Source organism: Budorcas taxicolor, chromosome 16 (genome assembly GCF_023091745.1).
Source record: "Budorcas taxicolor isolate Tak-1 chromosome 16, Takin1.1, whole genome shotgun sequence".
NCBI lineage: Eukaryota > Metazoa > Chordata > Mammalia > Artiodactyla > Bovidae > Budorcas > Budorcas taxicolor.
In genome coordinates this window covers 42811692-42880104 of record NC_068925.1, presented here as the reverse complement: position 1 = coordinate 42880104, position 68413 = coordinate 42811692, and the positions used below count along the sequence as shown (strand labels likewise).

The 68413-nt window shown below is 52.1% G+C and overlaps 4 protein-coding genes across 10 annotated transcripts; 2 read left to right on the top strand and 2 right to left on the bottom strand.

The window, feature by feature from the left end:
* Positions 1-9199: 9199 nt before the first annotated feature.
* Positions 9200-14771, bottom strand: FBXO2 (F-box protein 2). The gene is made up of 6 exons (XM_052654212.1): positions 14750-14771; positions 10913-11284; positions 10334-10463; positions 10166-10261; positions 9573-9711; positions 9200-9334 (listed from the first exon to the last, which is right to left on the bottom strand). Exons 1-6 carry the CDS (start codon positions 14769-14771, stop codon positions 9200-9202), a joined length of 894 nt encoding a protein of 297 aa, XP_052510172.1.
* A 1580-nt stretch (positions 14772-16351) lies between these two features.
* Positions 16352-20382, top strand: LOC128061502 (F-box only protein 44). Of its 2 annotated transcripts, none has more exons than XM_052653850.1 (5): positions 16352-16616; positions 17717-17814; positions 17986-18081; positions 18187-18322; positions 19238-20382. In XM_052653850.1, exons 1-5 carry the CDS (start codon positions 16352-16354, stop codon positions 19351-19353), a joined length of 711 nt encoding a protein of 236 aa, XP_052509810.1. In that variant the 3' UTR covers positions 19354-20382. The 2 variants fall into 2 exon arrangements, with proteins under 2 accessions (XP_052509810.1, XP_052509809.1); XM_052653849.1 differs by having other exon boundaries at positions 17717-17843.
* A 3139-nt stretch (positions 20383-23521) lies between these two features.
* On the top strand, positions 23522-43959 carry FBXO6 (F-box protein 6). 6 transcript variants are annotated; one of them, XM_052653782.1, is made up of 9 exons: positions 23523-23608; positions 25510-25734; positions 26257-26403; positions 32138-32323; positions 39176-39470; positions 41549-41675; positions 42196-42291; positions 43205-43340; positions 43568-43959. In XM_052653782.1, the coding sequence occupies exons 5-9, from the start codon at positions 39206-39208 to the stop codon at positions 43739-43741; spliced, it is 798 nt and encodes a 265-aa protein (XP_052509742.1). In that variant the 5' UTR covers positions 23523-23608; positions 25510-25734; positions 26257-26403; positions 32138-32323; positions 39176-39205; the 3' UTR covers positions 43742-43959. The 6 variants fall into 6 exon arrangements, with proteins under 6 accessions (XP_052509744.1, XP_052509742.1, XP_052509746.1 ...); XM_052653786.1 differs by having other exon boundaries at positions 32090-32323; XM_052653783.1 differs by having other exon boundaries at positions 23574-23631.
* A 112-nt stretch (positions 43960-44071) lies between these two features.
* Positions 44072-49304, bottom strand: MAD2L2 (mitotic arrest deficient 2 like 2). Its single transcript, XM_052653921.1, has 9 exons — positions 49219-49304; positions 48716-48767; positions 48495-48613; positions 47130-47201; positions 46465-46565; positions 45575-45669; positions 45183-45256; positions 44634-44726; positions 44072-44411 (listed from the first exon to the last, which is right to left on the bottom strand). Exons 2-9 carry the CDS (start codon positions 48753-48755, stop codon positions 44370-44372), a joined length of 636 nt encoding a protein of 211 aa, XP_052509881.1. The 5' UTR covers positions 48756-48767; positions 49219-49304; the 3' UTR covers positions 44072-44369.
* Between the last annotated feature and the right edge of the window lie 19109 nt (positions 49305-68413).

Here is a 68413-nt window from a genome sequence, read left to right as displayed (position 1 = left end):
AGACAAAGTGAAAAACCCAAGCTCTGAATATACTGTTGGAGTTCCTGGATCCAGCTTTACCTGAAGGAAAGCTATACTGGACTTCTCTGTTATGTGAGCCCCCAAATCTACTTTTTACTTAAACCACTTTGAATTGCATTTCTGTCATTCATAGCTGACAGACTCGCAACCAACACAAGCATTTTAGCACACCTCATTTTTTCCATCAGGAAACCAAGGCCCAGAGAGGTTACACTACTTGCCCCAGGTCACACAGCTATCAATCTGTGTGTATCGAGCCAGTGATCCAGAGCTGGGGCGGAGGAGGGGGGTATCTCGCAACTGGAACTTGTTCCCCCTGAGGTTCTGAGAGCAAGGGGGCTGGGGGAGGCTCTGAAGCCATTTTCAGCAGGACAAGGGACAAAAAGGTAACAGGTTGCCATGGTTACTGGCTCACTGTGTGGTCCCAGACAAGAAACCTCACCTCTCTGAGCCTCAAGCTGGCAACAAAATGTCTCACCCTGCAGAGTGCAGGTGGCCCTCAGGCAGGCGGGATGACTGCTCTTGTCCCCCACCCCAGAGGTCTGTGAGCAGGTGGCTTCCCCAGCCAGGCAACGGAGGTTCCCCCCACCCTGAGGTCAGGCACTCCCAACCATACACACACTCCACCTGGTTTTAAATGTCTCTCAAATACCAAATTCAATTTTGTATAACTCCACCAGCTCTGCAGTGCAGAATTCATCGGATGAGGAGCCTGCTTTTCGGGGAATAATTCATTTTTCCGGTGTTGGAGAGGAGAGTAATTGATCCAGGGGGCTGACGCCTCCCTCCCTTTCTCCCTCCTCGGGACCATCTGATTCCAAATGCAGCTCTGAGACTGCTAGGTCAGAGTCAGGGGGCTTCTGCTTTAATATATTGGATTATTCCACTCGGCAGTGACGAAAAACAAGATTTAATTCCCCGAGAAACGCCAGCAGAGAAAATCATTTCCCTGCCTGCTTCTCCCCTCCTTTTTTTTTTTCCAGAGACATCTTTGTCTTTGTGCAGGCTTTACAGCCTTGCTACAACCCTACACCAGAGACTTCCTGAACCTGCCTACCCCGTCTAGAGTCCTCTTTTCCTGTCTTGAAGAAGATTCAAAACCCTCTCTGCCCACCCCTCCTCAATCAAGCGTCCCTGAGGACAGATGTTTCTATTCAAATTTGGGCGACATTATGGTGCTTGTTCAGTCTCTAAGCCATGTCCGACTCTTCGCGACTCCATGGACTGCAGCACGCCAGGCTCCCCTGTCCTTCGCTATGTCCCAGAGTTTGCTCAGATTTCTGTCCGTTGACATGATGCTTAGCACGTTGATAAATTACAACAAGCCCGGGGAAAAGACCACTTAGTACCACAGCTCTGACTGATGGGACAGGAAGCTAAGAGCTGGCCAAGGAAGTAATTTACTTTCCTACCACCTCTCAGATCAAGAGTCCACTCATTGCCTCCTCTAGGAAGCCTCCTCTGATTAAGGTCCAAGTTAGCTATCCACCTTGGGGCTCCCAAAATGCAATGGGCTCCCCTCTCACAGCCCTTTTACTATCTGATGGTAGTTGCCAGACTTTTATGTATGTAACAAACTAGTCATAGCACTTGCTATGTGCAGGCCCTGATCCACGTGCTTTCCAAATATTAATTCATTTGAATCCTCCTAACAACCAGGAACTATGATCAGCCCCATTTTACACACAAGGGAACTAAAGCATGAACTAGTTATGTGACTTGGCCAAGGTCACATAGGTAGGGATGGCGAGAACTGGGAATCCAGGTGTCTCCTCCTTTAGTCTGTGAGCTCCCAAGGGACAGGGACCCTGTCAGTTTGCGAAACACAGAGGCCGCCATCCTCCAACAATCCCACCACTTCCAGGACAGAAAACCCCGTAAAAGTCACATGGGAAAGCCCCTTGATATGGAGCAAATTCCAGCTCTGGAATGGGACAGTCATCAGCTAGATTCCAACTGTGCATCCTTGGGTGGGACTGTGCTGCTCTGAGCCTTAATTCTGTCACAGTCTGTCAGACAGGAATGAAAACAGAACACAGCGCACTAGGAGGATGAGACAAAGCCATGCACCGATGGGGCTTCGAACACACCTAGCATGTAGTGAGCACTCAGTAGGTGTGAAAGATCCTGGACTCGAAAATGGAGGCTTTGGGGATACACTTGCCACAGTCAGAAAAATAACAAAACCTTATCAATCCAAGTCAATGAAGCCAGCTCTGAAGTCTGAGTGGAAGGGTGGATTTTTCTTAATAGTGGCAGTAAGATGGGTGAGTTGCCAAGAACTACCAAGAAGAATTTTGCAAAGCACACGCAATCCATTTACTTCTGGGAGTTACTGAGATGTGGGAGAGTCTGAAACAGGGGCTCACTGGACCAGAAGCAGCACTTGATGGGTGTTTCAGGCATTCAGCAAGTGTGTATCCAGTGCCTTGGAGTCATGTGGAGGTGAGAGGGGCACGAGCGTTGGGGGTCCTTTGGACCCAGCTAGCTCAGCTGCTGATTGCTTTGTGACCTTGACCATGAGACCCACCCTCAGAACCGCAGCTTCCTTGTCCATAAATTGGGATGACAAAATGAAGCTTCCCCAGGGACTGCTGTGGGGAGCCAATCACGTAACCAGGGTAGCAGACAGAAAGGGAGTCATTCCTTCCCATTTCTCAATAACAGCAGCAGCAGTCAGCCCAATCCCATCAACAGCCCATCTTGTGCAGAAAACCTCAGAGGCACAGGGAGCTGGACCTGGAACCTGACTCCTTGGAGCAGCAAAGCAGGTGGGCAGGTGGGGTCGCAGGTCCCATTTTATAGATAAGGGGCAAAGGGCTTCCCACGTGGCACTAGTGGTAAAGAACCCGCCTACCATTGCAGGAGGCATAAGAGATGCGGGCTTGATTCCTGGGTCAGGAAGATACCTTGGAGGAGGGCATGGCAACCCACTCCAGTATTCTTGCCTGGAGAATCCCCATGGACATAGGAGTTTAGCAGGTTACAGTCCTTGGGGTTGCAAAAAGTCGGACATGACTGAAGCAATTGAGTATGCAAGCATGTATAAGGGGCAAAGCCAAGTGTTTCTGTTCCATGCACTTGACCCTGGATGAGCAGCCTCCCTGATTCCTGGGAGAAGAAGGGAAGAGGGAGATCAGGGCTGGGAGGAGGCTGGGGACCCCTGTGTGCAGGTTCATTTATCAAAGGTGACCCCAGAATGGAGTCCATGAGGCTGAGACAGGTCACAGAGAGATCCCCTATGGGAGGAAAAGTAGGGGAGGGTGCCAGGAAGCCTGAGATGGAGACGGGTGAGTGATCGGAGAGCACTGGAGCCTCACAGAGCAAATGCCTGGTGTGTGCAGGGGTCCCTGGATTCCCATGGAGCCTCCCTCTGTGTCTTACAAACATCACCTGGATGGCTGAGTCCATACTCTTCATCTCCCTTCTTTGGCTCCAGCCCCTCCCCTAATCCAGGCAGTTCTTCCTTACAGCTAACTGAAACCTTTCATGCTACATCACCAACAGACCCTAGCTGAAGCACCAGAAGATATCCCCAGCCCTGCCTATGCCATCTGCGAGCTGGTGGCGCTCCTGGCTCAGGGCGGTTATCTTGCTGACAATTAATAGGCTTTTGTTAGAGGAGAATGAATACCATCTCATCTTAATCTTCCTCATTATTCTCCTTGTTCAGCAGAGTCAACACAAGATTAGGTTTAATTTATGGGGGAAAAAATAGCAAAGTCATTACTCACCAGGAGATCAGGATTGGATCTGCCTGGGTGTTCTGTGTTCACTGTAAGCGAGGGGCCACGAGGAAGGCCTGGAGTTCTGCTGAGGTAGGGACAGGCTAGGGAGACCTTGGCCCCCAGATCCATTTGGGGCTGGAACCCTGGAGACCACCAGCCCTTTCCAGTCTTACAGGACTCAGGCCTCAGAGGACCCAGTCTCCTACATATTTCTCAGGAGCCTTTGCCATAAGACCAGTCCCAACGGAGGGCAGGGAGCTCAGCCTCTGAGGACCCAGACTCAACCCAAGTCCACGGAAAGAAATCAGGATTTGGATTCAGATTCTGACTTCTGAGACCACTTCCTCTGCGGAGAACTGGCCAGAACCCACCCCGCCTGGCCAGAACCCTCCCCTCAAGGGAGCCTGGGGACTCCCTTGACAATGCTGACACCTAGCGGTGCTTAGAGGAACTGGTCCTTCCTTCCATCCTCCCTCTATATCCCCAAGCAAACCATCAGTTCAGTTCAGTCGCTCAGTCGTGTGCGACTCTTAGTGACCCCATGAATCGCAGCACGCCAGGCCTCCCTGTCCATCACCAACTCCCGGAGTTCACTCAGACTCATGTCCATTGAGTCGGTGATGCCATCCAGCCATCTCATCCTCTGTCGTCCCCTTCTCCTTCTGCCCCCAATCCCTCCCAGCATCAGAGTCTTTTCCAATGAGTCAACTCTTCGCATGAGGTGGCCAAAGTATTGGAGTTTCAGCTTTAGCATCATTCCTTCCAAAGAAATCCCAGGGCTGATCTCCTTCAGAATGGACTGGTTGGATCTCCTTGCAGTCCAAGGGACTCTCAGGAGTCTTTTCCAACACCACAGTTCAAAAGCATCAATTCTTCGGCACTCAGCCTTCTTCACAATCCAACTCTCACATGCATACATGACCACAGGTAAAACCGTAGCCTTGACTAGACGGACCTTAGATGGCAAAGTAATGTCTCTGCTTTTGAATATACTATCTAGGTTGGTCATAACTTTCCTTCCAAGGAGTAAGTGTCTTTTAATTTCATGGCTGCAATCACCATCTGCAGTGATTTTGGAGCCCCCCAAAATAAAGTCTGACCCTGTTTCCACTGTTTCCCCGTCTATTTCCCATGAAGTGATGGGACCAGATGCCATGATCTTCGTTTTCTGAATGTTGAGCTTTAGGCCAACTTTTTCACTCTCCACTTTCACTTTCATCAAGAGGCTTTTTAGTTCCTCTTCACTTTCTGCTGTAAGGGTGGTGTCATCTGCATATGTGAGGTTATTGATATTTCTCCCGGCATACCATGTACAAAAAAAAAAAAACAGATTTACAAAGTAAATCAGAAAGAGGAAGAGGGACTTTTAGCCATTTCAAAATGGTTAAATAAATTTCCACCAAGAAGTCTAAAAGAAAATTCATCTTATCTTCCCTGACCCCTTCACCAAAATGGCCCAGGCCCCTTAGAATCCCCTCTTTCTGCCTGGGGTGATAATAAGCGAGAAGCCCAGAAGCCTCACAGTCTTTGTCATTTCCAACTCTTTCTACTTCTCTTGCCCCAACTCTGTCCTCTGGCACATACTCATCTTGGACCCTGTACCACAGTGGAGTAGCTAGGACCAGGTCAACGACCTACTCGTCATATGACCCTAGGCTAGTTACCCAACATCTGAGTCTTATCTCTTTCATTCATAAAATGGGAGTGCCTGTATCTACCAGAGAGGGCCACTGAGCAGATTAAACAAGCCTGTGTGCTTAGCACAGGAACTGGCAGCAGAAAGTCCTTAGCAAATGCCTATCACCCTCACCACCATCATCACTATCATCCTCTCGCTTCTCTGAAAATTTGGCTTCATCCACTAAACTGTAAGCTTCTAAAGGTGGCTCAGTGGTAAAGAATTCCCCTGCCAGTGCAGGAGACACAGGTTCAATCCCTAGGTTGGGAAGATCCCCTGGAGGAGGACATGACAATCCACTCCAGTATTCTTGCCTGGGAAATCCCATGGACAGAGGAGCCTGGCAGGCTACAGTCCATGAGGTCACCAAAGAGTCGGACACAACTGAGTACACATGCTCACACCTCTAGCTCCTCATCCCCAGTTCCTGCTAGACAGAAGAGATTTTTTTCCTTAAGGGACACTGATATTATCTCTGCTGCTTGCAGCATTTATAGCCTATTAGACAGAGCACACGGTAGATGCTCGGGAAACTCTCAGGATCACCTGCCAACATCTCCAACTTCATGTCAAACCACTTCCCCACTTGGGAAGTGAGCTCCAGTCATGCTGGTTGCCTTTTAATCTGTGAGTAAGTTCATTCCCAACCCTGGGGCTTTGCATGTACCACTCCTGCAATGTTCTTCCCCCAGATATCTGGTTTCTCATCACCATTCGAATGTCACTTTCTCAGAGAGATCCTCCCTGATCACCTTGACTGTGCACAGCAGCACTGCCATGCTCACTCTCGACTTTGTTTACTATGCTATAGAGGTCAAGTGCCTAAGTGGCTGGGTAGAACTCCAGTTCTACCACTTACTAGCTGTGCGGCTTCAGACAACTTGCTTTACCTCTCTTCAGTTCTCATATGTAAAAATGGAAATATTAAGAATAATGGTTCCTACTTCATAAAGGTATTATGATGAATCAATATATGGAAATCTCTTGGAGTAGTGCCTGTTGTCTCTAAGTGTTACATCATGTTGGCAATTATCCTATTTATTTAACTGCATGTGTTTATGTTTCTCCATCTAGACTGGCAAAGAGCAAGTGCTTAAAAATACCGGTTGATTAGAAAGAAATCTTAGGGCCAGGCAGGCCTCTCCTTAATCACGTCCAGGTTGAGCTAAGTGGCCAACCAGTCCGCTGTCTCTGGCTTTCACACTCTCAGGGCCCTCGGGCTCCCCCTGCTGGACAGCGAATAGGTTTTGTTTTTGTGATCGCAACCTGCGGTAGCCGTCAAATATCCACGCCCGCGTAGGGGACAGTAAACCTGGCTCTTTGGAGTCAGAACCACCTGGATCAGAACTTGTGCTTCTCCAGTTATTCTGCACGTCATACGGCAGGAAAGTCTCTCATTCAAGCCTCCTTATGGGCAGAAGGCGGGTAACGATGCCCTTGGCCCCTCCCCCGCATCTAGCTGGGTTATAGGCAGTGTAGTGTGAGGATACCCTGCACACAGGGAGACCTGCAGGCCCCCATACCCCCAGCGTCAGCCCTTGGATGATGCACGAGAAGCCGTCTTGTCTTCCAAAGTGAAACACCACCAGGTATCTGCTGTTCCTCCAGGGACAGACACGCAGGGACAGTCTGGAGCACCCCACTATCTGAGCCCCTTGGGTCTCCTCTGTGGGCCCTGTGCCCTGGGAAAGAATCTGGCCTCTGTCTCTCTGGCTGCTTCCTCTGAGAGCTGGCAGTTGGCTGGAGAGTGCCTTCCTGGGCTTGCATCCTCCTATTCACTTGACCCCCACCTCCCTGGCTGCTGTCTCCCCCATCGTGGCCTCAGAGGCCAAGGGTTCCCTGCCTCATTCCACACTTGTTTCCAGATCTCACAGTGCCCTTGGCTTTGGCTGAAGACCACAGACACTGCAACTCCTATATCTCCAGCCCAGACTCCTTATGACCCTCTTTCCCGAACACCCCCTGGGGGAGTTCTCCCTACCTACAGCATCTTTCATGCCCCCATACCCCTGCCCTGATACCTAGTCCTTTTGGACCCCTGGACTCAGATTCCTGGCCTCTCATACCCACTGCAACTCTCTGTCCAATCTCTTCCCAAACCCCCAGGGTGGTCTCTGGTCCCGACTCATCCCCATCTCGTTCCCCATGTGCCCATCCTATTCCCTCACCCCCAAAGTATCACCTTGCCCTTTACTCCTTTACTTAAAGCTGGGAGCTCAAGGGGTTACCCTTTTCCTTCATGGCTCCTCAGCAAACTGGGTCGCCAAGGTAAGGTATTGCTTACCCTGTCTGATTGACAACTCAGGTATGTGTGAACAACACCTTTCCCATTGGACTGTGAAATCCTCTAGAAAGGGCCAAGGGTGCTCATGGGACAGAGGGCTGTGGCTGCACCTTCAGACTAGGAGTTTTAAGGGATGTGTCTTCCCTATCTAACTGAGGATGCTCCCAGAGCAGGGAGCATATCTCCACCATTAGATTGGATATAGCCCTTCCCCAGATGCTCCATCCTCGATGTGGCCAGGCAGTTGACTTTTCCAGGGACAAAGAGTGTCTTTCTCAACCTTGTAACCTTAGGACCCTGCACTAGGCTTGGCCCCAGGTTGAGATTTCAGGAGTCATGGGTGAATAAATGAACCAAAGAACAAAGGCAGGCAGGCTGCTGCTTAAACACTGCAAGCCCACTGACCAGCAGGTGGCATCAGGGAAAGCTGGAGGGGCAGGGAGATTTTATTGGTCATCTTTTTGGAGAGAACAGATTTCTCAAGACCCTCAACCACCATCAAGACCAGCAGCTGAGAGTCCTGGGGAGACGCCTGGGTTTGAGAGCTGTTGGGGAGGCCAGAAAAGGAGTTCCTGGCCCAGAGCCTGGTACACATCCTTCCCTCCACCTCTCCCTTTGAATCAGTGCCAGGGGCTAGCCTCTGGCCAGGGCTTGGAAAATGACCCATGAGACCAGATGCTAATGACTCCTGTCCAGTCCAATACTAGGCCAAGGAAGACAGCATGAAGTGGGTATGAACTGAAGAGGGACACCAAGCTGACCCTTCTTGTGCCTCCCACCTGGCCACCTCCCCACCCGAATCTCCCACCTTGAGCCACTAGCACTAATCATGGGCCCAAGAGAACTGGTACCGTAGACTGGGTGCTGCCTCACTCACCATCCTGCCTTCGGAAAGGAACAGGGCAGGGGGTCAAGAGAGGCCAGGAAGGGAGCCCCCACACACGCCCTGTTCTGGCTTCTGGGCAGTTTGGGTGCCAGTCAGGCGCCAGGCTCAGCTCCCCATCCTCGGCCTCACAATCCCAGCCTTTGTCCCGTGGGTCCAGGCCCGGCTGGCTCTGCACCCGCCCAAGGGCCCCTGGAAACCAGAGCAGCTGGAACCCCACCAAGTGTTTTTCCAGACTGGGACAGAGGCCCTCAAGAGATAGAGACTGAGCGAAGGGAGGGCGGTTCATTCATCCGTTTGTTCATTCATTCCTTCCTCTGACAAATAATATTTATTGAACGCCCACAGTGGCAGGCACTGTGCTAGAGGACAAGTGCTAAGGGATTTAGTGGTCAGCCCAATGCAGACCCACACTCTCATCCATCTTATTTTCTGGATGCAAATATATACCAACAAAACCTCTCTCTTCCTGTGTGGGGGCTGGGCTTAGAGTATGGGACCGAGGAGTGCGTGGGGGTGGGGAGGGTGAGGATGCTACTAAGGCCTATCTAATCCCGGGCCTCTGCCCCTCCAAGGCAGCTGGGAGAGGCTGGAAGACAGGTCACTCAGGGCTCCACCCACACGCTGCTGTTGGTCACCCGGGCCCCGAACCAGCCCTTCCAGTAGACGCAGTCCTGTCCCCCGTGCTCGAAGCGGACGAAGCGGACGCCGGGGCCATAGTCGGTGAAGGTGTGGGAGATCTGGAGGTGGGGCGTTAGGGGAGGGTCAGACTCAGAGCCCTGGGGCCTCCCCCAGCCACCCCCACCCCGGCGCCCTGACTCTCCTCTAGTCCCCTGGACTTTTCAGCGCAGCATCCCTCCTTCGGGTCTCTCCTACAGCCCAGGCTAGCCCCGCCCACAAGCCCCGTGGACGGGGTTTCTACAAGCCCCGCCCCTCGCGTCCAGGCCCCGCCGGCCGCCCTCCGGCCTCCGAGCTCACCTCAATCCAGCCACCGTCGTCGCTGTCCGCCGGCACTGCCACCTGCCCGCTGTTGAACTCGGCCAGCACGTCCTCGTGCTCCGACAGCAGCTTCACCGTGAGCTCGTACAGGCAGCCGGCGTCTCTGCGGCCCGAGTACCTACCCAGAGGGAGAGAGCGAGCGCCCCGGGCAGGCTTCAGCCCTGCTGAGCCGATACTCTGGGCCCAGCTCTTAACGGAAATTAACCCTGCCGGCCGGTACTACCAATGACCCCATTTTACAGATAAGGAAACCGAGGCCAGAGAGAGAAAATGACTTGCTCAAGGTCCGAACCCAAGAACTAAATCCCAGATGGGCCAGACCGAACCTTGGGACCAAAACCAAACCTGCCGAGAAACTTCTTGTTTGGATCGCAGATGGATATTGAAAAACAAAACCAAAAAAGCTTGTCAACATTTAAAACTCAAGAGGGGAGGCAGATTTCCACCTTCTCCTGAAAACCCGTGGCCCATGTTGTCGCAGCCTCTAGAGTTGGGAGGCAGGGGTCCCTGAAGCGGGGTAGCCGGTTCCAGTCGGCCCTCGCCCCCACTCCCCTAGCCCGCCGGCCGCTCACCAGTCCTTCACCACGATGGCCGGCTGAGTGGTGTCCAGTAGCTCCTCCCAGTAGCCCTCAGCCTGCAGATCAATGATCTGCGCTTTGCGACACCACCTGGGAGACTGGGGGTTAGGATGGAGTGGAGGCTTCTCCCCTCCCCTTCCCATCCGTCCCCCTTCTCCTTACTCGAAGGAGGAGGCGAAGTACTTCTTGACGCTCTCATCATGGATGAATTCCACCCCACAGTCTCCGGGCAGCTCCTCCACCCTCCAGCCGTCCCCACCGTGCTCCACGTCGCACCAGCCCTCCAGGTCCTCTGTAGGAACACAACAGCCCCACGCTGGCCACCCCGTCCCTGCGAGGGTGTGGGGGGACTGGCTCTTGCCCCCATCGTGGAGGGAGGGCGAACGTGGTCCTTGAACGTTGGGCAGAGGGTGGTGGAGGTAAACGGTGAACACTTCTTGGTTTTCTCCCGGATTTCCTCACGCTCTCGGGAGGGTCTTCCTCGGGATCTGTCTTGCCCCAGATTCCCGGGGATGAAAGGACCCCCAGGGAGAGCGACCCCCCCCCCCCCCCACAAACCTAACCCAGGAAGCAAGACAGAAAGATAATACTACAGTCTGTATTGGGGATACTCTTTGCTGGGCACAGCGCCAAGCACTTTATCTCATCTACCGCTCAAAGCAGGCTGGCCTTGTTACGGCCCATTGTATAGAAGGGGAAGCTGAGCTCCCAAGGCCAGGGTGACAGGGCGCGACCCCTCACCTTCCCCACACGGGTTGCGCAGCAGGTTGCGCCGCCTCTTGCTCAGGAAGTAGAACTGTTGCCAGTGGTCGCGCTCGTCCTCGGGGCCCTCCTGGGGCACCAGCCCCTCCTGCTGGCACTTGAGCAGCCACAGGGGGGCGCCGTCCACCAGCTCCTTCCAGCGCAGGCACACCAGGCGGCAGGCCTGCACCAGCTGGGCGGCCGGCAGCTCGGCCAGCACACGCAGCAGCAGCGGTTCGGGCAGCTCGTCCAGGTATGCTGCCTCCTCCTCCCCCTCGTCCTCGGGCCGCTCCTCCCCGCCGCTCGTCTCCTCCGCGCACGCCTCCTCCTGCTGCTCCTCCGGGCTGGCCTCCTCCGGCTGGCCCACGCTCTCTGAGGGTGGGCGGGGTGGGGATGCGGCTGAGATTCCCCACGACTGTCCCCCGCCGCGCCCCACAACCTGTATGTGAAGGGCATCGCCTCCACCCACGCTCCGACAGTCCGCAACTGGGGCCGGATTCCGTGACCCGAGAGTAGGGCCTTGTGGAGGAAGCCCAGGGGACCGGGGCCACCGACCAGGCCCAGGTCTGAAGAGTGGCCTCAGAGGACTGTTTCCCTTGCACAGCCAGTACACCACATACATACCTGAGCCGAGAGCAATAACTGATGATATTTCTGACACATGGAAGTCCCTTATCCCTCTGAACAGCCAGCCCTCTGAGATCTCTGCTCCAGTCACCTCCTCAAAGAAGCCCTCCTGGACCTCCCCTATTACAAAGTCTTCTCACCTCACCACTGGGAGTTCCGTCCTTTCTAGCTTTTATCCAAGAATGTGATGGTTTATAAACACCTTTCTTTGGACTAGACTGAGGGAATGAGGGGAAGAACAGGATCTGGGCAACTCACTGCTTCACCCCCAGTGCCTGGCATCTGACACACTCCCCTGCCCACTGTCAGCAGCTATTGTCAATTGCGCTGGGTTTTCCTGATCGTTTAAACCGTAAAGAATCTGCCTGCAATGCAGGAGACCTGGATTCAATTCCTGGGTTGGGAAGATCCCCTGGAGAAAGGAATGGCTACCTATTCCAGTTATCTTGCTTGGAGAATCCCGTGGACTGAGAAGCCTTGAGGGCTACCGTCTGTGGGGTTGCAGAGTTGGACGTGACTGAGCGACTAACACTACCAAGAGTTGGGCCCTATTTCATCCTAAGCATTTTAATTGTATTTACTCTTTAAATCATCACAGCATCTCTTCAAGGTTGTCAGTATTATCATCCCATTCCGTTGATGAGGAAGCTGAGGCACTGAAAGGTGAAACCACCCAGAATCACACAGCAAATGAGTGACTGGAACCTGGATTTGAACTCGGGCAATGGAGCTTCCGAGATGATTCTCGGAAAAGAACCCACCTGCCAATGCAGGAGATACAAGAGATGTAGTTCGATCTGTGGGTGTGGGTCAGGCATGACAACCACGGCATGGCATGGCAACCCACTCCAGTATTCTTGCCTGAAGAATCCCATGGACAGAGGAGCCTGGTCACATGGGGTCAAAAAGAATCAGACATGACTGAGGCAACTGAGGACACCGTCAGGCTCCAGAGCTGCCTTTAACCACCACAGCCTTGAGAAAATGATTCGTGGAGTTGGGAGTTATAATTTTGATTTCACAGGTGAAAATGCTCAGGCTCAGAGGTGTGGAATGACTTGCCAAAGGTCACAATGCTGGTATTCAGGCAGGGGACACAGGGACCTGAGGCCTGAAGGGAAGAAGAAACAGGGGCTTGCAGATGGGGGAGGGAGGCTCCTTAAAAGACAATGTGTGTGTCAAACAGGGAGGTGTAATACGTACTTGGGAAGGAGGGTTTCTTCACTCCTTTTCCTATCGCTGGCCCTCAGCTTCCCTGTTTATAAAATAGGAATAATCCCTGCACCAAGGCATTCAGATGGTACTGATGATCACCTCTGCTGAGGAGTGGGCAAGGGCATTCTAAATTATGAGAGGGACCCATGTCAGGAGCTGTGGGCTGAACTGTCTTTTGGATCCTGGCTGGCCTCAGCTGGGCCATCCAAGCCTTGAATAAGCAGATACTGTGTGCCCAGTGTCCCTGGAGACAGTGAGGAGGAGATGGAGCCACTCTGAGTGATGGGGGAGGCCATTGCTCTCAGACCTAAGAAGGGGTGGGGAGGGTTCCCTAAGGGCTGGGCCCTAGAAAGCCAAGGCAGTGGCGGAAACAGGCCAGGCACCAGGGGAGGAACAGGTAGGGCCCAGACCCAAGGCTGGGGGTTGCCAGGACCTGGCCAGCCAGTCCTTCACCTCCTCACATGCAGCATTCCCCACCCCTAAACCCCAGTCAGACCCCTGAGAGCCGAATCAGGGTTTACCTCTTCAGACCCCGGAGTACACAGGGAGTCCTCAGTATATCTTATTCAGTGGATCTTATTAGTTAGCACAGTCCCCTTCATTACTAGCTCTTTTTATTATTATTTTTTGCCACATCTTTATGATATGGTGCTTTACCCACCCCTCTGGCCAGGAGGCAACTGAGGCCCAGAGAGGCTTACTGGCCTCTCCCAAGTCACACCGTAGAACGGTGGAGATGGCGTAGAGGAAAATGCCTGCCCTGAAGCCATGTCACCTGCCTGCCCTGCTGCCCACAGCTCTCCAGGGAGCTGGGCCCAGTGTCCTCACCTCTCTACCCCTCCCCCTGCCCTGCCCTGCCCTGGCCCTGGTGGACACCTGATGCTCCCCAGAAAGGTGCACCTCGCCCAGTCCCCTCTCCTGGCCCCAGGCCTGGCACTCAAGGCCCCAGATCTGATTACAGGCCCCCCACCCTCTCTGGAGCAAATACAACTCCCCACATTGTTGCCTTTGGAAAGTTATCTGGGTCCTGGAAACTGCCTCCGAGGCTTATTCACTCACTTGGATTGGGCCCTTGAGTCGGGGGAATAGCTGGGCCCTGGGAAAAAGCAGGAACCCATTCTGGGTCCTATGAAAGGTGTGGCAAGGGGGCCATGGATTGGGAGCAAGAGCTGAAGGAGGTAGGATTTTCAGGGCTAGAGGTGGGGGCAGGGCATCTCAGCCACCCTAGTGAGCATCACTGTTACCCATTGTCTCCCCCAAGCAATGGCCTCTCAGATGGGCCTGATGACAAAGGGGTGAGGGAATCTGGGAGTGGGCAGGTCTTGTTCCCACCCTGACTCAGCAAGCAACCCCTCCAGGCCCAGCAGGAATTCCTAGAGATGAGGAGGGGGTCTTTGGTGCCAGACAAGATGACTGGGCAGTCTCAAAGGGCTCTAAGCATCAGCTAGAGCTGATGCCTGAACTCTCTCACCACTGGCCTGGTGCCCACTGGGCATCCAGCCAACCAAATGAGGATAGCCCCTCCAGACAAGGGATCCCAGGAGGAAGGCTTGGATAAGGTGGGGAGAGGGCAGTAACCCCAAGATATTCGTGGGGATTCAGACAACTCACGGCCCAGAGTTGGCAAATGCAAGAAGCTGATGGAATAAAAAGGCTTGCGGCCTCTTCCATCGCAGATGGGACCCAGATCCCGGTCATCAGACCCTCAGGAAGCCAAGAGGAGGAAGGAACGTGCTCCTATGCTATCTGCGGATTAAATGGGACCCAGGAGTCCTCCCTTTGCCTGTCATCTCTCAAGGCCTCCCGCACATCAAGATACCAGACAGAAGGCTGTGCTCCTTAGAGACTGTCTCAAGGGCTCTGCTTGGGTGAAAGTTTGCCGCTCTGGGTCTGGGGGGCCCCCTCGCTCTCTGATGTGCCCTCTCCGTAGCATTCGCCCGCCTGCCCCGGTCACCCCTCCTAGACTGAGCGAGTGGCTCCGGTGGCGGAGGCTACCTGGGTCACCGTCTCCGTCCATCGTTGCTGAGGGCGTTCGCGAGAGGAGGAGGAGGAGGACCCGGAGCGCTGCGGGGCTGTCCGAGTCCCGACGCGGCGGCGGCGAGTCCAGGCGCTGCCCGCGTCTGGGTCGGGTCCCGGCCGACTGAGCCTTTTAAAGGCCCCCGCCTCCGCCCTCGCCCAGCGTTTGGCCCCGCGCCGGGACGCCCTGCAGTCCGGAGCGATCGGCCAGAGGCCGGAGGCTCCCGGTTCCTTGGCAGACCCAGGAGGCCCGGAAAGGTCGGGTTTTGTTTTTGTTTTTTAATGTAGGAGGAGGGGGAGCCCAATTCCGGGCGTCTCCCTGCGCCCTCCTGGGGTGACTGCTTGGAGGAGGCGGTGAGGGGGCGGGTAGAGTCTGGTTCACGCGGAGGGTGCGGGGTGCGCGGGCCAGTTGGAGGAAGAGGGCAGAAGCTCCTCCCGGCACCGCCCGCCCCACCCCCGCCACCCCAGGTAATTTTCCTGCATCAGTGAGGGGCGAGTCCGAAGCCTAGTGCTCCCCAGGAGGCGGGGACCGGCGGGGGCCGCGGGGGCGGGGCCGGGGCGGGGCTTGGTCGGCCGCGTAGGCGAGGCCGCACCCACCGCGACTGCGGGTCCCGGCGGGCTCAGCCCCGGCTGCCAAACGGGATCGCGTAGCGGCGGCCGAGCGCAGGTGAGCGGTGGGAGTTGGCGTGGGGAGCGCCGGCGCGAGGATGAGGGTTGCGGGGGTCGGGGGCCTCGGTGCTTCCGGGCCCGCCGCAGTGTGCCGAGAGAGGCCCAGCGCGAACGAGGCCCAGGCAGCTGGGTTGCGCGGAGCGGCCTCGGGCGGCGGCGCGGGCAAGAGACCCAACTGGGTCGCCATCGATGGGCAGGGGTCCAAGCCTAGACCTTGAAAGCCACAAGGAGGGATGGGAAGTCGAAGACGCGCGAGGGCACCTGGGCCTGGAGCCCAGCCACGGGGATGGGGATGGGGGTATAGGAAAGGCGGCTCGCCCTCGCCTACCGCTTCTCCAGTCTCACCCAGGCAGGTCATTTCCTCCGTGGTCTCGGAAACGTGGCTTGAGCCCTTTGGACGTCGGTCGAAGACAATGACAATTATGCTTTCCCCTCCTCTGTTTTGAGGATGGGAGAGAGAATGAGAAGAAGGTGCCAGACAGGCTGCGGGGCTTTGCGTTCATATTTCCAGGCGAAAGACTGGCCTATTGAAAAAGGCTGGCTCTAGACTCAGAAAGGGCTCAGGCTCCTCTCCGCTGCTTCTGTCCGTGTGGCCTCGGGCAGATCCCACCTCTTCTGCCTCCTTGCCTCCCTTAGGGGCTATTGTGAGGTGCCAGTAAAAAAAAAACCAGAGCTCACCTTTTACTGAGCTTCTCCTGAGAGAGGTCCTTGAACCCTTTCCAGGAGGTAAGTACTGTTCCTAGCCCCACTTAACAGAGCAGGAAACTGAGGCTCAGAGAAGCCCAGTGACTTTCCTGAGACAATCAGTGGCAGAGCTGGGAGGAGAACCTCCACCACAGGGTGCTGTGAGTACCTGGTCCTCGGGAGGGGGCCAGGTCTGCAGTGTAGCTTGCCAATGCCCACAGGAGAGCTATGGCGGTGGGGAACATCAATGAGCTGCCTGAGAACATCCTGCTCGAGTTGTTCACACACGTGCCTGCCCGCCAGCTGCTGCTGCGCTGCCGCCTGGTCTGCAGCCTCTGGCGTGACCTCATCGATCTCGTGACCCTCTGGAAGCGCAAGTGCCTGCGTGAGGGCTTTATCACCGAGGACTGGGACCAGCCTGTGGCCGACTGGAAGGTCTTCTACTTCCTCCGCAGCCTCCACAGGAACCTCCTGCATAACCCATGTGCCGAAGGTGGGATGCTGACTGGATCTGACATGTCCCCAAACACACATACTGTTGTGATGTCAGCTAACATTCATTAAGCACTAACAATGAGCCAGCCAGGCATTTTAGGGGGCTTAATGCCTTTCATCCTCTCACAGTAATCCTAAGAGGTAAGTGCTGTTAGGCACCCATCTTTCAGATGGGAAAACTGAGGCCAACAGTGGCATTTCCTATTCCACTCTTAAGGTTATTTCCCCAGTGACCTTTCTGAGAAGGAATGTTGGCCAGTTGGGACTAATTGTGCCCAGGACACAAGACCCGTAAGTCAGAACCATATTTTCTTGGCCTGGTTCCCAGACTCCAGGATTAAGCCTACTAGGAGTGTCCCAGAGGACAAAGGTGACTTTGCTCATGAAAGAGGGAGAGATCTAATCTTTCCAACACATTCCAGCAGCAGGTGAAACATGACTTCTGTGGTTATCCAGAGGCCCCCCTTTCTGTTGCTGTGTTGTAACTGATTAATTAGACACTGGGATGGGATGAGAACCTCATTCTCCATTATGTGGTCAAATTCTGGAGTGAAATAATAAAACCACTCAAAGCTGTCCAGAGCTTTCAGATGCCTCCTCACTTGACTCCCCAACAGCTATGTTCTGGACCAGCAGTTGACATACCATAGTCCATAGGCCAAATCTGGCCCAGGAGCTAAGAAGAATTTCTAAGGTTTTATGTGATAGTCAATATGTAGCCCACAAAACTTGACACTTCGTGGAAAAAGTTTTCCAGCCTCTGTTCCTGACCCGTTTACAGAGGATGAAACCAAGGCTCAGAGAGAGAAAGCAGCTTGCATAAGGTCACAGAGTCCAGTATTGGTAGAGCTGGGACTAGATCCAGATCTGCCTGGCATCAGAGCATTCCCTAACAGAAGTCATCTGGTCATTCCCACCGTCGGGATTCTCAGTAGAAGTCAGTCATGGTGGTGCCTGGCACACCGGATGTGCAGGGTTCCCCAGCTCGGGGCTTGAGGGAAGCTGCTGAAATCCAGGGAGAGATGCTGGGAGCAAGGGGTGCTTAGGCGCTGACCACTAGGGGGCCTCCCTTTGATGTGAACTCTGCTTTCCCACCAGAGGGGTTTGAATTCTGGAGCCTGGACGTGAATGGAGGCGATGAGTGGAAGGTGGAAGATCTCTCCAAAGACCAGAGGAAGGAATTCCCCAATGACCAGGTCAAGAAATACTTCGTGACTTCTTATTAGTAAGATCCATGGGGTCTCCGGGAGGGGGGAAGCCCAAGTCACTGCACCTTGAGGCCTCTCCTGCTCTGGGAAGGGCAGGCCTAGCCCTAGAGGGCCCTGGTGGCGAGCCCCAGCCCCTCCCACCCCTCCACCTACCCCCAGCACCTGCCTCAAGTCCCAGGTGGTGGATCTCAAGGCCGAAGGGTACTGGGAGGAGCTGATGGACACCACAAGGCCAGATATCGAGGTCAAAGACTGGTAAGTGCCTGGGGCAAGGGCGTGGGGGGGCCTGCCACTCAGGTGCCCCACTCCTACCCTGCCCCCCATCTCCAAGGCCCTAATGGGCCCTCCCACTGCCTGCAGGTTTGCAGCCAGGCCAGACTGCGGGTCCAAGTACCAGCTGTGTGTTCAGCTCCTGTCGTCAGCACACGCACCTCTGGGGACCTTCCAGCCAGACCCAGCAATGATCCAGCAGAAGAGCGATGCCAAGTGGAGGGAGGTGTGTGAGTCGTGAAGGGGATGGGGGCATACTGTCCAAGGCTGAGACCGCAGTCACACAGACCTGGGTTCAGATTCCAGTTCCACTGCTTCTGACCTAGGCTTTGGCTGCTCTGACCTCTAAAAGACTTCAATGAAATGATGCTTGGAAAGATATGTTCAAAAAGGTTGACTACTACTAATTACTACCAGTTACAACTATTGTCTAGCTCAGGGTTCAGTGATCTTTTTCTTAAAAGGCCAGATACAAATAGTTTAAGCTTTGCAGGCTGTACTGTCTCTGTCTCAACTACTCAGCTCATCAGCTCTGCCATTGTCATGAAAGCAGTTTTAGCAAACGGGCATGGCTGTGTTCCAATAAAACTTTATTTATAAAACCAGGTAGTGGGCCCCTAGACCAGTTTCCTAACTCCTGATCTAGACCAGTGATCTCCAGAAGAACTTTCTGCAGTGACAGAAATGGTCTGTCTGCCGTGTCCAGTTTGATAGCCCAGAGCCACACGCAACAACTGAAAACTTAGTAAGAGCCAGTTTGTAGTGTAGCTGAGGAACTGAATTTTTAATTTTATCTAACGTTAATTAATTTTAACTTAAATAGCCACATGTGCTCAGTGATGACTGGACATCTTTTGGCAGCTTGTAAAGTTCCCTTCAGTTCCTTTGAGCTGCACTTAGATAATCCCATGGAGTGGATCTGGCAAGATTTTGCTCCATTTTACAGATGAGGAAATTGAGGCATAGACAAGGGAGGTAGTCTGCCCAAAATCAGAGTAAGGACTGAAATTCCATTCTCCTGACTCTGGGTCAAGCACTAAGGTCTCAGCCCATCCTGGCCCCATCACCCCCTCAGGCAGTGCCACCCTCGGGGTCAACTCCCCTGACCACTCTCCTTTCCTCCTCTGCCCCACCCCACCAGGTCTCCCACACTTTCTCCAACTATCCGCCCGGCGTCCGCTATATCTGGTTTCAGCACGGCGGTGTGGACACTCACTACTGGGCTGGCTGGTATGGCCCGAGGGTCACCAACAGTAGCATCACCATCGGGCCCCCACTGCCATGACACCCCCAAGCCCCCAGCCACCTAATCCCAACTGAAAAACTGCTGTCAGAGAAGGGCTGGGCTTGGGAAAGGGAGGTAGAGGCCAGGCACCCCCAGACCTCCTAGTTAATCTTTGCCCCCAGCTCCCCAATTGCCACTTTGTGGAGCCTCTTTGTTTGTGCAGCCTTCATATGTTATGGGTAGCTAGTTCTCTGCCAGGGGTCTCAGTCTGAATGATGGGGCCCCTGAGGTTAGGGAGGCACAGGTCATTCCCCCAGGCTCCTCCCCCTATCACCTCTGAGGGAGGGTCTCCAAGCTCTGCTGGTGACCCAGATCTGAGTGTCTACCTTCTCTCCCTGGGCCACTTTCTCACTGTCTTCTTTGAGGGCCCTCAGAGCAGGGACAGTCAGGACTTCCGGCAAGCCTGTGACTGCCCTATGTAGTCAGATGCTGGGAGGTAACCGTGTAGCTCAGACAGGTCTAGGAGTGGAAAGAGGGTTCTGCTGGCCCATCCTCTGCCCCCTTCTCTACCACCCTCAAACTCTCTGACTCTGTGCCCCTACTCAGGGAGGTGGCTTTGGCCCAGAGGCTCAGGCCTGGTCTGAGATAGGCCCAGTGGGTGGGGTCCTGGCCAGGTCTAGACAGTCTTCACTGTCAGGGAAGCCCCAGAAGCCACATAGGTATTAAGTGGGGGCAGGGCTCTCCAAAAGACCCCCCTGGAACTCTGTGCAGGGTAAGCCAGGGCAGGTGGGAGTGGGGGTAGTGCCAGGACTGGTCCCTGAGCACCGGGATATGTGACCCCTGAATGAGTAGGATGGGGGTTTTCAAGAACCACCTGTCTGCCTCCATGCCTAGACCACACTCTCTGGAGCTTGGAGAGCATTCCAGGGCCCCACCCTGCCCTCAGAACTACCATTCCCAGGACCTTCCCACCCTGCCTGCCCACGTTCCCACCTCTCCCTCCTGCTGGAAAGAGAGCTGTGCTCTGGTCCTACCCCTGCTGCATGTGGCCAAATAAAAGGTATTCCCAGCCCAACATGTGCCCTATGTTTTCTGGGGGAAAATGGCAAACTTCATGGGAAGTCCTGCCTCTGGCCTGCAGAAGGTACAACTTGTATGGCTCTGTCCAAGGTACATAGAGGGGATGACATTTCAGGAGCCAGACTTCGAATAATGAGGGTCCTGGGACAGACCACTGGAAGAGCTGCTGACCCCCACAGCCCAGCAGCTTCCTCTGGAGGCCTGGCCACCAGCTGGGGAGTGAGGCATGCAGGTTTCTTGGGCAGCTCTTGCCTACACCTCTTCCTGGGTCAGCAGTGCCACCACAGGCACTACTTACTGCTGTTTTTTTCACTGCCCAGAGCTTTACTGACACTGGATGAAGCCTAAGAATTTATAGTGGCTCAGCTGGTCAAGAATCCATCTGCAATGCAAAAGACCTAGGTTCGAACCCTGGGTTGGGAAGATTCCCTTGGAGATGCAAAAGGCTACCCACTCCAGTATTCTGGCCTGGAGAATTCCATGGACTGTATAGTCCATGGGGTCGCAAAGAGTCAGACACGACTGAGTGACTTTCACTTTCAAGAATTTATAAAGGTGCCTGGCACACAGCAGGTGTTCAATAAGTACTGTTAAGTTGCATTATCTTCACTCAATAGTTAGCTAAATTAGGGCCTCAACCAGGGCAGGGACTGTTACTGACCAGGGTTTTTGCCCTCCTTAGCAACAGAAATTGATAAGATGCCAGATAAGAAGTTCAAGTAAGCCTTTATTGGGACCTCCACTAGAGTAGGAAGGAAAGAAATCCAAATAACAGGTTTCCTTGCTCCCTGGCTAGCTCCAGGAGTGGGAGCAGGGGTCGGGGTGGGGGGACTCAGCTTGGTGAGCTGGTTCCTTACATAGGGTGACGGTAGGGTTGTTAGGGGTGTGTTCCAGGGCTTGCGCTGGAGGGGTGGCCTAGGTAGTTTGCCCACCCCTTTGGTGATGTGTGCAAGGGGGCATCTGCAGTATTTGCTTTGGCTCCCAGCTCTTCAGAAGTGACAACTGGGTTTTCGGTCTTTTGTATCTAGTCCATAATGTTCCCCAACTTAGCATGCAGGCACTTATTTTCAGTCTCTTATAGTTTCTTTGTATTTTGTTGCTCAAGGGGACTTCTGAGCAGGTACAAGCCCTGCAGCAAAGAGTCCCTGGTCCCACCCAGCCTGTCTCAGAACCACCACCCAGTTAACTGTATGGCAAGTTAGCAAAGGACACTCTGTCTTGGAGGAGACACAGCCCTGAGTTAACAGCCTAGCCTGGGTCAGGCACCCCTGGGCAGTGCGCGGCCTTTATGACCCTTTGTGATTACCTGAAGTGTTGTTCTTCAGTTGCTCAGTCATGTCCGACTCTTGAGACCCTAAGGACTGCAGCCCCTGGGCTCCTCTGTCCATGGGATTTCCCAGGCAAGAATACTGGAGTGGGTTGCCATGCCCTCCTTCAGGGGATCTTCCCAACCCAGGGATCTAACCCGGGTCTCCTGCTTGGCAGGGGGATTCTTTACCACTGAGCCACCTGGGAAGCCGAAGCAACAATTAGAACTGGACATGGAACAACAGACTGGTTCCAAATAGGAAAAGGAGTACGTCAAGGCTGTATATTGTCACCCGGCTTATTTAACTTCTATGCAGAGTACATCATGAGAAACGATGGACTGGAAGAAACACAAGCTGGAATCAAGATTGCCGGGAGAAATATCAATAATCTCAAATATGCAGATGATACCACCTTTATGGCAGAAAGTGAAGAGGAACTAAAAAGCCTCTTGATGAAAGTAAAAGAGGAGAGTGAAAAAGTTGGCCTAAATCTCAACATTCAGAAAACGAAGATCATGGCATCCGGTCCCATCACTCCATAGGAAATAGATGGAGAAACAGTGGAAACAGTGTCAGACTTTATTTTTTCGGGCTCCAAAATCACTGCAGATGGTGACTGCAGCCATGAAATTAAAAGACGCTTACTCCTTGGAAGAAAAGTTATGAGCAACCTAGATAGCATATTCAAAACAGAGACATTACTTTGCCGACTAAGATCCGTCTAGTCAAGGCTATAGTTTTTCCAGTAGTCATGTATGGATGTGAGAGTTGGACTGTGAAGAAGGCTGAGTGCCGAAGAATTGATGCTTTTGAACTGTGGTGTTGGAGAAGACTCTTGAGAGTCCCTTGGACTGCAAGGAGATCCAACCAGTCCATTCTGAAGGAGATCAACCCTGGGATTTCTTTGGAAGGGATGATGCTAAAGCTGAAACTCCAGTACTTTGGCCACCTCATGCAAAGAGTTGACTCATTGGAAAGGACTTTGATGCTGGGAGGGATTGGGGGCAGGAGAGGAAGGAGACGACCGAGAATGAGATGGCTGGATGGCATCACTGACTCGATGGACGCGAGTCTGGGTGAACTCCAGGAGTTGGTGGACAGGGAGGCCTGGCGTGCTGCGATTCATGGGGTCGCAAAGAGTCGCACACGACTGAGCAACTGAACTGAACTGAACTGAGCCACCTGGGAAGCCCCTTTAGTAGGTGCTTGCTAATTATTTATTGAATAGAGAAAGTGAAAGTCTCTAGACCAGAATTCTGGAGTGCCTAGCCTTTCCCTTCTCCAGGGTATCTTCCCAACCCAGGGATCAAACCCAGGTCTCCCACATTGCAGGCGGGTTCTTTACCAGCTAAGCCATAAGGGAAGCCCTGAAGAGAGAAAGGAATTAACTTAATCCTAACAAAAAAACACAGAGCGGATTACCTTTGAGTTAATTTAGGGCTACCCGAGAGATGGTAGGAGCCAAGCTCAAGGCCAGAGTTTCAGCAGTTTCCCTCCAGAGCAACTTCGCTCCCGGGGTCCCGGGATCCCGGGTTAGATGTGAGTGGCCCCAGAGGAGAGGAGCTGAGTCCGGAGGCGGCTCCGGCTTCCCCGGAAAGAGGAGAGAAGGTCGGTCCTCGCCGCTAAGCCGCCCGCCGCCTAGAAGGGAAAGCCCGAGGTCTGGAGCTCCCCTGACGCGGCCCCAGCCCTGAGGACCCCAGACTCCCTGGCACACCGTGGGTGAAGGGGTTCCGGCGCTGCGTTGGCGAGGTCTAGGAGCGGCCCAGAGGGAGGCGGCCGGAGCGCGGCGCCGTGACGCAGGCGCGGGGCGGGGCGAGAGCGCACGGCAGCTAGGAGGCCGCAGGCTCCATGCCGATCCCGAGCTCCGGTCCCGCGGAGCGCGCCGCCCCGTGCTCAGGTCTCAGCCCAGCTGGGGGACCGGTAGGGGGGCGACAGGCGCGGGAGGGGGCTTGGATGTCAGGCGCTGCGGGTCTCTGGGTCTCTCAACGTTGACCGAACCCGAGGACGCCGTCACTGGCGGGCCGACACCCGCGGCAGGCGGAAAGGGACAGAGGGAGCCGCTTGGGGGCGTGGCGGGGGCGGAGCCAATCGCCGGGGTCTGGTCGCCGCGGCGCTTAATCTTTCGCCTCCCGGCCTGGCTGTCCCGAAGCTTCCTCGGCTTCCGGGGCCATTGCCGCCTCACCTCCGGAGCAGCGCCCTGGCCAGGAGACAGTCTAGGGACTCTGGGCACCGTCACGCCCGCGGGGCCTGGGACGAGGCCAAACTTACCCAAGCCTCAGCTTCCGCTTTCGGAAATGGACTTAGTAACAGGGTCTCAAGGGGTTCTGGGGAGAGTCTATGGAGTAAAGGCTAGTGCGTGGCTTCTGGACTGGTACGCAGGAAGCCCAGTAGGTGCGAGAGGCTGCTTCGTAGCGCTGATGTAGTCGTTTCCGCTTAAGAGTGCCCCAGGATGACCTTCACCCACCCAACATCCCCAGCTACCCCCTCTGCAGTCAGGCTTTGGGGATGAGGTCCAGTAATAACGTGGGTTGCCATGCCCTCCCTCAGGGGATCTTCTCGACCCAGGGATCGAACCCGCGTCTTTTATGTCTCCTGCTTAGGCAGGCAGGTTCTTTACTGCTAGTGCCACCTGATGTTGTTAGTCACTCAGTCATGTCCACCTCTTTGCAACCCCACGGACTGTAGCCCACCAGTCTCCTCTGTCCATGGGATTCTCCATGCAAGAATACCGGAGTGGGTTGCCATTTCCTTCTTCAGGGATCTTCCCGACCCAGGAATGGAACCTGGTTCTCCTGCATTGCAGGCAGATTCTTTACTGTCTGAGCCACCTGGGATGCCCAATATGGGACCAGACTTTGGACCACAGGTTAAGACACCTCTAACTTGGAGATCCAACCAGTCCATCCTAAAGGAGATCAGTCCTGGGTGTTCATTGGAAGGACTGATGTTGAAGCTGAAACTCCAATATTTTGGCCACCTGATGTGAAAAGCTGACTCATTTGAAAAGACCCTGATGCTGGGAAAGATTGAGGGCAGGAGGAGAAGGGGACGACAGAGGATAAGATGGTTGGATGACATCACCGACTCAATGGACATGAGTTTGGGTAAACTCCAGGAATTGGTGATGGACTGGGAGGCCTGGCGTGCTGCAGTTCATGGGGTGGCAAAGAGTCGGACACGACTGAGCGACTGAACTGAACTTTGAGCCCTTCGAGGGACTTTTACTTCGTCTAGACAATGCTTTTAGAAGTTACCAACTTTTAAAAATCGACAGATTTCATGTTTTTAAAAAAAATGTTTAAAATTTCTTGTGAAAAATGGGAAGACCTGGCCACAAGGAGTCTTTTTCCATCACTGCCCCAGGGACCAGGGGACCGTAGAAACCAGGCTCAAGGTCAGAGTTTCAACAGTCTCTGTTCAGGCTGTCCAGGCAGGGGCCCACCTCCCTCCCTGCATCCAGGAAACCAGGGTAGAGGTCTAGGGCGTGGCCCCGCAGGGCAGGGGCTAGGTCAGGAGGACTCTGGCTTCCCAGAGGGAGGAGGAAGCAGAGAGAAGGTGAGTCCTTGCAGGAGCTACGTGTACCTTGTGGTGGGGATGGTGGTTGTGGTTTAGTCACTAAGTTATGTCCACCTCTTTGCAACCCCATGGACTGTACCCCACCAGGCTCCTGTCCATGGGATTTACCAAGCAAGAATACTGGAGTGGGTTGCCATTTCCTACTCCGGGGGATCTTCTCAACCTGGGGACAAACACCTTATTTATCTGTTTATTTTTTTCTCTGCTGCTGCTGCTGCTAAGTTGCTTCAGTCGTGTCCGACTCTGTGCGACCCCATAGACGGCAGGCCACAGACTCCCCTGTCCCTGGGATTCTCCAGCCAAGAACACTTGAGTGGGTTGCCGTTTCCTTCTCCAATGCATGAAAGTGAAAAGTGAAAGTGAAGTCACTCAGTCGTGTCCGACTCTTAGCAACCCCGTGGACTGCAGCCCATCAGGCTCCTCCGTCCATGGGATTTTCCAGGCAAGGTACTGGAGTGGGGTGCCATCGCCTTCTCCGATTTTTTTTGTCTCTAGTAATGGTAAAATCCTTCTCCCTGGGCAGGTGCCAGTGTGCCCACTCTTTTTTTTAAGGGATGAATGTGTTTAGAAGACTGTGAACTGTGTGAAAATTAATAAAGGGAAACTGATAGTACAATCCCAGCATTAAGAGGCATACTGGGCATTTCTGGCAGAAAGTGACAATACTACTGCAAACAGAAAACAAAAATGATCTTCTCCTTGCTTGGCAACAGCTCAGCCAATGAGAGACTAACAACTCAACCAATGAAAAGCCATTATGCTTCCAACTCCTAGTATCTTCCAGTGAATTTTTTTTTTATAACAGCCCCACCCAACTTTCCCTTCTCCTCTATAAAAAGAGTCCCTTCTCCTTTACTGAGTAGGACTTTTAAGTGGTTTGCTGAAGTTGCACAGCCTGAATTGCAGTTCTTTGCTGCTCCAAAATAAACCGGTTTTGCTAGTAAAAAAGTGACCATTTTACTGTTTTAGGTTAACTTTACACAGAGGTTTCCACGGAGGTTTCACAGAGATCCAGAGAAGACCTTCCAACAACTCCAAGGCTGGTGAGCAAACAAGTGCCGCAATTCAAGGAACACACTGGGCTCACTACTTTCTTCCCAACCTGGCAGTTTGAGGGTAAGTTTTTCTCCTGGATCTGAGCTCCGCTCTTTCTGTGTCTTGAAGCTTTCCAGGCTTTATTTGAGGGCTTCCCTAGTAGTTTCAGATGGTAAAGCATCTCCCTGTAATGCAGGAGCCTCGGGTTCGATCCCCGGGTCAGGAAGACCCCCTGGAGAAGAAAATGGCAACCCACTCCAGTATTCTTGCCTGGAAAATCCAACGGACAGAGAAGTGTGGCGGGCTACAGTCCGTGGGGTAGCAGAGTTGGACATGACTGAGTGACTAACACACAGGCTTTATTTGGAATCAGTTTGAAGGCGCCATCCTTTTTTATTAAGGCGTTGTTTGTCTGTGAGTACTTGGTTAGCTCTTAGGCCTCACTCCATGTTGAAATCAGACTGTTCCTAGTGTAACTGTGCTAGCTTCCGGTCCAGCTACTTTTGGAACCAGGCTTTTCCTATTGAAACTGCTGATATTTGGCCTGGGGGCTGTTTAAGAATGATTCTTTTGCTCCAGAGAAAAAGCCCTGAAAAATGGGATCCTAGTTATATAAAAATGTTTTGAGGGTGCTCCCCTTTTCAGGGACCCGAGGCAATTTTATGTTAAAAGAAAAAAAAACCCTGCTGGCTCTCCTTATAAGCATTTTTAACTAAATGGACCAACTGAAACAGATGTAATTTAGAACATCAGTGACCAATGTAGGAAACTTTTGAACTCCCCAAATTGCCTCTCTTAAAATTGTTCAAAGTAACTGAAGCAAACCTTAAAGACAAAAAAGTTTCTGAGGTCTTTTTTTCCCTACCCCCTCTTCTTCGTCTGTGGATGCTGGCTCCCTGATGCTCCCTTGCTCAGAACCTATCGGAACATGCTCCTTAAAGTTAATCTTCTGAGGATTGAAATAAATCACAGATTACCTATGTTCCCTGGACCAATTGTGAGCCATAGTTAAAGTGTTTCCTAAAGTAACTGAGGATCCCTCATAGGTTTGCTGGAGATTTTAATAGTTTTTCAAACCTGCCAGTCTGCTTTCTCAGATTTATATCAGTCCACATGCTTGTTGGTGAGTGTCAAGTAAACATTGGATGAAAGTAGCCCCATGGAAATATTCTGGAAGGGTTTTAGTAGAGCAAACCCCTACCTTTTGGCAAGAGGCTAGAACACTCATTGAAAACCTCCATTGAGCAATGACAGTAGCTTTTCCTAAGCCTGTTGATTGGAACAAAATGCAGCCTTACACACAAAAATCTAATGATTATTCTGTTCATGATTAGTCTAATCGACCTAAGGTTAATTTTTTAAAATATATGTGTTTTATTGACATATAGTTGACTTACAATGTTTCAGGTGCACAACAAGGTTGTTCAGTTATACAAATACACATATTATTTTTGAAATTATTTTCCATCATGTGTTATTACAAGATATTGACTATAGTTTACTATGCTATGCATAAACCTTTGTTGCTTGTTGCATATCTATTTTTTAATTAAAAATCTAGCATTCTATTCATACTTAGTCAAACAAGTGGAATCAAAATGTCATAAATTTTTTAGTTAGGCAAAAATTCATAAGTTTTCTAAAATATATATAATACATATTTGTATATGTATACAAAAGCTTTTCTACTACACTTGATAAAGGCTTGAGAAAGAACGTCAAAAAAAAGAGATGGAGATATTGGAGAACATAAACTAGATGAAATGGGAACACTGAATATGAAATAGAAAAAGTGAAACAAACTTAAAGTAAAAGATCATCATATAGCCCAGTTGTTTTTAAACAATGACTGCTCATTAGAAGCATTTCTGGCGCTCTGGAGGGAAAAACCAATCCCTGAGCATTTGTATGATTTCAGGTTATTTTTAAAGAAATATTCAGCTTCCTTCAGATGTTGAGTCCCCTTGGGTAACTGTTATTTCCATGTTTATTAGTGGACTGAACTGGGGTCTTTTTCTTTTAGTTAAAAGCATGAGAATGGAATGGGAAACTGTGTCCTCTCTTAGATTCATTTGGTAAATCAGATTACTTGCTCCCTAAATGAGCCACCAGAAACAAAGACTTCTAAAATTCTTAATCTTCAGCTCCAGCAAGTGAAGGTCCCTAAACAGATCCAAAACCTTCTAGTTTCTGGTATTGCAGAGAATCAGGGTATCAGAAAAAAGATTTTTACTAATTTAAGCATTTCAGGAGCTTCGAGTCTTCTCATCAAGTCTCTTATCAGCCTTTCCAGTGTCCTTCTAATGCCCAGTGAGAGGGCTCTGAGAACTACAGGGGCTCTTCCCAATCTTCCCTGTTGATCAGCTCAAAGAAACATCTCTCCAGATAAGGAAGGAATTTCTGTCCTTACTGAGAGCAGAGCCACACTCTTCGTGCTCAACCCCACTGCAGAGAACTAATACAGTTCAGATAGGGGAATCTCTAATAACCCTCAATAGGCTTCTCTCTCCAAGCCTTCTCCCTTTTGTTTGGGCCTTTTGAGAGATACACACCCGTTCTCTTAGCTCCTCCAACTCCATTCATTATTAGGTTAAGGCTTCTTGAAAGAATATTATACCAGAATTTCTTCCTCCCAAAAGGAGGAAATAATTCTAGAATTTGACAGTAGCCATCAAAATAGCCAGCCAGGTAAATGAAAAGACCTTTTGACATCTTTTATTTGTTCTGTGTCTAACACTACAGGAGCTGATTCTGGAAATACCAATTGTTTGTCCCTGATGAATCAACTACCACCCTCCTTAAGGGCCAAATCTCAAACTGATACTGGAAAAATTCACGGTGTACCTCCCATTAAGATTCAAATAGATCCCTCTAAACTCTCCAGAATTAATCAATAGTCTATAAGTAAAAAAGCCCTTCAAGGTGTAAAGCCCATAATAGAAGATTTCAAGGCTCATGGTCTCATTATCCATTGCAATAGTCCCTGTAACACCCCTATTTTACCCGAGGGGTAAAACCCAGGTGCTGAAGATGGTTTGTCCAGGACCTCCAAGCATCAAACACTATCTCTCAACACCCAGTTGTTCCTAACCCCCACATGCTACTGACATCTGTTCCCTGTGGAAGCAAGTTTTTCACTGCAACTGATCTATGCAGTGTATTTTTCAGTACTCCAGTTGATAAAACTAACCAGTAATCTTTTTGCCTTCACCTGGAATGGACAGCAAAACACCTGTACAGTGATGCCCCAGGGTTTCACAGAAAGTCCTTACTTTTCACATATCTTGAAAGCTGATTTAGATGATATAAAGTTTTCTACAGATTCTGCTTTGTTAAAATACACAGATGACTTGCTCTTGTGCTCTGCTTCTCAAACCGCCTCACAGGAAGACAGCATCCACTTGCTAAAACTTTGAAACATAAAGTCTCCGAAGAAAAACTGCACTTTGCTCAAATTCAGCTTTGATATGTAGATCACGTGATCTCAGAACAGGGACTATGTTTGGATCCAGATAGGCTCCATAATGGGCTTCCCAGGTGGCACTGGTGATAAAGAACCCACCTGCAAATGCAGGAGATGGAAGAGATGTGAAGTTCGATCCCTGGGTCGGGAAGATCCCCTGGAAGAGGGCATGGCCACCCACTCCAGTATTCTTCCCGTAGACAGAGGAGCTTGGCAGGCTACAGCCCATAGGGTTGCAAAGAGTCGGACAAGACTGAAGTGACTTAACACACTTGCACAACAGGCTCCATGACATCCTAAACTTCCCCAGATCAAAAACTAAGCACCAGTTATGAGGCTTTCTCAGCTCTCTAGTTACTGTTGAAATCAGATCCCAAATTTCTCTCTATGGCTCAGCCCTTACGTGATTTATGAAAAACTGGTAAAGCTGCCTCCGTTAATTGGAGAGGTCAAGATGGTACAGCTTTGGAAGACTTAAAGAAAATCTTAATGAGACCACCTGCCCTTGAACATCCTAATCACCAGCTTCCCATTTTCCTCTTTGTGTATGAGAAGGCAGGGACTGTCCTCAGAGCACTCACCCAAAAACATGGGGACCATCATCGACCTGCAGGGTTTTGTAGCCAACAGCTGGACCCTGCGGTGCAGGAATACCTCCCCCCGACCTCCACCCATGCCTCAGCCATTCCTGCCACTGCCCTCTGCTTAAGGCCACTGAAGAGATAACCATGGGATCCCATTCAACCACGGTTGTACCCCCAGGTAGTGGAAGCCCTCCTGAATTCTTATCCACTCAACACTTTTCAGTCAGTTGCCTCACCTCGTATGAAATCCTTTTGCTGACTGCTCCCCACATAACCCTTTCACATTTACTAACTTCAGCCCAGCTGCTCTTCTCCCCTCCTTCACCACGAAACCCCTGCACTGCCTGACCCTCACAGGTCACTCTTTGACTCCACATAAACATTTAGAGGAGATGTATCTAATCACTGCAGATTTTTCATGGTTTACTGATGGTCCTTATTTAAAGGGAGAAAGTGGTAAATACTGTGCTGTGTATGCTATTACAACTCCTTTTGATATTGTTGAAGCAACACCTTTGTTCATTGTTCAGTGGCTAAGTCCTGTCCAACTCTTTGTCACCCCATGGACTACAGTTTGCCAGGCTTCCCTGTCTTTCAGTGTCTCCCGGAGTTTGCTCAAAAACATGTCCACTGAGTCAATGATGTGATCCAGCCATCTCATCCTCTCTTGCCCTCTTCTCCTCCTGCCCCCAATCTTTCCCAGAAACAGGGTCTTTGCATTAGGTGGCTAAAGTATTGGAGCTTCAGCATCAGTCCTTCCAGGGAATATTCACGGTTGATTTCCTTTAGGATTGACTGGTTTGATCCCCTTGCAACATCTTTACCTGTGGCTTAATTACCCTATAGGCTGAACTGTATATTTTCACGGAGGCTTCAAAGTTTAGCCAAGGCAAAACTGCTACATTTATACTGACAGTCAGTATGCCTTTGGAGCAGCCTATGAATTTGGGATAACATGTGATCCCCTGGGCTGTAGCCTGCCAGGTTCTCCTTTCCTTAGGATTTTCCAGGCAAGAATCTTGGAGTGGGTTGCCATTCCCTCCCCCAGGGGATCTTCCCAATCCAGGGATCAATCCTCCGTCTCCCATATCTCCTGCATTGCAGGTGAATTCTTTACCACTGAGTCACTGCGCAAGTCCCCACAGCTGATAAAAGGAGATCTATTTTAATATTGTGTGTGTTAGTCACTCAGTTGTGTCCAACTCTTTGCGACCCCATGAACTATAGCTCGCTAGGCTCCTCTGTCCGTGGGATTCTCCAGGCAAGAATACTGGAGTGGGTTGCCATTTCCTTCTCCAGGGGATCTTCCCAACCCAAGGATCGAATGCAGGTCTCCTGCATTGCAGGCAGATTCTTTACCATTTGAGCTACCTGAGGAGCTCAGAAAAACAAAAATCTAAGTACATCAGCTACTGGAATACTGGAGTGGGTTGTCATGCCCTCCTTGAGGGGATCTTCCCAACTCAGGGATCAAACCCAGGTCACCCACACTGCAGGCAGATTCTTTACCATCTGAGCCACCAGGGAAGCCCAAGAATACTGGAGTGGGTAGCCTATCCCTTCTTCAGGGGATCTTCTCAACCCAGGAATCAAACCAGGGTCTCCTGCATTGCCTGCAGATTCTTTACCAGCTGAGCTACTATGAAGAACATTGCTCTGCCACAGCATTGTTATTTTTAATGGAAGCAATTAAGCCTTTATTATAAAATCTTCTTCATAGTGTGCTCTTGGGAGATGAAGACCTTAAGTATCACACCTTTCAACCTAGAGATTTCATCTGTTGGAAAAGACACCTCAAGAAGGACTCTCTTCAGCCTCCCTGGAAAGGCCCCAGCAGCTGCTAACCTCCTGCTGTGCTGCCAGACCCCAGAGAACAGACTCTTGGATTCATGTGACGCATCTAAAGAAAGCGCCAGAACCTGACTGGACCTGCACACCATCTGGTGACCTGAAGGTAAAGATTTCCTGGAATTGAAGCAGATGACATCCAATGAGGCGGCTTGACCCAGATGTCTAGACAACCTGTTAGAAGGTTCAGTATTCACAGATGTGGGTGTCTTTCATCTAGACTATAAAACTGACCCTGAATTCTTAGCCAAATTGAGTCTCTGCATTTGCAACCTACAATCTGTATCACTGATGAAACATCTGATTCTGAAGAGTTTCTTTGGAGATAACAATACTGTCTAATTACTCCATGTTTATTCCTACACTGTGTCATTCCAAAGTTCTTGTTAAATTCCTTCAGTTTTGAGCATAACTTTGCTTCCCAGTTGGCACTAGTGGTAAAGAACCCGCCTGCCAATGCAAGAGACGAGAGATTTGGGTTCAATCCCTGGGTGGGGAGGATCCCCTGGAGGAGGGCAGGGCAACCCACTCTAGTATTCTTGCCAGGAGAATCCCATGGACAGAGGAGCCTTGTGGACTACAGTCCATAGGGTCACAAGAGTTGGACACAACTGAAGCGACTTAGCAACAAATTGCTGTATTCACTCTTATAAGATACAGACTCTTAGATGGGAAATTCCTGAGAGATCTCCTTCTGCCCACCCCCCCTTCATACTTAAATGTGACCACAGTGGGTGTCCAATATGTGCACTTTCCCTCTGACATAGGACAAGACATTCAGGAAAGGTCCTTCCTGGCATCCAGAGACAAAAAGTGATTGAACGCTAGTTAAAAAAAAACAAAAAACCCTGAGTCTTGATCAGGGATGCTCTTGGAGAAAGATCTTGATCAAAAGGGAGAAATGTGAAAATTAATCAAGGGAAACCTTACTAAAATGGACTGCAGAGGACAGAAAGGGGAGTACTTGACAGTCAATACACATCCCAACAGGAAGAATCAGTACAGATCTCCAGCAGGAAGTAACACTACTAGTGCCAGCAGAAGGAAGAAAGATTTTCTCCTTTCCTGGCAACAGCTTAGCCAATGGGAGACTGTCACAACTCAGCCATTGAAAAGTCAACCATATTTGGAACTCCCAGTTTCCTCCAGCTTTATAACTGTCCCTCCTGACTTCCATGTCTCTTCTATAAAAGAATTCCCTCTCCTTTGCTTGGGCTTCCCTTGTGGCTCAGCTGGTAAAGAATCCGCCTGCAATGCAGGAGATCTGGGTTCTGGGTTGGGACGATGCCCTGGAGAAGGGAACGGCTATCCACTCCAGTATTCTGGCCTGGAGAATTCCATGGACTGTATAGTCCATGAGGTCACAGTCCAACTCGACTGAGGGACTTTCATTTTCACTTTCTCCTTTGCTTAAGAAAATTTACAAGCATTTCACCAGTTGTAGGTCCCAAATTGCAATTCTTTGCCAGTGTTAGTGTTAGTCTCTCAGTTGTGTCTGACTCTTTGTGACTCCATGGACTGTAGCCCACCAGGCTCCTCTGTCCATGGACTGTTCCAGGCAAGAATACTGGAGTGGGTTGCCATGCCCTCCTCCAGAGGATCTTCCCGACCAAGGGATCGAACTTGGGTCTCCCACATTGCAGGCAAATTGTTTACCGTCCAAGCCACCAGGGAAGCAGTTCCTTGCCACTCCCAAATAAATCTCTTTTGCTGGTAAAATATCTGGCTGTTTTATTGTTTTAGGTTAACAACTGCTTTTTTGGCCAAAGTCACAATGGAAAATGAGAAGTCTCCCAGTGTCCCTACATGTAGGAGGAGACTATTCCCTCCCACATGTAAGCAGATAAGGCCCTGAGTGATAGTGGCTACAGGCCCACCCCACCTCCACACCGAGGGAATCCCCTTAGACAGCTGGATAACGACGATCCCCCCAGGCAAGATTCAGGCCAAGGTGGTTCAGTTCAGTCCCTCAGTCATGTCCAACTCTGCGACCCCATGAATCACAGCAAGCCAGGCCTCCCTGTCCATCACCAACTCCCGGAGACTCAGTAACTCAGACTAACGTCCATCGAGTCAGTGATGCCATCCAGCCATCTCATCCTCTGTTGCCCCCAATCCCTCCCAGCATCAGAGTCTTTTCCAATGAGTCAACTATTTGCATGAGGTGGCCAAAGTATTGGAGTTTCAGCTTTAGCATCATTCCTTCCAAAGAAATCCCAGGGCTGATCTCCTTCAGAATGGACTGGTTGGATCTCCTTGCAGTCCAAGGGACCCACAAGAGTCTTCTCCAACACCACAGTTCAAAAGCATCAATTCTTCAGCACTCAGCCTTCTTCACAGTCCCAACTCTCACATCCATACATGACCACAGGAAAAACCATAGCCTTGACTAGACGGACCTTAGTCGGCAAAGTAATGTCTCTGTTTTGAATATACTATCTAGGTTGGTCATAACTTTCCTTCCAAGGAGTAAGTGTCTTTTAATTTCATGGCTGCAGTCACCATCTGCAGTGATCTTGGAGCCCCCCAAAAATAAAGTCTGACACTGTTTCCACTGTTTCCCCATCTATTTCCCATGACGTGATGGGACCAGATGCCATGATCTTCGTTTTCTGAATGTTGAGCTTTAAGCCAACTTTTTCACTCTCCACTTTCACTTTCATCAAGAGGCTTTTTAGTTCCTCTTCACTTTCTGCCATAAGGGTGGTGTCATCTGCGTATCTGAGGTTATTGATATTTCTCCCGACAATCCTGATTCCAGCTTGTGTTTCTTCCAGTCCAGCGTTTCTCACGATGTACTCTGCGTAGAAGTTAAATAAGCAGGGTGACAATATACAGCCTTGACGTACTCCTTTTCCTGTTTGGAACCAGTCTGTTGTTCCATGTCCAGTTCTAACTGTTGCTTCCTGACCTGCATACAGATTTCTCAAGAGGCAGGTCAGCTGGTCTGGGATTCCCATCTCTTTCAGAGTTTTCCACAGTTTATTGTGAGCCACACAGTCAAAGGCTTTAGCATAGTCAATAAAGCAGAAATAGATGTTTTTCTGGAACTCTTTTGCTTTTTCCATGATCCAGCAGATGTTGGCAATTTGATCTCTGGTTCCTCTGCCTTTTCTAAAACCAGCTTGAACATCAGGAAGTTCACGGTTCATGTACTGCTGAAGCCTGGCTTGGAGAATTTTGAGCATTACTTTACTAGCATGTGAGATGAGTGCAATTGTGCGGTAGTTTGAGCATTCTTTGGCATTGCCTTTCTTTGGGATTGGAATGAAAACTGACCTTTTCCAGTCCTGTGGCCACTCTGAGTTTTCCAAATTTGCTGGCATATTGAGTGCAGCACTTTCACAGCATCATCTTTCAGGATTTGAAATAGCTCCACTGGAATTCCATCACCTCCACTAGCTTTGTTCATAGTGATGCTTTCTAAGGCCCACTTGACTTCACATTCCAGGATGTCTGGCTCTAGATGAGTGATCACACCATCGTGATTATCTGGGTCGTGAAGATCTTTTTTGTACAGTTCTTCTGTGTATTCTTGCCACCTCTTCTTAATATCTTCTGCTTCTGTTAGGTCCATACCATTTCTGTCCTTTATCGAGCCCATCTTTGCATGAAATGTTCCCTTGGTATCTCTGATTTTCTTGAAGAGGTCTCTAGTCTTTCCTATTCTGTTCTTTTCCTCTATTTCTTTGCATTGATTGCTGAAGAAGGCTTTCTTATCTCTTCTTGCTATTCTCTGGAACTCTGCATTCAGATGCTTATATCTTTCCTTTTCTCCTTTGCTTTTCACCTCTCTTCCTTTCACAGCTATTTGTAAGGCCTCCCCAGACAGCCATTTTGCTTTTTTGCATTTCTTTTCCATGGGGATGGTCTTGATCCCTGTCTCCTGTACAATATCACGAACCTCATTCCATAGTTCATCAGGCACTGTATCTAGCAGATCTAGACCCTTTAATCTATTTCTCACTTCCACTGTATAATTATAAAAGATTTGATTTAGGTCATACCTGAATGGTCTAGCGGTTTTCTGTACTTTCTTCAATTTAAGTCTGAATTTGGTAATAAGGAGTTCATGATCTGAGCCACAGTCAGCTCCCAGTCTTGTTTTTGTTGACTGTATAGAGCTTCTCCATCTTTGGCTGCAAAGAATATAATCAGTCTGATTTCGGTGTTGACCATCTGGTGATGTCCATGTGTAGAGTCTTCTCTTGTGTTGTTGGAAGAGGGTGTTTGCTATGACCAGTGCATTTTCTTGGCAAAACTCTATTAGCCTTTGCCCTGCTTCATTCCACATTCCAAGGCCAACTTTGCCTGTTACTCCAGGTGTTTCTTGACTTCCTACTTTTGCATTCCAGTCCCCTATAATGAAAAGGACATCTTTTTTGGGTGTTAGTTCTAAAAGGTCTTGTAGGTCTTCATAGAACCGTTCAACGTCAGCTTCTTCAGCGTTACTGGTTGGGGCATAGACTTGGATTACTGTGATACTGAATGGTTTGCCTTGGAAACAAACAGAGATCATTCTGTTGTTTTTGAGATTGCATCCAAGTACTGCATTTTGGACTCTTGTTGACCATGATGGCTACTCCATTTCCTCTGAGGGATTCCTGCCCACAGTAGTAGATATAATGGTCATCTGAGTTAAATTCACCCATTCCAGTCCATTTTAGTTCGCTGATTCCTAGAATGTCGATGTTCACTCTTGCCATCTCTTGTTTTACCACTTCCAATTTGCCTTGATTCATGGACCTGACATTCCAGGTTCCTATGCAATATTGCTCTTTACAGCATCGGACCTTGCTTCTATCACCAGTCACATCCACAGCTGGGTATTGTTTCTGCTTTGGCTCCATCCCTTCGTTCTTTCTGGAGTTATTTCTCCACTGATCTCCAGTAGCGTGTCGGGCACCTACTGACCTGGGGAGTTCCTCTTTCAGTATCCTATCATTTTGCCTTTTCATACTGTTCATGGGGTTCTCAAGGCAAGAATACTGAAGTGGTTTGCCATTCCCTTCTTCAGTGGACTGCATTGTGTCAGACCTCTCCACCATGACCCATCCGTCTTGGGTTTCCCCGCGGGCATGGCTTAGTTTCATTGAGTTAGACAAGGCTGTGGTCCTAGTGTGATCAGATTGACCAGTTTTCTGTGAGTATGGTTTCAGTGTGTCTGCCCCGATGGCCTCTTGCAATACCTACTGTCTCACTTGGGTTTCTCTTACCTTCGGAGTGGGGTATCTCTTCACAGCTGCTCCAGCAAAGCGCAGCTGCTGCTCCTTACCTTGGAGGAGAGGTATCTCCTCACTGCTGCCCTTCCTAACCTTCAATGTGGGATAGCTCCTCTAGGCCCTCCAGTGCCCTTACAACCACCGCTCCTTGGACATTGGGTTGCTCCTCCCGGCCGCCGCCCCTGGCCTCTGGTGCTGGGTGGCTCCTCCTGGCCACCGCCCCTGGCCTTGGGTGCAGGGTGGCTCCTCCCAGCCGCCCCTGACCTCGGACATGGGGTAACTCCTCTTGGCCGCTGCCCTTCGGGCATGGGGTCCTCCCGGCTTCTGCCCCTGACCTCGGACATGGGGTAGCTCCTCGTGGCCACGCTTAGTGTGCCGGTCGCCGCCGCCCGCACTTAGTGACACCACTCTAATTTTCCCAAAACCCTGTGCAATTCAGGGCTTCCCTGGTGACTCATTGGTAAAGAATCTGCAATGCAGGAGATCGGGGTTCAATGCTTGGGTCGGAAAGATCCTCTGGAGAAGGAAATGGCTCCCTACTCCAATATTCTTGCGTGGAGAATCCCATGGACAGAAGAACCTGGCGGGCTACAGTCCACAGGGTCACAAAAGAGAGGTGGACATGACTAAGCAACTAAACAAGAACAAAAGAGTTAATGATGCTTTGGAGCGCTTCTTGACCAGTTGTGCTCAATGCTTTACTTGTACCTATTCAGTCCTCCCAGGCCTTTTGAGGTCAGGACACCTACTATCTCCACCTGGGGCAGTGTGGGGGGATTACCTTCCCGGGACAGGGAAGCCTGGTATGCTGCAATCCATGGGGTCACAAAGAGCTGGGCATGACTTAGCAACTAGACAACAGTCTTCCCAGATAGTCACTGAAGGCCACAACTAAAACACAAGCGATGTTGCATCTTCACCCTCAATCTGCTTTTCAGTTTCTGGGCATTTCGGAGTGATCTGAAGCCCAAGCCAGAACTTTCCGGGGGTGGGGGTGGGGGAGGGGAGGGACCTCCTCAAGGGGACATTTTATCACATTCGTTTTCCAGGCTAAAGTGAACAATTTGGGGAGAGAAGTTTGTTTTCTCGGGACTAGCCCATTACTTAAGTTGTGAGCTAGTCTGTGGATGCGATAAAGATTTTATATTCTAACGGTGAATTCACATCATTAAAATATCACTGAAAGCTTTTGCAGAGCTTACAGACAACAGCATGGTCTTGGCAAAATCTTACAGTTCATCAGGCCCACCAACTAAAAATTAAGCCATTAATTTTTAATGGGGGGATGGAGCCTCTTAAAAAATTAATCCCTGAAGACTTTATCAATATTATTGTGCTCTTTCAAATGTGCAGAACATGTGACCACTTTATTGTGAGGGGCTGCTGCTGCTGCGTCGCTTCAGTCTACCGTATACTAATGTGTATACTCAGTTGCTCAGTTGTGTCCGACTGTTTGCAACCCCATTGACTGTAGCCCCTCAGACTCCTCCGTCCCTGGGATTTCCCAGGCAAGAATATTGGAGTGGGTTGCCATTTCCTTCTCTGGGGGATCTTCCTGACCCAAGCCCATATCTCCTGCATTTCCTGCATTGACAGGTGGATTCTTTACCACTGAGCCACCAGGGAAGCCCACCGTATACTAGAAGGGGGCTCAGATGTTTCCTGGCCTGGGTCCCTGGGGCTCTGTGGCGTCCACCTTCCTGGTCCGAGCTCATGACGACTGTTGCTCCCCACAGGCCTGTGTGTGCATCTCACCCCCCGCAGCCATGGCCCTGGTCAGCATCAACCAGCTGCCCGAGAACATCCTGCTGGAGGTGTTCACACACGTGCCCGCCCGCCAGCTGCTGCGGAACTGCCGCCCCGTGTGCTGCCTCTGGCGCGACCTCATTGACCTCGTGTCCCTCTGGAAGCGCAAGTGCCTGCGGGAGGGCTACGTCACCGAGGACCGGGACCAGCCTGTGTCCGACTGGAAGGTCTTCTACTTTCTGTGCAGTCTCCGCAGGAACCTGCTGCGCAACCCGTGTGCCGAAGGTGAGCAGGGGCTGCTTCCCTCCCTTTCCTGAACCTCAGGACCTTTGCACTTGCTGTTCTCACACTACCTGGACTGTTCCCTCACCCCCCGCCCCAACACCTGTCACGTTCCCTTGGTCCTTCTCATCCATCAGATCTCAGTTCAGAGATGTGCCCTGATCCTGCATCTGAAAACAGTGCCCCCACCTCTGTCACGTCGCCCCATTTCCTTCCTTCATTGCACTGGTCATAACCTAGAATGACTCAATCTCTTGGGTTTTTGTTTTTGTTTTTCCCTCTGCTACAAATTTCAAATTCCTGGGGCCTGACAGATCTTGCCACTTGGCACCCCATGCCCACAAAGCAAGTGCTCAGGACACATTGGTTGAATGAATGAGCATACACCCAGCACCCTTTCCCATCTAGTTCAGTCTTTGCTGCCTAAGGGCTATGTGCAAGCAGGCTATGTGCCTGGTCTGAGTCATTATCCTCCTGTCACCTCATGATACAGAGGAGGAAAATGAGGAATTTTGAGAGGTGACTACAATCACGTGGTTTGAGGCTCCAGTTTTGCTTACGTTCTCTTATATTTGCCAGGGTTTGCTTATTTTTTCCCCTTTGTTAGCACCTTCATTTCATATCAGGCATCATGCTTCCTGCTGGGATATAGCAGCAACTGATCAAGAGGCCTAGTCTGTACGCTTAGAACCCTTTTCATGCTTGCTTTCTCTCTCTGTTCTCACGAGCATCACACAGGTTAGCCAAAGAAAGGTAGGGTCCATTTTATAGGTGGGGAGTATGAGGCCCCCCAAGATGAGTGTCTTGCCCAAAGATCTAGAACTGCCCAGCTTCTGGAGTCTGGTCCTGACTACTAAAGGTCCTCAGGCCCCATAGACAGCGCCCCACTCAAGTCTCCTGGCCTGCCCCAAATTCTGCTCAGAAGCTGCCCAGCAGGTCCAGGCCACCAACTTGGCTCATCCAGCCCTACAGAGCCGGCCACCCAGCCTTGCTCAGCTCTCCCTGTGGGCCTGCCCTGGGCAGTGGCCCAGCTCCTGGATTTCTGAGTTCTTCTGGTTCTCTGCTGGGGGAGCCCCCAGGGAACCTGGGGAATAGATGTAGGCTCCTAGTAGAGGGAGTAGTGTATGTAATAGTGTTGGTTGCTCAGTCGTGTCCGACTCTTTGCGACCCCATGAACTACAGCTCGCTAGGCTCCTCTGTCCATGGGATTCCCCAGGCAAGAATACTGGAGCGGGTTGCCATTCCCTTCTCCAGAGGATCTTCCTGACCCAGGGACTGAACCCAGGTCTCCTGCACTGTAGGCAGATTCTTTACAATATGAGCTACAGGGAAGTCCTAGTAGAGGAAACAAAGGAGTAATTTGGAAAAGCTCCCCTGGTGATTGTTCTGGAAAGCCTGGAGAGGAATCACTGTTTTGGGGGAGACAGAAAGGACAGCCTTATGCCTCCAAACCTACTCTGCCAACCTGGTGGGGAACCTGTCCACAAATAGAGGGTTACTACACGGCACCAACCCAGAGGATGCCCGGCCCCCGAGTCCTCCATCCTGCCCAGAGCAGCAGGTTCCCACCTCCCACCAGCAAACCCCCTTGGATCTCAGTTCCGTAGTTGACCTCCCATACGTCAACATCAGGGGGACTGCCAGAAAGTGGTCACACTAACCGTTCAGAACAGAATTACCCTCACGGGATGGGCCCTGCATCATTCAGTGGTTTGAGAACTGAAATTTGGGTATTTCCCAGCGCCCCCCCACCAATACAGAAGTGAGGAAAGTGTGGTTTAGAATTTCTGCTTGTACTTTTTTTTTTTTTGCCCCTAGCTTCACATCAGGAATTTAGCCAGTCAGAAACAAAGTGGGAAAGTGGGAGGGGAGGGTCTCGGATCAGAGCTGATGCGATGGGCACAGGTTGGAATGTGGAGCAGTGGGGGGTGGGTCTTTGCAGGGTGGCTTCAAAGTGGCGTGGGGGGCATGCCTTGAGATCTGAGCCTCCCCAACCCCTGCCCCGCCTCCTAAGACCAAGTGGAGAGGGCCAGGCTGAGCATACACACAAGGGATCTCACTGGGGCTTCTGTTTTTCCTAGAGGATATGAGATTCTGGAAAATCGACTCCAACGGAGGGGACCAGTGGAAGGTGGAGAGCCTCCCCGGAGCACATGGCACAGGCTTTCCTGACGCCGAAGTCAAGAAGTACTTTGTCACGTCCTATGAGTAAGACACAATGAGCCAAGAAGCTGTGTGGAGGGAGGAGGGTCCAGACACCTTCTGCCAAATCCCAAGGCCTAAGTGAGGGCCTGCCTATGAAGCTCCAGGGAAGGAGTTCCCAAAACCAGCTCAAGGTCTACTGCTGCCTAGAGCAGGAGTCAACTCAGCAGCCACGTTAAGAGACAGCAGGGGTGGAAAGCAGTTTGAGGAGGCAGGGAGACCGTTTGGGTGGTGAGGCTAAGTCAGGGCCGATACAGGCTATCCCCAGTCTAGGGACCTGAGTTTATACCGGTGCCCTCCTTAGGGTGCTGGGAGACTGGGCCTAAGGACTGGGATGGATGCAGCCCAACACAAGTGGGTCAGGCTCCCCACATGTTCCCTACGGGGCTGCCAGGAAGCAGGAGCCAGAGTCCGCAGCAGCAGTGACTGGCCCACAGTGATCGAGTAGGGACTGCTGGGTCCCTTGAACTACCCCCCTGGGTCCAGGCCATTCCTGCAAACACATGCCTTTCCCTCTGCTCCCCAGCATGTGTCTCAAGTCCCAGATAATAGACCTCAGAGCCGAGGGCTACTGGGAGGAGCTACTGGACAAGTTCCGGCCAGACATCGTGGTTAAGGACTGGTGAGTGGGGGCCCCCACCTGAGTCTCACACTCTGCAGCCCTCCCTCTTCTCTTCCTGAGATCCCCTGTAGGGAGTGCCTGCTGAACCCGGCAGTGTCCTGGGGCACAGGCTGCCCTCCTTCCTGCTGACAGAGCCAGCACTTACTCATTCAACACCTGCCTCCCACCACCACCACTGCCTTGCACCAGCAGATGTTAACCCCAGTTTACGGATGGGGAGACTGAGGCCTACAGATGTGTTGTCACAAACAGGCACAGGAGCAAAAGACACCAGAACCCAGCCTCCTTGGACCTCACAGATACTCACATGCCTCCTTGCCTGTCTGTCACCCCTGCCCCTTTAACCTTTCATCCCATGACTCTTTCCCAAGCTCCTATTCTGTGCCCAGTGCTTTGCAACACTCTGGCCTGGCTCAGGGCAGAAGCTGAGCCCTGGTGCCAGCCAGGCCCACCACTCTGAGGGTGGAGGGTGGGGTTTGAGGTGTGCAGAGCTACAGAGGTTTCGGAGTGCAGTGGGGCTGACCAGAGGCTGAGCTCTGTGCCAGCCCCATCACACAGGCCCTCCCTCCCAAACCTCCATTAAAATGTACAGGTGACACATATCTGACAGCCCAGGCCTTTATCTCTGTAGAGAGCCTGTCGCTTTTTAGGTTGAAAAAAAAGATTACGTTGAAATCTCCACTGGAACACCCAAGAAGGTTGTTGCCCCTTTTCTCAGATGGGCTCATTGAGGCCCGGAGCAGACTGTACTCCCACGGGCACAGTGGGGCACAGGGAGCACTACAGCCACCTGGGCCTCATGGGCAGAGCAAGGCAATGAAACTCGGGCCCCCAGTTACTGGGCCTGCTGGCTGCCTGCTTCTAGGGCCACCTCTGTCTTGGGTTCCCAGTCCTGAGCCCCGCCCTCCCACAGGTTCGCCCCTAGAGCAGACTGTGGCTGCACCTACCACATCCGAGTACAACTGGCCTCGGCCGACTACCTCGTCCTGGCCTCCTTCGAGCCCCCGCCTGTGACCATCCACCAGTGGAACGATGCCAAGTGGACAGAGGTGAGGCCTCATCTGCTTGCCCCTCGCCACCTGCTTCTCCCAAGGCCAGGATGGCAGGAAATCAGGGGCAGCCCCAAGGCCCAGAATGCCCCAGTCCACTGCCTGGAGCTTCTGCCTTCTGGCCTGGAGACTCAGCCTTGCAGGAGTTGGCTCCACCCTTCCCTTCTCCAGCTCAGCCGTCATGGCCTCTCCAGTCCTAGTGATTGCTCTCTCTCCCCTCCCCCCAGGTTTCCCACACCTTCTCTGATTACCCTCCAGGCGTCCGCCACATCTTCTTCCAGCACGGGGGCAAAGACACCCAGTTCTGGGCAGGCTGGTATGGGCCCCGCGTCACCAACAGCAGCGTTGTCATCAGCCACAGGGTGACCAGGAACCCGCCCCACACCGTGGCGCAGCCCTAGACCTTGCAGGGGCCCGAGGAGGCACCCCACCTGCCCTCCGCACTCCATCTCCACAAGCCATCTCTGACTGTCCTCTGACAGCCATCCATCCGTCCTCTGCCTGGGCCAGCCGAGTGCCAAAGGTCCCTTGCAGGCAAGAGCTGAGCCTGTAGGGGGCAGTCCCAGCTCTGACCTGGGGCTTACTGTCACATAGCTCTGACTTTTTGCTGTAATAAATGTTTTCAGCAAAACTCACCTGGGGCTGGGGCTAAGGGTGGGGCTACAAGGTCCTTGGTGCTTGGGCAGAGAAGCAGCCCCTTCCCTCCAGGTAGTGACAGCGCAGCTCAGCCCTGGGAGCTCTTTATTGAAACAACTCACAGCACAGCATTTGAGACAGACAGCGTTGGCCGGCTGAATCCCAGAAGGCTGAGAAACTGAGGTCCCAGCATTCTTCCCTGCCCTCCTGGCGGAGAAGGGAGCGATCCCTCCACGAAGGCAACCAGGCCTGAGCAGCCCGGGGCTGGAGGCAGGGGTGGTCCATACACAGAGACAATAAGAGCACTTGGAATCAGGGTGGCCCTGCAGCACGGCCCCCAAAGTCCGACAGTCGTGGCTTTCCTGGGGGGTACTGGGGAGGGCAGGTGCACCCTCAGCTGCTTTTATGCGCCCGCTCTTCTACGTAGAGCTGCATCTGATAGACAGGAACAGACAACATAGTCAGACGGACAACCATGGCACCTCCTTTGGGGAACCCACGGGGTCTGCACCCAGGGTGGGGCTGTGTGGCCACCGCCAGGGGTCAAGAGAAGAGGGGACTGGGAGCCTTATGCCAGGCATGCCCTGTCATTTCCCCTGAGCCTTTGTCCACAAGCCATCTGGCGAGGCCTCAGCACAGGGGCCCCAAGCAGCTCACCTTTAAGATGTCTGATGTCATGGTCTTTAGAGGTATCAGTCGGGGGTCGTGCATGTGGACATCCTGCTCGTCTGCCAGGATCCAGGGGAAGTCCTGGGGAGGGGACCAAGGGAAGGGTGGCAGGGGGCCGGCCCGTTGCCCATCTTCACTTTGCTCCCCGCTCCCCTTCCAGAATTGGCATCCTCGGACTTCAGGAAGCATCAGAGCCACCAGGGAATTGCCGTTGTGCAGATTCCCAGGTTCCCCCACCAGAAAGGCTTAGTCTGTAGATCTGAGCTGGCCTGGGGGCCCCAGTGACTCAACATGCCCCAAACACCAGTTCGGAAACTGGATCGAGGCTCCTCTCCTCTCAGCGCTGAGTGCCCAGGTGGGGCGCTGACAAGGTGGTGACCACAGAGCTGATGCAGGAGAGCTACTCATGCCAGGCACTGACATAAGCAGTGTGATGAGTACCCTGCTAAGGCAACACCCCTGCTCACACAGAACTCTGATTCTCAGCACCTCCCAACTGTCTCCTGCCCACCCTCCTAGACCAGTCCTATCTCTCACCTTGATGACCTGGATCTTCTCCATGTTGCGAGTGGCAGCTTCTCTCGTGTGCACCAGAACGGTGAAGGTACAGCCTAAAGAGGCCAGAGTTCGGTCAAGCCTGGGCCACCCCATGCCTGCCGCTGGACACAACCTTTTCCCACACAGCCTAACTGGCACGGCAGCCCCACAGAGCAGAGCGTGAACCCAGTGCTCAGACAAGACACTCAACAGGGAGACTTAACCCCAGATGGAGTCAATCAAGGAGGCCTCCTCAAGAAGGAGGGTTCTTAAGAGGGGTTCTAAGGCAGGAAGGAAGAGGAGGCTTGGTGCAGCCAAGTAGGGACCCAAGGACACAGGCCAACACGGAGCCATGGAAATGCCCGGGGAGGAAGGGGTGGGGACGAGCACACCTGGGGGGTTGTGGTCCAGAACAGCATCACACACACTGATCTTCAGGATGAAGGCTCGGAGCAGCTGCTCCACGTGAGACAGCAGAGAGTCGGAGCTGGGAAGGAGAGAGGAGGAGAGTCTCCCAGCACATGCACGGCCCCCTCCCCCTGGCAGGCAATCAACCCTGGAAGCAGCCCTAGGGGTACAGAGGGCCTGGTGCTTCTGAGGGCCTGCCTACTTGATTCTACATGGTTAAAATCCTCTGGGGAGTTTAAAACCAAGGCCTTGTCCCATCCCAGGCTAATTAAGTCAGAATTGGGGATGGGGGGAGGGGGGTAGGCGGCAGCATAAAGAACCCTAGTAGGTGGTTCCAATGTGCAGCCTAGTCTGAGAATCAGGACACCAGGCCAGGAAGGGACAGGGCTTGCTTGAGGCCACACAGCAAGTAGGGACAGATTCTAGTGCCCTGACCTTACCACAGGAAGCCAGCAGCTGACCAGCCCAACACAGCCACCCAAGGTCAACTTCTAGTTGACTATGGACTGGATGCTTGACTGGGAAGTCAGGAAACTGGGTCTGTGTCCTGGCTCTGGGTGACCAGGTCAAGATCATCTGAGAACCAGGACACAGTTGATTGATTTCTGCATCTATAAAAGGAGGTTGGGACCAGGCATTTGCCAATACCGTGATTTTCCAGGTGTCATACAGGAGGGTGTTCTGTGTAACCTGTGTGACGTCCAGAGACTGCTGGGTGGCCAGCTGTGCCTCAGCCACTAACAGCCCTCTTTAAGGTGGCACACCTCACCACGTGTCCTCCCGGGCCTTTAGCAAGGCATTCAGGGGTTGCCTTAAAGGGGTTAGAGTAGGGGTATTGCTAGGGAGCCTGTGGATGGGGAACAAGGCAGCGCACCTGATGGACAGCAGCGGGGGCTGGGTGATTTCAAAGACAAATTTCTCCACTGGGCGGTGCTCCTTGTCCAAAATTACCACCACCACTTTCTCCACATCATTCTGCAAGGACAAGAACCCCCTCCTCCAGAGCTGGGTCCCCGCCTCCCCCTCCCCCGCCCACTCCCCTCCCTGCCACCTGCTCCCTGCCCAGGGAAGGTTGGGAAAGACACTCACACTCCTGCTCAGCTTCCAGGCCCAGAATCCCTGGGATCCCAGAAAGAAGTTGAGCAGGCACCCCAGTGGTACCCACAGAGAGGAAAGGATGCTGGGTCCCATTGTGATGCTAGGATGTCTCAGGGAGCAGAACAGATGGAATCCCTGAAGGGCCAAGCCCAGACAGAACTTGGGGCAGAAGAAGAGAAAGGAACTTGGGAGAACGACCCCAAACCCTCAAGGCAGGCCCCACTCAGCAAATTCCAAGAACCAAGGCTCCAGGCCCAGCATGCCTTGAACATACCCACATGCCCTGGGGCCTGTCCCTGGGCAAGGGTGGTTTCCAGAGAGCAGGGAATAGGCTTCTGGGTGTTATTAGTCATATGGACCTGAAAGGGTCCCAGCATTGCCCCATCCTGGACCATGGAGGGGCACTGGAGGCAGGGTAGGCTGGCAGCCTGGTGTTCTCACCTTCTCCAGGAGCGGCTTGACGCAGTGCAATGTGTCCTGGATATACTGGTTCAGCTCCGGGTGACAGGACATCTACACACAACCCCCACGATGGCTGGTGAGGTTGCAGCACTGATGGGGGGAACCCTGACACCCTCTCCAGCTGCCCAAGGCCCTGCCTGCCTTTGGAGAAAGGCCCAGCTGTTTCCTAGGGCTCCCCACCAGGAGACAGACTACCCATCATGAGGCTAAGAACTGAACTATCCACAGAGGGGAAGAAGTTAGAAGATCCTAAGAATTCAGTTCCAACATTAGCATTTAATACAGCATTAGGAGTTCCTAATGCAGGGCCACTGAGCTCCTCCAGAGTCTAAGATGTCTCTAAATTGTGGAGGTTTGAGTATACAGGTGTTTTTCCAGAGAAGGGATTCAGGAATTTAATCCATTTTCAAACATTAAGAATCTGGAACTAAGGACCTGAGTGGCCTCAGGCTTAACTCCTCTTTCCTTACTTCATCTGTGGAAGATCTCATTTAAAAAGAAAAAGGGAGGAGTAAGTGAGACAAGTACCTAGTATACAGTGTTGTTTAGTTGTTAAGTTGGGTCTGACTCTTGTGACCCCATGGGCTGGAGCCCACCAGGCTCCTCTATCCATGGACTTCTCCAAGCAACAATATTGGAGTGGGTTCCCATTTCCTTCCCCAGGGATCTTCCGGCCCCAGGGATTGAACCCGGATCTCCTGCATTGGCAAGTGGATTCTTTAACACTGAGCCACCAGGGAAGCATGCTACACAGTGGGTCCTCAGTAAGTGCTGATTCTTTTTTTTCATTTTCCCTATATATCCTTTTGCTTTTTTTTCCCCCACCCCCCACATATATCTTTTAAGCTTCCGCCACCTTCCAGTGTTCAGTCATTTGTTCTAATATTTACTGAGTGCTTTTTGAGGGACAAGAACTTCTAGAGGCTGGTGATATAGTCACATGTATTTACTGCTTCCTCTGCCTTTTAACCTAAAACAAACTGTTACAATTAGGGTAAATGAGAGGAGAGAGAAGGTGCCTAGGAATCCCCTCCAACTAACCATTCATCAGCTTCAGGAGACCTTTAAAAAGATGGCGGGGCGGGGGGACTCTAATCAGAGGACCTGGTCCCTAACTTCTGGCAAAGGGAATTCCCAGTTCAGAGAGGAGGCAAGGAGATGCCATGGCAGTGAGGGATGGGAGGCTGTGGAGCTATCAGCTGCTTCTGTGAACTAGAAGGCAAGGTCAGGCCGCTGAGGAATGAGGGCGCTGAGCCTGAAAGTGGAAGAGTGAAAAATCCCCTCTCCATCCGCTCTGTGATTCGGGGGTGAACCAGTGCACCCAACCTGGCTGTGGGGGCTCACCTGGACAGGCACGTTGTACTTCTTACGCTTCTGGAAGATGCCCACCGGGTAGACCTCACGCACGTAGAGGATCAGGTGCACCGCCACCTCCAGGAACTCGCAGAGCACATCGGCCACCACTGAGAGGGGAACAGAACCCGGTGCGCTCGTGGAAGGGGGAGCCCGCTAGCCCTGGCCCTCCCTCGCCCCCTGCCCCAGGTCCGCAGGTCCAGCCTCCCTACCTTGACCAAAGTTGAGGTCCTGTCGCGTGAGCGTGGTCATCCTTCCCGACACCTGGGGGGTGGGGCAGGAGCTCGTTCCAGAGGCCCAGGCAGCCTCAAGGCCCGCCCACTCCCGCTGCCCCTCCCCTCGACCTGGGAGGGAACCCGGGGAGGGCTGCCCGTCCCTTCTCATGGAACCAGAGCAGCTGGGAAAGCCCACTCCCCGCCCTCCACGCTTCCCCGCCCCACGCAGGTGTTAGAGCTGGGAGGCAGCCTAACGCCTGCGATCAGCCTCCGTGCACTGGCCGCTTCGGCCTGCAGTCTCGTGGCGCTAGAAAAGGCCAGAGTTGTGCCTGCATAAAAGGGCAGGGCAGCGACCGCAGAGGGAACAACTGGATGCGCAGGGCCGGGAACGTAAAACTGGACACGCGGAAAGCGAAACTAGGCTGAAATTAGGACTTCACCCCCTGCGAGGCTGGATTCCTCCCCTGCTAGAATCCCGCCCTTCCCCTCTCTCCCCGTACCGGCTCCTGCCTCGATTCCCGGCTAGGGGCCCGGCCCCCAGCGAGGGAGACCACCGACCGGGTTACTCCCGCGCGCCTCCCGCTCAACCCGCGGCAGGGGCGCCGCTCCGTGACGTCCGCGGCGCTCCGCCGGGTCCTAACGCCGGCTTCAGCCACGCCCACTCCCCGCTCAGCCAACCACGGGTGCGGGAGGGAGGGGCTGTCAGAGGGGTGGGCCCTGTCCGGGCGCCAAAGTGATCCCAAGTCCGCTGATGCTGCGCCACGCCGCTTCCTTCCAATTAAAGGTGGGCGCAAAAAAACACACACACAACTTTGGTCTCCACATTGGATCGCAACATATTTTCCTCCTCAGGGGATTTCTCCCGCTTTAGGACGTAAGGGACGAGGGCAGGTAGGTGTTGCTGGTGAGAGCCACTGGAGGTCACAGACGGGCACTCTGGACAGCGACATCTACCGCTAGCTCCAAAGTCACCATCCCCGGAATCTCAGCTGCCCAACCGAAAGCGAATCCGCCGGCTCCGGGGCGGGGATAGGGGAGGGCCGGCGAACACCTGGGACGTCCCCGTTCCCACCCTCATCTGGAGCCTAAATGCAGCCAGTCTTTACCTCCCAAGAAGAAAAAACCTCCCGGGATATGCATCGTAACAATAGCTGACATTTATAGAGCCTTTTCCCAGGTGGCTCAGCGGTAAAGAATCCGCCTGCCCATGCGAGAGACGCAGGAGACAGGGGTTCCATCCCTGGGTGAGGAAGATCCACTGCCGGAGGAAATGGCAACTCACTCCAATGTTCTTGCCTGGATAAGCCCATGGACAGAGGAGCCTGGCAGGCTACAATCCATGGGATGGGGTCTCAAAGAGTCGAACACGACTGAGCATGTACACAAAGCACAAGAACAAGCCAAGTGCCAGAGACTGAGCTAAGTGTGTCCGTGAACCAGCTCACTAAATTCTCAAAACAATTCCACTGCAACAGTTGCTATTATTGTCCTCGTTTTACAGATGAGCCAAACAAGGGTCAGAGGGGTGAAGTAACCTGCCCGAGTTACCTAGCTACTGGGGGAGGGTGTGGACACAGATGTCTTCTGCCACTTCACTTTATAGCCCAAATGTTCCCCAGAGGCATGGACTCTGCAAGGGCTGAGAGGATCCTGGGAAATAATATTAATATTAAAATAATTACTGACATGAACACCCACTATGTTTCAAGTACTGATTTCTTTAATTTTCTCATTAACAATAACAACCAAGCCTCCATTTTACAGTCCTACTTCATAGATGGTAAAACTGCCTCAGAGATGTTTCCTAATTTGCCCAAATCACACAGCTGGAATACAAACCCGGTTCTGACTTCTACTCTAACTCCAGGGCTTCACCTTATTTTCAACTCCTTTATTTTACAGGTGGAAAAACCAAGGTCAGGGAAGTGGCTGTGGAGTTATGGACAACAGACCAGGGACAAAAATCTGGGGATCTTGTCTTTGACCTCCAGGGACACGAAAGCTTGTTAGAAATCACGCCCCCCCCCCCAAAAAACAAACAAAACAAAAAAAAAGAAATCACGCCCATCTGTTGGTACACAGATCTAGCCAGGAAAGTTTACTGTTTAATGCTTAGTATCCGAAACCTGCACCCCTTTCACCCCAGATGCTTTCAAACCTGCCTTCACACATTTCATATGGCAGTGGTGATGGGGGAGAGAATAAGTAACCTGGCCCATTAAGCGAAAAATGCTAGCAGAGCATTTCTCAGAAGCAGTCCCAGGAAATCTGCATCAAAATCCCCGGGGAGCCTGTTAAACACTTGGAACCTGGCCTTCCCAGACCTATGAGATCAGTCGGGGTGCACAATAGGGCACTGGCCCTTTAACAAGCTCCCAGGGGCCTGATGCTGAAGAAGGTATGGGAATTGCAACCAACCTAATTGCTTAGGGAAAGTCTGCATTTCATAAAATTGCAATGTTTAACCCAATAGAATGAAGGATTTAATTTAGAAATGGATGTACCTGGCAGCATATTCTGGGCACAGCAATCCTTCCCAAGATCTGGAGACCCTGCCCACATCACATAGGAGAGGACCATTTCCATATGGAGCCAGCTGAGCAGCTCACTTGTTTGTAGGCAGGTGTCCCTTGACTCCTTGAGACTTAATCACTGTGGATACTTGGGAAACTGGGGAAAATGAGTGTCCCTCTTTGCCCCTCCCGGAAGGCTGCTCAAGCAGAATTTTCATTGGTAACAGAAAGTGGCAGTCTTAAGGGGGCAGTTCCTTGTGAAAAGTCCCTTAGGATGGAGCTCTAGGTAGCAGAAGCTCAGAGCCCAGTTACTCCTTCGGGGTGGCCTCCAAGGCACAGTGTAAGTGACCTGGGGACTCATGCCAGTGTTCCTTCCATTGACCCTAAGCTCCAGCCCCCTGCCCTAAGAAGACATAGTGCAAGCCACTCAGAGGTCTCCTGCCACACACAGCTAAAGAACTTCAGAGAAACCTTGGTAGACAAACACCCCAAAACTCACATTTTTCCAATGAGGACACTGAGGTCCAAACAGCTTTGTCTGACCCTGGGGTACCTACCTTGTCAACTAGAAACTGCATAAAAATACCTGTTTGGGGCTTTGGATTCAGAGCTAGCCATAAACAGAGGAAGGGGGGCTAGGAGACAGATGAGGAGGGATCAAACTAATCTGACTCCATCTCCCAAAAGGCCTCCATCTCATTTGTGAAATGAACGGGCTGGACAGATGTTCCCTAAACCTCTGATGACCTCGGGGTTCCAAAGGGGCCAAGACTGGGGATAGGCAGGGGCAGGGGGCCAAATCAGCATGGGACCATGAGAGCGTTCTGTGAGAAGTCATCTGTCACTTCTGTCCACGTGGCATCTGATTTTTCGTATCTTAATCACATCAGCATGATGGATGGTCATGGGACCTAGATTACATTATGGAGTTAATTTATTACATTTTTGAATACCCATTTGCCGGGAGTCTGTTTTTCAAAGTTATTTCCATAGTCTTCACCATAACGACAAGATGTAGGAGGGCACCTGGGAAGGAAGGGTAGATATTTAGGAGGAGAAAGAGCTTATTTGCCAACTGCAGCAGGTTCCTGAGGGTCTTCAATGGGAAGAGAAAGAAACTCACTCCCTAGAGACATTTAAATTGAAACTGAGAGAAGATGAGATGTAAGAATTTTGCCAAGACTGCACAGACAAAGGAAGATTCCTGGGGTTCACTGAACAACACACAATGAACGAACAGGGTATAACAACAAGCAATGAAGTCTCCAGACCCCTAAGATGTTTCCTCTCATTCCCACCAGGATGATCACAGGACATATCATCCATCCCATCCCTGCCTAAGGTTCCCAGGACACCAGACACAGGAAGGCGGGAGGGGCCACAAGACAGTCAGCCAAGTTTAGCCTGGTGACAATCCCACTGTCACCAGTGGACAGTGCTGACAGTGGGATTCACCGCAATGTTCAGGAACCCAGCCAGCTGGGACGCCCCCTGAGCAGAGGCCCAGCCTCATTCATTCTCTGGGTTCAGCACCTCCCCAGTGCCTGGCCAGATCCAGGTTCTAAATGAACGTGTGTCCAGTGAGCAAATGGAAGAATCTGAAGGAATGAAATGATGGTGGATAGTGACTTACTGGCACTTGCCTGACGTGAGTCCTTATTGAGTCCAGATGAAGAGCAAAGGCCTCTGATTTCAGTGGATGGGCTCTAGGTGGTGGTATGCAGAGAAGAGCTGCTTTCACAAACAAGCAAGAGCTGCAGAATGCACTCCCTACAGTGCCCCTCACACCCTGCTGCAAGAGGCTGCTGCTTCTGTCCCTACCACTGCCCCTTAACCAGATGAATCTCGACGTCTTCATCTGTAAAATGGGATCGTGGTAGCACCAATTCCATAGAGTTGAGCAAGGAATACGTGTGATAATGTTTGTAAAGACACAAAATGTACAACGTCTGGCACATAAATACCCAATTAACGGCTGTGATGACAATGATATTAAGGTTGACACACACACACCACCTATGCCCCTAGAGCAAACACTCTGGACCAGCCATCACGCCTTTCAAAACCCCATCCAAAGCATCCATAGCTGTGACCCTCTTGCTATTTCCATTTCCCCAGGCAGCAGGCAACCCCCCAAATGCCCTGAAGGGGGACGCGCATCCTCATGGCCCAAGATGCCTAAAGCTACAGCTGAAATCTGCGCCTCTCCCTACTCATCTGGCCTTCTGGTGTGAGGCCGGACTATGCAGCTGCCCCAGATCCTGGGGTCCACTGCTGACCTCAGACTCAGGTCAAAGCCCTGGCCTTAGCCCAGTAGCACTGGACGGCTTCCAATACATCACCAACCACGGCAGAGCCCCCATGCCATTTCCTCCCCAAGGTTCTGCTGACTTTCTAGTGTCATTGATCCCCTTGTTGGTCAGGGGGACCTTACAGATAATTTCTTCTTGAACTTTGAAACTTTATTCACAGAAGTGCACAGAGACACTAACTGTTATTCACATTTTAGGGGTTGCTAGGCCCTCTGAAGTCATCCTGGACCACAGGGTAAGAGATCTTGATCCAGCTCAACTGCAACTTTTTAAAAATAACTGCTTTACTGAGATATAATTAAATAAATAATAAATATAATTCAATAAAGAATCCTTTTTAAAGCATGCAATTTGGTGGGTTTTAATATAGTCACAAAATTGTGCATCCATTGCCAATATCTAATTCTAGAACATTTTCTTTGCTCCAAATAGAAAAACCCACACACATATTGGCAGCCACTTTCCTACTCCCGCCTTCTCCCAACTCCTGGCAACCAACCCCTAGTCTACTTTCTGTCTCTATGGATTTGCCTATTCTGAACATTTCATGTAAATCACACAATACACAGCCTTTTATGTCTGGTCTGTTTCACATAGCATACTGTATTCAAGGTTCATCCAGACTGTGGCATGTATTGGTACTTCATTCCTTTCTGTGGTCAAATAATATTCGACCACATGAATATACCACATTTTGTTTATTCACTCATCAGGCTATGAGTATTTGAGCTGTTTCCACTTTGGCCATTCAAACATGGAGAAACTGAGGCCCAGAGTCACAAAACCTGGATGGGACAGGATTCCAGACTTCTCCTAACATCTACCTTTCCCCACAGCATCACTCTGGGAGGGCCCAGAGAACAGAATCCAAAAGACCACCCTACCAATGAATATCCATCACAACAGCATTGGAACCAGAGGAGCCAATAATTCACTTCTGGTTCAGTTAATGCTGAGCCACAGCTTCATCCTGGACAGGGGGAATCATGCCCACTGTCCTCCTCCCAGGCCCAAGCTACCACTGCCTCTTTTCTGCCGCAGTTTCCAGCTGGTCTCCCTGCTTTTGTCCTTGCCAAATGCAGTCTATTCTTAACTTTGGGAATCAGAGCCAATGAGTTAAAACCTAAATCAAATCATGCAGGGTTTCCTTGGTGGCTCAGTGGTAAAGAATCCGCCTACCAATGCAGATTGAATTCGGGTTCAATCCCAGGGTCAGGAAGATTCCTCTGGAGAAGGAAATGGCAGCCCGCTCCAGTATTCTTGCCTGGGAAATCCCATGGACAGAGGAGTCTGGCAGGCTATACAGTCCATGGGGTCACAAAAGAGTAGAATATGACTTACCAACTAAACAACAAGTCAGATCATGTCTCTGCTCAGTTCATAACCCAATCCATACTGGAGCCCAACAGGCTGATAATATTCCTATTACAATAACAACAGTCGATAATTTTTCTAGATCATATCCTGTGGGGCCAGGACCTTAGGAACATTATCTCCTTACACAGCCACTGCACTTAATCCCTGATTCTTGAGAGTTAGGGCTAACGGTGAGCTCAGAGAGGTTAGGCCGCTTGAAGGAGAGGGGGAATGGCATCAGAAAAGGAGCCCAGGCATCTACCTGACTATAGAGTGGAGCTCTTAAACCTCTGAGCCATAATTTGCCACCCTCCGGAGAAAGAAGACAGTCGAAATAGAGGCCGCAGGGACAGCTCTGGGGGCCAGGCAAGACTGATGCTTCGCGCAAACCCGGCCCGCCCCACCGCTCTTTGATCTTTGCTGTGCTGGTGGCGCCACTGACCCCGTCGTGAGTTATGGGGGTCGCGGGACCCATACATAGCATTCCTGGACTCCCAGGGTCGGCACTCTGTGAGTGATGAATGAGCCGGCCCCGAGCGCTGGCTTTGTCCTGCCTGCACCGGGTTTTGGAGCGTCAGACCCATTTTGGACCGGGCGTGGCAAGAGGCGCACTGTGTGTGTGTGTGTGTGTGTGTGTGTGTGTGTGTGTGGTAGGGGGACTGTCTTTTTCCCCTTCCCTCGCACTGTGTGTGTGTGTGTGTGTGTGTGTGTGTGTGTGGTAGGGGGACTGTCTTTTTCCCCTTCCCTCGCACTGTGTGTGTGTGTGTGTGTGTGTGTGTGTGTGTGTGTGTGTGGTAGGGGGACTGTCTTTTTCCCCTTCCCTCCCAGGGTGTGAGAGTGGGAAGGGGGCTCTAGTCCAGCCATCAGTGCGCCCGAGTCTCATCTGATAACGCTTTTAAGACCCCCTAGAATCCCACATGGAAGAGCGACCACTCCCAGAACCTCGCCCCCAACTCCGTTCACTTTCCGAGGCTGCAAAGGCCCCGCGGTGCCTGGTTCCGCCTTCCTCGTACCGGGCGTTTCTTCCGTCCCATTTGATTATTCCCTAGGCGGAATAATCCTTTTGGAGAACCGCCGGCCCCTGCTCGGCCAGACTCGCCGCAACTAAGCGCTCAGCCCCAATTCATTGTTGGGGTCCGCCAGGGACCCCCTGCCGCGGCCCTTTGTCGCCCGCTCCCGGACGGGCCGCTCCAGAGGCGCCACCGCTGCCCGCGCCCCGCCGGTCCCACGCGCCCCGGGCCGCGCCGAGGCGGCTCTTACGCACCGGGAGGAGTGGGCCCGCCTCTCCCGGTGCCCGCAAGGCCGCCCGGCTGCGCCCGCCTTTGTCTACCTTCTTTGTCTGCCCCGCGCCCTCGCGGCGGCGGCGGCGGCTAGGCCTCTGGGGAGCCGGACCGGAACGCCGAGCGCAGCTGGCAAGGGCGCGCTGGCCGGGAGCGTGCTGGGCCCGGCTCGGCCCAGGGCTGCCCCTCGGCTGGGGGCCGCGGAGCCCTCTCCCCGCCACCCCTCCCTCTCCCCTCCCCGTGTTCCCGCCCCCTTCCCTCCCGCCCGCCCCCTCCCCGTCCCCCTCCCCGTCCCCCTCCCCCTTCGCTCCAGCCCGGCTCAGCCTCGGCACATCCTCCTGCCGCCCGCGCACCTCTCCTCGAGGTCCTGGCTTCGCGGCTCTGCCCTCTGCTGCGCTCGGCTTCCGCGGGCGCTCGGCCGCGAGCCCCTCGGCCCCCGCCCCGCGGGTCAGACAGGTAAGGCATGGCCTTGGCCCGCCCCCGGCCCCGCCCTCCCGCCTCACCTAGTTGCGCGCCCGGACAAAGGTGGGCTACCTGGAGCGCTCAGGAGCCAGGCGCGCTGGGGACTGAGGCTGGAAGTGAGGATGCTGCTTTCTTCCCTGTCCTCCCGGCCCTCGGACACGTCGGTCGGTGGGTCCGCCGCCTCCTCTCCTCGACGCGTCTCCCCTCAGCTCCTGGCTCTGCTCCTGGGCTCCTCGTCTGCCCACCTTCCTCCGGTCACCGACTTTTCCACGTTCTGACACTGCCTCGCGTGAGCCCTCGCCTCGCTCTCCCGGACTCATTTTTCGCCCACTCTCCTCCTCCGCACTAGCCTTCTCGCTGTGGGATCCGGTCTCTCTTTGTCTCTCTGTCTCTGAGTCTCCGGCTGGTCTCTCGGGCTGAGGATCCCAGTCTGACGTTGTTTGAAGAAGCTCGAAAGACTCCCCGAGCCCCGGGCAGAGCTGGCAGGAGTGTCCTCGGCTTTTCGCAAGGCTACCTACGGGGCTGGAGTGTGCGCAGGGAGAGGGAGGCTCTAGGTGCGCCCCGGCCCGGGCCAGCACTGCGGGTGGTCCCGCGCCCTCCCATCCAGACCCGGGTCAGTTCCACGCCCTAGTGATCCCGACGGCGCTGGGCTAGGTCTTCTGGCCCCGGTTCAGGCCCTCTCCCTGCCCACTGCCTGCTTTTCTCCAACCGCGCACCGGGGTCTCAGGCGCCTGAGGGAACCAGTTTTGAGACGTGAGGCCTCTTGGGTTCCCGCCAAGTCCTCCCTTGCTCCACCGGGTGCTCCCTCGGCCCTCGCCTCGGTCTGCTCTCTCTTGCTCAGAGCACTCTTCCATGCTGCCCACCTCCCCGCCTGGTGGCATGGAAGAAGTGCCCTAGTGTTGTTTCAGTACCCCTCCGGAGTCAGGCAGACGGAGCCCGAGGGACAGATCCTGGACAAAGGAACGTACTTCTCTGAGCCTCAGTGTCCCCTTGATAACTCGGGGATAATAGCACCGACCTACAGGGATGTGTGTGGAAACGGTGAAAAACCGTATGGAATGTCAGCGCAGCACGCACTGGGTGGCCATGGGTGATTCTACAGTCTCTGGGTGGGTGGGGACGAGGCTCCACAGAAAGGGGGAAACGGATCCAAAATTCAAGGCTTAGAGACCCTGAAAAGAAACCTGACTATGGCCCCTCCACTATCACAATCACCTCCCCCTACACACTCTTCCAGCTCTTTCTCTCCCTCCTCTTCTCTCCTTGTCCTAAAATCAGAGCTTAAAAATCAGAATAAAAAGGGCCTCTGCTTTCAAAATGAGATCAGTGTGGCTGTTGATGTTGCCAACAGCTGGTCACTGATTGAGAGACATCCGTGTGCCTCATTGCCAATTCCGAATCTCCATCTTGCACCCATTTCTTTTTTATTGTTTTTTTAAAATATGTATTTATTTGGCTGCACCGGGTTGTAGTTTCCGCATGTGGGATCGAGTTCCCTGACGAGGGATGGAACCTGAACCCCCTGCATTGGGAGTGCAGAGTCTTAGCCACTGGACCACCAGGGAAGTCCCTCTATTTCTTTTTCAGTGTCTCTCACTTACAAGCCACTTCCTTTCCGCGGGGAGGGCGGGGGGGGTGGGAGGATTGTCTTTTGGATCCTGAACCTGCTGGGGAATCACTCAAACCCTCTGACCATCTGTGTCATCATGACAGGTGGCACACGACTCCAGGAGTCAGGCAGTGATGTGGACTTAGTGGCATAATGCGGGCAACTTTATAACATCTCCTGACTGGCAGGTTCTAGATTCTCCTAGCTGAGTTTTTCAGCCCCAGCCAGGACTGGCAACCAGAGCCTTTCTCTTTAGAGAGGGAAGAATGGGACTGAGGACACACACACCCACACATATACCATCCAGACTCCTGTTCACCATCCTTCCTGCCACTTTCACTGCCTTCCTCTATCCCTAAACCCCTCAATGGCTCCCTGTTTCCACTAAATTAACAACCTTGCCTGCCTCCCACCACGCCCCCATCAGCATCAGAGTTTTCAGCCATGATAGAAGGCTGATCATCTCCATGCCCTGATGGACTCTGAACTCTTCCCTCTATCTGAAATGTCTCCCCTTGCAGGCCAAGGTCAGATGGCCCATCCTGTGGGAAGCCCTCCTGCTCCCCCTTTGCCTCCCTGTCTCTCCTGGGCTGCACTTCCCTGGGCGGCATGGGTCTTGTTCCACTTATGGTCCCAGTGCCTGAGACACAGCAGGTGCTCTGTCCATATTTGTTCTGATGAATGGAATCCTTGGCTAAGGGGACAGGGATGAAAATTGCAAACCACAGGTTACCCCTGGGTTCCACTGGGTCCTGCTGGCCAGGCCAGGGGCAGAGTGGGCTCTAGAGCAAAGGACCAGAGCTGGGGCAGTTGGAGAGGGAGCAGTTCTCCTGGAAAGTCCCTGTGGCACCAGGGCCTCTGCATGTCTCCAGAAGTTGAGGATGACTTTTGTGCCTGATTGTAGCAGAGGAAATGGACCAGACAGGGAAGCAGCTGCCTGAATTCAGCAGACTAGCTTAGCAGCTCTGTGGCCTGCACCATCACTTGTTTCAGCCAGAAACGTGACAGAGCAGAGATTTTGCATCCTGGCCTCCCTGATTCCGCATTCGGAGGTGAGCAAGAGCTGGGCATGTTCCTGGGGTGGGGAGGAGTCATCGGGCATTACTCCACTTGCTCCTTCAGGTAAGATTCCCTTCTCTTGCTGCTCCATGCCCTCTGCTTGTCCAGCCCCAGCTCTTCCTCTCAAGGGGGCCAGTGGAGCACACGTCTTCCCAGGAAAGACCCTGCCCCCATGCCAGGTCCCAGCTTTGGCAGCCACACACCCCCCAACTACAACACCATGGCCTGGCATTGACTGTCTGAGACACTTCCCTGAGTGGGTATGGAGGCACAAGTACTAGGATCCAGAGCAGCTGGGATGATATAATTGCAGAACCTCAAGTTTTTAGGAGCCCCCTCTGTGCCAGCCTTTGGGGTAAGGCCCCATTTTGTCATATCTAAAAGTCACAGCTTCGGCACTGGTATTAGTTACTGAGTAAGCAGGAGACATTAAGGTCAAAATGTGTCCTTTGAAGTCAGGTGGCCACAAGTTCAAATCCCCACTCTCCCATTCACTCTACTGTGTAACCTTGAGCAAATCCTTCAAATCTTTGTCCTGATGTTGATCCACTGTTACTGTAATTATTACCTGAAAAATGTTGTCCACTTCAAGGGGCTAAATTAGATAATACACATAAAGCCCTAGGTCTTAAGAATAGTCGATGCCCTGTAAATAATACCCAAACAAACACTGACTTTTCAGATGTGGGACTGAAGCCCAGAAAGGTTAGTTGGCTTGCCCAGGGTCACACAGCTATTAAATGCTGGAGCCAGGATGCACAGCCAGGCTTGCCTGACTCCAGGTGTCTTCCTACCCGACACTGGCCTCTTCCAGAACTGACAGCAGGCATTCTATTACTTGATGATTAAGTGATGGGTCCAACAAAATTGTCTGGGAACCAAGATAATGACATTTGGGGGATGAGGGCACCAAGGGGATGGCTTAGGAGAGGAGGAAGAGGGCTGGCCAGTACCTGTAATGTACCAGGAGATGATAGGACTCCACCCACCTTCCCCCCCCAAATAATACCCTTACATAGATTTTTTTGAGGTATGAGGCCTTGGGAGGGTGGGAATTCCCAAGGCTGCTGATGGAAAAAATAAAAACAGATGGAGCTGCCCCTGTGGAGAAGCCAAACCTCATTTGCCAAGACAATGGTCCCCTCCAGGCGGGCCTGGGCCTGTGCTGACCTGCCCCACCAAAGCCATCAATCATCCCACTGAGGACTGAGGACGGTGCTACCTGTGTCCACCCCCCGCACATGCAGGCACAGATGCATGAACACTTCCAGGAACCCACCCCCACGCCCCACACCCACTCTTCCCCCTCCTCATAATAACAGCAGCTACTGTTTATTGCACCCTTACTGGGTACCACTCACTGTATACCTTTACCTCCCTTCATTCTCAAAACCTCCAGCATTTTACAGGAGAGGAAACTGAGGCTCAGAGGGGTTAAATAATTCGACCGGGGTCACACAGCTCTTTTCGCTCTGTTCAGGGGGCTCTCCCATGGCTCAGATAATGGGTTTGGATTGACATGTGTGTGTTTGAATCAGTAATAATTATGTCTGTGCCTCCCTCTGTCACTGGGCCTGTGGCCTCCCTGCTGGGTCATAGTGGGGACCTCTAGATGGCAAAGAATGTGTTTTTACCCACAGATTAGAAGCTCCCTCCAGCAGAGTTTTCCCCATGTCCTGGGAATATCTGAGGCCAGAGTTGTGGGTCCCCTTGCAGACTGGGAAATCCCTAAGGGAAGCAGTCAGGTCTCCCCCATTAGACTGGAGGCTTCCTGGGGCAGAGGCTGCTTTTGTTACTCAAACCAGAGCTCCCTGAGGACAGCAGCTGTGTCTCATCAGTTTTAGAGTCCTCCAAGGTGAGACCTAGATATTCCTTGTTAACCATGAGAGCTCCCCAGGGCAGGGCTTCTGTCCCAGTCAGAGTTTACTGGCAGTTTCCAGAAGCAGGGACCAGGTGTTCAGACTGGAGCATCTTCCCTTGCATGGCACTCAGGCCCTGCACCCAGAGGGGATCAGCAAGTGTTGACTACCTGATGTTACTCTCCATCCTGGTGCTGCATGGTCAAGAAGCAGAATTCTCTGTGTGAAACCGGGTTGGCAGATCTGTGAGGGCTGGGTGGGGCTCTGGCTGTTCTGAGGCCTGGGGAGGGACTGAGAGGCTCCTTCCTGTTGAACAGGTGTCACTTTAAGGATGCAGAGCCTCAGAGAGGCAGGGTAGATGGGTAGGGACTAGCTCAGGACTGTCAGGGTCAACCTGCCAACAAGCACCCTCCACCTAGGGCAGCTGTTTCAAGTCTCACCCCCAACACCCCCCAGTAAGCTCATCTTTGCTACCTTCCCACCCACCTACACTGCCTGAGTTCCTTCCGTACCTAGAAATGTCCCCTCCCCCAAACACGCAGAAGTTCGAATTTCCTAAACAGTCAAATCTCATGCCAGGTTAATAATCCCATTTCACAGACAGAGAAATTAGGGCTCATGATGAGGTGTGATGGTGGGAGGAATTGTGGGAGGCACTAGAGAGGCAAACTCTGGTCCCAAATTGCCTTAGGAGGAGCCCAGCTGGTGAAATTAAGATCCAGCTCCCCCTCCTCCACCCTCACTGAGGACAGAACTATTTTGTGACTATTTATTTATTTGTTTATTTTTGGCTGTGCTGGTTCTTTGTTGCTGCACAAGCTTTTCTCTAGTTGCAGCGAGCAGGGGCTACTCTCCAGCTGAGTTGTGTGGGCTTTTCATTGCTGTGACTTCTGTTCCTACATAGCATGAACTCTAGGGCAAGCGGGCTTCAGTAGTTGTGGCTCTGGGCATTAAAGCACAGGCTCAATAGCTGTGACACACAGGCTTAGTTGCCCCAAGGCATGTGGGATCTTCCTGGACCAGGGATCGAACCCATGTCTCCTGCACTGGCAGGCAGATTCTTTACCACTGAGCTACCAAGGAAGCCTAACACAACTATTTTGATTGAACAATTACAACTTCTCATTTTCCAGCCCTGGGGGAATCAGCTCCCCTTAAAGAAGATAGGAATCTGCTCCTAGGGAACCAGGACCTCTAAGACCCCCACCCCCAACTGGAATTCCAGATTTGTGGAGCTGACTGCCCAGTGGCCCCTCTGTTCTAAGAGCAGAAGGGGGGACTTGAGGATGGCCATCTCCACTGTTCAATTCCAACCATTTCAGGAAGTGTATGACGGAATCATGAGGAGGCGTCAGAGGGAAGAGTCTGGCCGATTAGTCCCAAGTTAGAGCATTCCTTCTAACAAAGTCTGTCCTGAGCACTACTGAGTTGGGGTTCTGGGCTTACAAACACTGCCCCTGGGGCTCCCAGGTGTGAGAGTGAGGCGAAAGTTCTTCGTGTATAAAGGAGCTGATCTCTGTCTGCTCTATGTGTTGTGGAAATGTCCCCTGAAGAGTTTTAAGCTGGAAAGCTAGTGATTGGATTTGTCCTTCTGATCACAAAGCTGAAAATGTTTTGGTGATAAGCCGGGGCCAGGGCAGACAGCAGCACCGGAAGTTGTCTGGGTTATCGGAAACATGGCAGGGAACGTGGCATGGCAGGGAACGCGGCACCCACTTGGAGCCCAGTGTGACCTGAGACTGCTGCTCTGAAGGACAGAATTCAGCCCCTTAGGGTCAGGATCCCCAGAGGGGAATGGTGAGATGCCCAGAAAGCCACAAAACCCCAGACCCACTTCTCCCATGAGCTGGGAGGGCTCAACACCTGAGCCCAAGAATACTGACTCCCAGACTACCCCAGCGTAAGGCTGGGTTCTCTCAAGGGAACAAGATCCCCATGGAGATGTTTCTTGACTTCTCAAGGGTAGAGGTCTCTTCTAGTCCAGGTTTAGCAGAAGGCAGCTACCTTCCAGTTTCTTTCTTTCTTCTGTTTATTTTATTTAATCTTGGCTGCACTGGGTCTTTGTTGCTGCGTGCAAGCTTCTTCTAGTTGTGGTGAGCTGGGGCTTCTCCCTAGTAGCAATGCTCGGGCTTCTCATTGCAAGGGCTTCTCTTGTTGCAGAGCTTGGGCTCTAGGGTAGGCAGGCTTCAACAGTTGCACCTCGTGGGCTCTGTAGTTGTGGCACACAGGCTTAGTTGCCCTGCGGTGTGTTGGAACTTTGTTCCCCGACCAGGGATCAAACCTGTGTCCCCTGCCTTGGCAGGTGGATTCCTAACTTGACCACCAGGGAAGCCCCGACCTTCCAATCTCTTATGAGTTAAAGAAGGTTAGAATGTTTCTGTGTGGAGCATCATTTTAAGACCTGAGCTGTGGCCAGGGTTGTGGCAGGAATTAGAACCCTTTTCTCTCCATTTCCCTGACCCCCCCAGCACTGTGCACCCCTTTCTGAGGAGCCCTTGAAAGATAGGTGCCCCAGTCATCCCAGAGACCCCAGTGCTGGTCTCAGGATGTCCATCCCAGCAGCTCGGTGGGTTAGGATCTCACCTGTGCTGGAGGTTAGGCATGATTGGAGAGGTGGCCAGAGCAAGGCAGAGCTCCTCCAAAATCAAGTGAGAGGGAGGGCTGCCCCAGGAGTGAACTTCTTATCATCACACATGATTGTGTTTTATTTTGTCTCTTTCTCTTTCTCTTTTTTTTTTTTTTTTTTTGGCAAGGAGCTTGTGGGAGTTTAGTCCCAGCCAGAGATTGGACCCATGCTCTCTGAAATGAAAGTGCAGAGTCCTAACCACTGGACCATCAGGGAAGTCCCACATATTGTCTTTGAACATTCACAGATATGTCCTGTGAATTCATGCTGCTTTGACACTTGTCCCTGGCCCCTGGGGGCTCACTCCAGAACCAGGAGAATATGAGATGTCATCCCTCCCCACAGGAGGCTGTCAGTTGGACGGGAAAACAGATGGAGGATCTTGTCACCATGGATCATAAGTTCCCAGGCTCCCTTGGCAGAGGGCCCTGGAGACCACTTAATATAACTAATCTAGTAATCCAGTAGTCTGCTTCCACTACGCTTCCCATCTGTCTTATTTATTTATTTATTGAGCAGTGCCGATCATTTCCCATGAAATCTTATCCATAATCCCAGATATTCAGTTGCTGAGTTGTGCCCAACTCTTTGTGACCCCATGGACTGCAGCATGCAAGACTTCCTTGTCCTTCACGATCTCCCAGAGTTTGCTCAAACTCATGTTCACTGAGTCGGTGGTGCCATTCAAGCATCTCTTCCCCTGTTGCCCCCTTCTCCTGCTGCTCTCAATCTTTCCCAGCATCAGAGTCTTTTCTCGTGGGTCGGCTCTTCACATCAGGTATCCAAAGTATTGGAGCTTCAGCATCAGTCCTTCCAATGAATATTCAGGGTTGATTACCTTTAGGATTGACTGGTTTGATCTCTTTGCAGTCCAAAGGACTCTCAAGAGTCTTTTCTAGCACCACCGTTCATAAACATCAATTCTTCTGTGCTCAGCCTTCTTTATGGTCCGGCTCTCACACCCATACACGACTTTTAGAAAACCATAGCTTTGACTATATGGACTTCTGTCAGCAAAGTGATGTCCCTGCTTTTTAACATGCTGTCTAGTTTTGTCATAGCTTTTCTTTGTCTTTTAATTTCATGGCTACAGTCACCATCCAAAGTGATTTTGGAGCACAAGAAAATAAAGTCTGTCACTGTTTCCATTTTTTCCCCATATTTGCCATGAAGTGATGGGACCAGATGCCATGATCTTAGTTTTTTGAATGTTGAGTTTTAAGTCAGATTTTTCCCTCTCCTCTTTTACCTTCAACAAGAGGCTCTTTAATCTCAGTACTAAGACCAAAAAAGGCATGATTTTAAGAGCAGTGTAGCACCCCACCACCACCACTAATTTCTTCCCCAAATCAAAATTTTTTTCCATCTCATGAAGATACAACTTCAAGCCCTACTTTCACGACTGTCTTCAGCCTCTCCTCCTTGGAGGTGCTGTGCAACCTCTGTTATGCCCAATGTACCATACTGCCTACTTTAAAGTAAATCAGTGACAAAAAGTGAAGCTATCCTCAATGGCATAAAAGAAGACAGTGGATGTCAGTTGCGTTTGTCAGTATGAAGTGGAGCCTCTAACTGGCTTTGGTTGTTGGTATGCAGAAAATCCTGGAGAGTGTAAATAAGTCGTAGCAAATGTCAACAGTTCTTTTAAACTGCTCACATTTCATCCCTGGAACACTCTTCACTGACCCAGGAGAAGCCCAAGTTATGGTGGGGCTGTGCCCGAGTTAAAATTGGGTAGAGAACGCATTTGAGAGTGGCTGTTGCTTCCCAGGTGATGCTAGTGGTAAAGAACCTGCCTGCCAATGCAGGAGACATAAGAGACGTGGGTTGAATCCCTGGGTTGGGATGATCCCCTAGAAGAGGCATGGCAACCCACTCCAGTGTTCTTGCCTGGAGAATCCCATGGTCAGAGGAGCCTGGCAGGCTACAGATCACAGGGTCACAAAGAGATGGACACGATTGAAGTTTACCTACAGTATGGGCTTCCCTAATAGTTCAGTTGGTAAAGAATTCGCCTACAATGCAGGAGATCCTGGTTTGATTCCTGGGTTGGGAAGATGCCCTGGAGAAGGAGTAGGCTACCCACTCCAATATTCTTGAGCTTCCCTTGTGGCTCAGCTGGTAAAGAATCCTGCAATGTGGGAGACCTGGGTTGGGAAGATCCTCTAGAGAAGGTAAAGGGTACCCACTCCAGTATTCTGGCCTAGAAAATTCCATGGACTGTATAGTCCATGGGGTCACAAAGAGTCAGACACGACTGAGCGACTTGCAGCTTGCAAAATAGTTTTAAAACATTTAAAAATTAAGGCTAGAATCAAATGCTTAGAGAATCCCTGAAACATGTCTATGAAATATGGTGGCTCAAATGTATCACTTTCCCACTCAAGATGGAGATCCAGGGTCAAAGGGTGGGGGTTGATAGCTAAGATTTCTCAGTGGGTGGTTGTCTGGCTCACAGCCTGGACGGAGTGTCATAACCCCTCAGCTCCGTCAGAGCCTCACTGATATCCCTGGCTTGGGATTCCCATCTAACCCTCTTCAGCCAGCCCTGCTCCCACCTCCCACCCCCATCCTGCCCTCCTCTCCCCTCCAACCCATCAAACATTGGGTGAGCTAATCAGTAAAGGAGGAATTCAGGCCCCACAGTTGTCTGCCAGGCGGGTAGGCAGGAGGCTCCGCCTAGTCTCCTGGCCCCTAAATGCAAGGCTGTTGTGGGGTGAGGGGGTGGGGGCTCAGGAGTCAAAGCAGGCTCCAGACTCCATTAACTGCCTTCATTTGCATGTGACACTGCATCCCTGCGGGCTGCTGGATGGAGACCTCGCTGGCAGTTTAACTCCACACAGTATGGGGACAGGATGAGGGCTTGAAACAAACCCCTTCCTCCTCCTTTGTCAGTTTCCTCTTCTCAGCTGCCAGAGCCTGGCCTGGCTCCTGGGCCCTGACTGCACTCACAGCAATGGCAGGAGATTACATGGGAGAGGCAAGCAATGCCCCACTGAAGCTCAGAGGAGGGGTGAGGGGGTGCAAGGACTGACTGTCCGTGTGTGCTGGGTGCAGACCCTGAGGTGGAGCTTTGTCACTCACCAGCGGTGTCACCTTGTGCTTGTGGCTCACTCTCCCAGAGCCCGTGTTTTCTCATTTTAAAAATACGGAGAATGACCTGCCATATGCAGGGCAGTTGAGAGGATGCAATAAAAAATGGATGAAATAAGCTTGTAAGAGCCTGGCTTCCCAGCCGCTCAGGGACTGGCAGCTCCTATGGTGACAACTGCTCTAGCTTCGTTTCGTTTTTAAGGAGCCACTATTAGATCTCTGTTGTGAGAGAGCTATCTCTGGGTGTGGATGGTCCTTCTGTCCCTCAAGTGCTGCTGAGTGTCCCTAGTCCTAAGTAAACCAGACCCAGGCAAAGAAGAGTAGGTTTTGTGTGCAAACCACAGGCAGAACCATCCAGGGCTGATGGGGACCCCGGGGAGACGGGACACCTGCTGCCGCTTGTCTCCTGGCTGCTTGGTGCCTTGGGAGGCAGCCTCCAACTGGCTTCCCGAGCGGCAGAAATGGATCGGAGCCCTCATCACTGTGGATCCTTGGCACGACTTCTGTAGCAGCCCGTGTTTCCTAAGCAGCTCTTTGCCAGATTGGCATCTTGGCTGCTGCACTGTGCCAAGATTCAGGTACAAATCCTGTGGGCTTGGAAAGAGGACTCCACGCTGTCTTCAGGGCAAAGAGGCTCCGGGATCCCCAGCTCTCAGTCCAGCATGCTCTCTCTCTCTCATTCTCTGAGATCATTTCCTGCTGGACCAATCCTGCTGTCACACACAGACACACTCAGATACACACACATTCAGACACAAACACTCAGACACACACAGACACAGACACACACACTCAGGCTCACACACATACTCAGGCGCACACACACACTCAGACACACACATTCACACAAACAGACATACACACAGACACACACACACTCAGACACACACACACTCAGACACACACACACACTCAGACACACACATTCACACAGCCTCCCTGGGAATTTACGTATGATCTTGGGCTCAGGTATCAGTTTGATTCCATTCTGATCCTTAGCTGTTGTTTAGTCTCTTACCGTGTCCAACTCTTTGAGTCTCCATAGCTCGCCAGGCTTCTCTGTCCATGGGATTTCCCAGGCAGGAATATTGGAGTGGGTTGCCATTTCCTACTCCAGGGGATCTTCCTGACCTGAGGATCAAACCTGCATCTCCTGCATTGGCAGGTGGGTTCTTTACCACTGAGCCACCAGGGAAGCCCAAAGTTATAAGTGCCTATTATTTGCAGAGCCTTGTAAATGTGACAGAAACAGAGGGAAAAGGGGGACCGAACTTCCTGTCTAGTTGGGGGTCTGATTGGTCCAGCAGGAAATGATCTGGGCAGAGCTGTGTGGCATCCCTGAGGAGGGAACTGTATCTCAGTGGGGAACTAGAGAAGGCTTTCTGTCAGAGGGGACATTTGGGACAAGTCCCACAGGAAGGATTTCCATCGAGTAGCATGAGCGAGAGTAGAGAGACAAGAAAGATTTGGGGTGGCGGTGTTCGAGGCCCAGGAAATAATCTCTATTGGCTGTGATGGGGAGGAAC

What these genes read in the sequence shown, in the direction of transcription:
- MAD2L2 (XM_052653921.1), bottom strand. Translation starts at nt 48,755, where the DNA reads ATGACCACGCTCACGCGACAGGACCTCAACTTTGGTCAAG. An exon ending in TCAAGCCGCTCCTGGAGAAG is followed by an intron (nt 46,566 to 47,129) that starts GTGAGAACACCA and finishes TTGTCCTTGCAG; the next exon opens with AATGATGTGGAGAAAGTGGT. An exon ending in CCCCCGCTGCTGTCCATCAG is followed by an intron (nt 45,670 to 46,464) that starts GTGCGCTGCCTT and finishes TCTCCTTCCCAG; the next exon opens with CTCCGACTCTCTGCTGTCTC.
- FBXO2 (XM_052654212.1), bottom strand. Translation starts at nt 14,771, where the DNA reads ATGGACGGAGACGGTGACCCAG. An exon ending in GGACGGAGACGGTGACCCAG is followed by an intron (nt 11,285 to 14,749) that starts GTAGCCTCCGCC and finishes GCCCACCCTCAG; the next exon opens with AGAGCGTGGGCCAGCCGGAG. An exon ending in GCCATCGTGGTGAAGGACTG is followed by an intron (nt 9,712 to 10,165) that starts GTGAGCGGCCGG and finishes CCCTCTGGGTAG; the next exon opens with GTACTCGGGCCGCAGAGACG.
- FBXO6 (XM_052653784.1), top strand. Translation starts at nt 39,206, where the DNA reads ATGGCCCTGGTCAGCATCAACCAGCTGCCCGAGAACATCCTGCTGGAG. An exon ending in GCGCAACCCGTGTGCCGAAG is followed by an intron (nt 39,471 to 41,548) that starts GTGAGCAGGGGC and finishes TGTTTTTCCTAG; the next exon opens with AGGATATGAGATTCTGGAAA. An exon ending in ACGATGCCAAGTGGACAGAG is followed by an intron (nt 43,341 to 43,567) that starts GTGAGGCCTCAT and finishes CCCTCCCCCCAG; the next exon opens with GTTTCCCACACCTTCTCTGA.
- LOC128061502 (XM_052653849.1), top strand. Translation starts at nt 16,352, where the DNA reads ATGGCGGTGGGGAACATCAATGAGCTGCCTGAGAACATCCTGCTCGAG. An exon ending in GCATAACCCATGTGCCGAAG is followed by an intron (nt 16,617 to 17,716) that starts GTGGGATGCTGA and finishes CTTTCCCACCAG; the next exon opens with AGGGGTTTGAATTCTGGAGC. An exon ending in TACTTCGTGACTTCTTATTA is followed by an intron (nt 17,844 to 17,985) that starts GTAAGATCCATG and finishes ACCTACCCCCAG; the next exon opens with CACCTGCCTCAAGTCCCAGG.